Source organism: Lampetra planeri, chromosome 13, assembly GCF_965212315.1.
Source record: "Lampetra planeri chromosome 13, kcLamPlan1.2.h2, whole genome shotgun sequence".
Taxonomy (NCBI): Eukaryota; Metazoa; Chordata; class Hyperoartia; order Petromyzontiformes; family Petromyzontidae; genus Lampetra; species Lampetra planeri.
Window position 1 is genome coordinate 10767505 of NC_136119.1, and position 72089 is coordinate 10839593.

At 47.7% G+C, this 72089-nt stretch overlaps 1 protein-coding gene across 2 annotated transcripts; it reads right to left on the reverse strand.

The window, feature by feature from the left end:
- Positions 1-11036: 11036 nt before the first annotated feature.
- On the reverse strand, positions 11037-39356 carry LOC144722062 (ammonium transporter Rh type B-like). 2 transcript variants are annotated; one of them, XM_078600154.1, is made up of 10 exons: positions 38842-39356; positions 24186-24378; positions 23727-23877; positions 22446-22593; positions 19561-19727; positions 18360-18497; positions 15904-16037; positions 15167-15351; positions 13770-13843; positions 11037-13171 (listed from the first exon to the last, which is right to left on the reverse strand). In XM_078600154.1, the coding sequence occupies exons 1-10, from the start codon at positions 39017-39019 to the stop codon at positions 13094-13096; spliced, it is 1446 nt and encodes a 481-aa protein (XP_078456280.1). In that variant the 5' UTR covers positions 39020-39356; the 3' UTR covers positions 11037-13093. The 2 variants fall into 2 exon arrangements, with proteins under 2 accessions (XP_078456280.1, XP_078456281.1); XM_078600155.1 differs by lacking the exon at positions 38842-39356 and adding an exon at positions 28816-28836.
- Positions 39357-72089: the final 32733 nt, after the last annotated feature.

The window sequence follows — 72089 nt, forward strand, 5'->3', positions numbered from 1 at the left end:
CCACGCCCGACCGCCTTTGTTTCCCCATCGCTGAATTATATATTTTTTTAAACACCCAACGAACCAGGTACTCGTTAAAAAGGGGCAGGGGTCGATCGAAGGAAGAAGCTCAGGGCCGGGCTCGGATGTTTACGCGTCACTGATGTTGACCGTGAGCGGGTTCGTAGCGCAGTGCGCTAACCACTGCACCACCGCTGCCCACGCGCTGACAAAGACATGTACATGGCGCGCACACGCGTGGACTCTCCCGACAGACAGCACATGCAGCCTTGCGAGAGCAAGTGGCGCTCTGTTAGAGAGCACGCTACGAAGGATGCTTGGACACGCCACGCGAGCCGGTTGCTTTGGTCAGGGCCACGGCAGCCGGGCCGCCTTTGTCTCCCCCCCCCCCCCCACACTATTATTTTACTCACCGCACGAGAGATGCTCATTGTAAGGGATCGGTTTAATCATCGCGCAGAAACACACGCACGCACACGCTCACACAGCAACAACCTCCCCCCCACGGTATTCGAGAAGCCCACGTGTTTAAATGGCAGCCCCAACATGCCCGAACCTGCACGCGTGCGCGTGTCCCATATGTGCACGCGCATCGCATGACGCAGAGAGACAAAGACAAAGATCACCCCCCCCCACCCCCCCTCCGTATAGCCTTAGACTGTAGGGGCAAGTGTTGTTAGCGAGACACCTATGAAAGCCGGCACGGCACACGAGGGGGTGGGTGGCCAGCAGTACGCCCGAACGCCTTCGTCTCCCTAGCGGGCGATGTTTATACCGCACACCAGGTACTCATTTGAGGCAGAGTCGACCTAGAGGAGGCCCAGGACCGATTCAGATAATCGCCACCTGGTGTTGGTGGCCGTGAGCGGGAAACGAACTCGGGTCGCCAGGTTCGTAGCGCAGCGTAGCGCTAACCGCGACACCACCGCTCCCCACAGACGGACACACACACACAGACACACAGACACATACATGCACCGGGAAAAGCGGACAGACAGACGCAAAGACACGTACAGACAATATTCACGCACACCCGCACTCACAGACACACAGATTACACAGACGCCACGTATAGGCGGCAGAGTCGTGTCCAGGCTATTGGAGTATAGGTGCTGATAGCGAGCACTAATTCCAGGTACACACCGTGGCTATCCTTGGCTTAGGCTGATGCTGTGTGCGCAGTCTCACACGCAGGAGGACATCCTCTGCGATGCAGACAAGTGTATGTAGATGAACGGTAACAAAGGAGACGTACAGACCATCATACAAACAATCGGTACCTATAGGACCGATGTAGCTACTGGGGTGACCAATCATTCACGCACGACGATCCCTTCTAGCCTGCGGCAAACCGAGGGGTGGCTGGGCCAGAACCGCGCCCGACGGACTGCCTGTCTAGTGCCGATGTTTACACACCGCGCCGGGTACTCATTTAGAGCCGAGTCGACCTAGAGGAGGGCCAGGACCGGTTCAGACAATCGTCACTGCTGTTGACCGCGAGAAAAGGAATCGAACCAGGGTCGCCGGATTTGAAGCGCAGCGCGTGAAACGCCCTCACCACGTGCTCACCACGTGCTCACCACACGCCGACATACAAGACAAAGAGGATGACGACCGCTTGTGTCGCGATGGAAACGTCGTAGTTTTTTGTTGTTATTTTGTTATTTTCTTTGAACCTATCTACGCGAATTTACCGAAAGGCCCACAGAATACAAGACAAACATGTTGCCACGCACTACCGCTCCCCACATGCTCACAGAGACACATGCGCGCACACAGATATTCTCCCGATGGCACATGCAGCCTGCGGGAGCAAGTGGTGCCCTTAGCGAGCACGACACGCAAGACAAACCAGTTGATGTTACCACGGCGTTTGTGCCAGGCTAGGTGCACTTAGAGTCCAACGGAAGTGGAAAAGACTATCGGCTGATAGGTCACGGGACAGACCAAGGTGCCATGGGTTGAAGGATTTAAAGGACTGACAGATGCACCTTCTGTACGACCCACGGCGCCAACTTGCTGTTGTTTCATCGACCCGACGCAACGCTCATTGAGAGCGTCGCTCCTCTGCCCTCCATTCTCGTTGGAGGGCGACTGCTTGCAACTTGCCTTCGGCAAGTCCAATCAGCTCCACATCTTCCTGTACCACATCAGCCCATCGATTCTGTAGTCGATCCCCAGCCACTGCTGCTTGAGCATGGCATGCGGGTTACATGGCCCAGCCAACGCAACCTCGCCTGCCCATCGATGGGAGTGTGTCCAGGATCTGTCAAGGATCTGCCAGCTCCTCAGAATCCAGCCTGGTTAAACCCAGGATAGCTCGTATGCAGGCCAGCCTTGATGTTTCAAAACCGACGCAGATGTTCCATTAGGCCACAGGACACAACAATCACACGTACGCACACTCGGCACTTATCGCTAGCTAGCGCTGATGCTGCGTGCCCAATCATGCCGTGCCGATGCTGCTGCTGCTGCATGTTGCCTACTTGCATTGCGTTGCCAAGCAACAGTGCCGTGGGTGCCTAAGAACCCTGGGCCCTCTCTGGGCAAGGGGGGACTCAGTCGCCGAGGAGAGGGGGGGCACGGGCAGAATTTATATTCCGTGGAAAAAGGAAAACAGATTTTCATTTAATAATGATGATGATGATGATAATGACGAGGGGCCTTCTTTCTTCGAAAGAATAAAGCACCACCACCTGCACACAGGAATTGATGACTAAAAGAGCAATCAAGGACAAAGGCTTCTTCATTATAAAATATAAATTAAGTTCCGCTGTCTTTGTGTGTGCGCGCGCGCGCGCACGTCCGTGGCGATTTCAAGATTGTGAGATATTTTTTTGGATAAGAATTCCTTTTTACGCGCAGTGCTGGCTTACGTTTATGTCCATGGTATGTGTGTGTGGAGCGGTGGTGTGGTGCTGCGGTGGTGAGGTGGTGTGGTGCTGCGTGGCTGCGGTGGTTAGTGCACTGCCCCCACCAACCCGGATACCCGACGTCATTCGCCACTCACGGTCAACACCAGTGGCGGATATTCGAAACGGTACTGGGCTCCCCTCGGTTTACTCAGCCTTAAACGAGTACCCGCTATGGTGCGTTAACAGCAGCATTGGGGAGACGTAATGCGATTGGTCGTGGTGTTGGTCCGGGACCCCCCCCCCCCCCTTCGTGTGCCGTGCCCGGCGTTGAATCGATGCCGTTCGCTAACCGCACTTGCCCTCACCATCGGCGAAGGCTACACGGGGGATCTTTGTTTCGTCACGCGTTTGCGCCCACGCCGCGACTGCGAGCGCGTGCGCTTAATGCGAGCGATGTTCAAGTGGTGCTTTGATCGCGCGGACGCAATACCGCGTATTGTGTTTTATTTTTAAAAAGTCGCATTCATGCGACGTCCAAATTTAGAATATTGTCAAAATGCCACCCAACCTTAAGATGTAACATCTCACACAGGAGATAAATGAGTGGATGCATAATTGGGAATTAATGTAGGTCACTTCCAAGTAACGGAACAAAAGGAATAGGTTACGAAGCTGCAAAAAAAAGCCGATATTGTGTGGAAGAAGCAGATCAAGAGTATGCGTAATGAGACATTTATTCTTGGGCAGGGAATGCAGGGTTAACGGTAGGTTGTAGAAAGAAACCGGGGGTGGTTGGGATTGGAGGAATTGAAAAGGGGGTGGGGATTGAGCAGTGTAGGAGGATGAAGGGATTTTAGACATTAAGGCCAACACAGGAGAAGGAAAACGCACTGCGCATCTTGGTGTGGGTTGGCAGCTGGAGTGGAGAGACTGAGAGTTGAGCTACGGAGATGGTGGCCATAAAATGGTGGTTGGACGCGGTGGTGGTAGTCGTCGTGGTTCTGAGAGGGGAGGAAATAGACAAATTTTAAAACTGAACGCAAAAGCTGCCTTTTGGAATTAATGTTTCAATGGTATTAATAAGACAGCTTTACACACCGACATAAACCAAAACGTTTGGCAGTTTGTTTATTTGTTACATATGGTAATATCGCTAAACTGTTTCACGATAATACAATGTCGCCTTTTCCTCGTTTTGTAAACATGGCAAAATCGTAGCCAATTTGAGCCATTTATATGCGGACCTAAGATACGCACCATATCTTAAAATATAATCAAAACATTACATATATAACATCTGTGTTATTAATCATTTGAATGTTTAATATCATGATACTTTATAAATCAATCAATAAGCAATTGATACTGCAATCGGGAGAACTTGGAGGATAGTAACGTGATTTTTTACGATTAATTTGAGCTTTGCTTAATAAAAAAAACACTTTTTTTTTACCAAAACATTATGCATATAAAAAATATGCCTAAAATTGTCATTGTTCATTAATATTTATTCGCATAATTGCTGGTGCAATAATATAATTACTCACGATATTTTTCATGCAATATTATACTGTATAACATTGAAAAATAAAACATCGAGTTTGTTTTAATTTATTTTAGCTTTAGGCTTTATCCTTAAAAGATAAATTTTTTGCTAAAATAGCAAATTAATTTTGAAGGTCCCCCACCCCACCTCCCATCGATTTCACCATCGAAAAAAGCTTCTAAATTGTCGTTTTATTTACACGATTAACGGCCGCTAGAAACACCACACCAATAAAGGAAAATACCCGTGATTAAACACAAAAATGGTGTGTTTTTCTTCTCGCTCATGCCTCGCGTAACGTTGCAACACAAAGGGTAACACGCTCGGCAATTTCTCGTGGCTTTTGAAAAGACGAATAAGATCAATGCCTCGCCGCAAGAGTAATTGGACGGTACAATTAACGCTCGCGAGAAAAATAGGATGGTTCCCGTCGAGCTAAACGGCTTCGATATTGACACGTGACCTTGAAAGCAAGCAAAGTAAACCCAGTTGATTGTCGAGAACCTCCAGTCATAAAAATGCGACAATTTAATCCTCTCGTCTGCATGCCCCCAACACTATTTTACATATTATCATAATTTTACTTGTGCGATCCAAGGCATCGGCATCTGGGTATGTGCAAAAGGTTGGAATACTTGTCAGTGGGGAAAATATAGATATGGGTGCTTCGCGTACAGCATAACAAAACTACACCACATCCGAATGCTTCCATACATTAACGCGTGTCAAGCGTTTTTTTTTTATTTCCCATAGCTCTTTCCTGTGCAGAATATTCTAAACATTGAGAGACGGCTATTCAAAATTCCAATGAAGCCGAAAGCTCGCTAAAATGGTGTAGAAGATGCATGCGTATAAAACAGCACAACCTACACACACACACACGGCAAGCAACTTTGCAACCACACTCATTCATTTAGCAAGCACGCTAAATTGCATCGCTATCGTGCGCCAGATCTGTCGAATGCAAATATTGGAGATGCTTTCGTTTCTGCTGGGGGCGACATTTGGCTCCTCCCCCCTCCTCTTGTTGTAGACGTTCCTGTGAATTCCATGGACTTGTGCCGCCCCCTACTGACATAAGCCTCATTCCGCACGGCATCAAAATACACCGAAGCAGAGCCAACCCCCCCGCCCCCCGGTGTAATAATATTTAATTTGTTTAGATGGGCGGGCCCGTTCTGGGGTTGTCCTTGGGTACAGGACTGGATAGCCGTGGGGATTAATGAGATCGTAGCGAGACGGGGAGGTGGTCGCAACGGCAGAAGCAGGAGGGTCGACGCGCATCGCACGAGATGGCGAAAAATTGTAAGACCGCGAGCTGGCACCACACCTTTTATCTGTTGCCAGATAAAGGGGTAATGAAAATCATTATCATATTTTGCTACTGGCAAAGGAGGTTCCAATGGTGGCACAAAACCGTCTGGCAGTGGGGGTCCGCTACCCACTGACAAAGAGGACAAGTTAAATTCCCAGCCAGAGTCAACTCCATATAGCTTCACCACCATGACCACCACCACCACCACCACAATTAACACTATTTCACAATCCTCATCACCACTTCAACCATCAGCACTGTAATCATCAGCAGCAACATTAACACCATCTTCATCAGCTAAAACCATTATTATAATTATCAGCATTATCATCAGCGGCACTCTCACCACGATCATCCGTCTAAGGTTGCTCTAACAAGCTCCACATTGTAATCACCATTTGTTGGGATATCCTACAGCGGGGATGCTGGTTGTTCTCAATGTGTCGTTGGAAACTTGCCATAGGAACATGGAATTTACAAGATGTGATCAGGTCTAGCAAGAGACATGAGCACTGGCAAACTCACTCGCGATTGAAACACCAAATGGACCTTTTTGAATTTGGACTTAACATTGACATGAAATAAAAAAAAAGTTGCAGAGGGCCAAGTACATTTTTTTTGCTGACGTTTATTTTATGTGTCGTTGGATAAACGGTGGCATAACAAAAAACTCGGATTAAAGAGTTTACGGCGGCATAATACGAAGTAAAAGCGAGCATTGTACAAAACAATTACACTCGAGGGTGTTTGATAGCATTCACAGAAATCGGTGTTCACAATCCTGGCAAAATTCAAAGCAAGTTAAAGTTTGTTTGAAACAATACCATCTTAAACAAAAATGTGATTTTAAAAATGTCATCGGTAAACACATCATTCCAATAAGAAACACAGTTTTTCGCACGTTAACGTTACATCCAGTCAACGAATATATCTCCATTGTCTGGCAACAAAAAAAAAAGTGTGAGAGCCGAGATAAAATATCGAAAACAATGATAACACTCGCATATATGAAGAAGGTAAGCAAGCACAACACCAGGGGCTAATTCCACAGCGCTACAATGCCCACTTCCCAACGACGAGAACCTAGGGACAGAGGCACAGCGAGGTGAGCCAACGCGCCTGAAAGTAACTCAACTCTCACCCATCCGTCAGAAACGGAGCGATGAGATAAGCTCCCTTTCCAGGCTCTACGACGTGGATGCATTACATCGACAGATGAGTGAGAGATTGCCACGGCTTAGGGAGGAGGCCTTCATCTAGCAGCGGATTGTAGTGGCTGATCTGATGGTGATATTATTGTTTATAGTAGCCCTGTGGCTTCATATTGACTGGAGAGAATGGCGCGCTGTGTTTTACAAATGAACAAAGCTGAATGGAGTCATTGTTTCACCGGGGACTCTGTACGTAGCAGGGCATGCCCGTCGCTCTTAGCAGCCCAAACAGGCGCGGTGGTGTTGGCGCACAAAGCCGTGCTGACGATGCCCAATGTACATGGGGACTCGGTTCAGCACTGGCTGTGAAAGATCCCAGTGAGAATCTGGCTACTGTGCATCGACACCAACGAGATGGGACATCAGGGATGTTTTTTTCCCAGTCTCCCCCGCCGTGAAGTTTTCATGGTGAAAAGAAAAAACGCGGTTTCAAAATGTTATAACACAGTTTTAGTGTGCAGCAATATACCGCGGGTCCCCAAACTACCCGCAGTAAGTATACGATGGCTGTAATATAAAACATAACATATCTTATTTAGGCATACAAAATATCGGTTACTAATACCGTACAACCAACATGCATAGTAACGTTACATGCAGACAGAACAAAAATAAATCACACAGGTAGCGCAAACCCAACCTGATCTAAACAGCAGCCGCTCGCAACACCTCCAGCCCTCGCGACTCATCACGATGTTCGCGCGTCTTTCCGAGGTTTAACAAATTTACTCTCCATAAAAAAACCAACCCACACAGATGAACTCAAACCACGCTGCACGCGCCCTATGCTTGTTAAACGCGGCCCCACGTGACGCGAAAAAAAATGGCGCCCTCTGCATTATTCCGAGACGATCCGTACGATCGGAGATCTCAGCGCGTGCGTCGGCACCGGCTCAAAGCGACGAAGACGGCGTTCGTTGCTTGCCCGGGCGGGTAAAAATCTCTAAACAATGATCGGGCGCGCGCAACGTGGAACGGGACTAATTTAAAATTGTGTGTGTGGGGGGGGGGGTAGATTTTGTTAACGCCGGAAGAAAAAAAAACACACGAAGCTTGGAGTGGTCGCTCCGCGCGGACTGGCGTTTGACGAAACCCCGGCGTAGATCGGCGAAATTATCTCAGGGCTACGGCTTGCAGCGATTAAACTTGCCCGAATGGTGCCGTGCCTTGCGCGTTTCATATCGTCTCTACAGGTGGCTACGCGTATCCGTGATACTCCCAATATGACTTTATTGCCGATTATTATGAAGCTTGAAATCGGGCGGTGTGTGCAGTTGGGCTTCACCATCATCGCACGACGTTGACGGTGGGGGTTTATTCAGCCGGGGGAGGGGGGCAGGGGGGACTGTCGTTTGCTGCGTCTAGTTTAGTGTATTAAGTGCGCCAAGAATGACGATTAATAAAACAAGACACCAATATAGTCTTTAGGTTGGGAATTGGAAACTTGGCGACTGTCCGATGGAATGGGTAAGCCTTTGAGATGCCCATGGGGCTTTATGTAACATTGTCCAACAAAATGGGAAAAAACACAGAAACAACTTCGACGTGAAGTTATTGGCAAAAAAATGGTAATATTAACTATGACCATCATCGAGCATTCACAAACATGGAAAATAAATGGATTTGACAAAAACTATTTTAGGGTGATATTTCTGAACAAGGTCATGCTTAAAAAATAACGTGAAGCAGACGTATCACGGTCAGATATTATCTCTCTGCTACAGACCATCCGATTTGTCGAGAAAGCACGTGGCCACGCACGTGGTCATGCGACTGGCTGCTCGTCCCTCCGAACCATACACCCCTTGCACGGCTCTTGACTGGTGACACGTATCCGTTTCACCACGTACAAACAAGTCACAATTCGGCTGGAATTTTCAGATTGAATGCAAAATATAATCGGCCCCCAAGTCTGTGTGAAGCCCTTCCCGCTTACACCTCAGCATGATCTCTTACCCACGACAACATTTCTCTCGAAATTTGCCAGAACACTGCTCGGCACACTGGGGTGTGTACAAGGGACACCCTATCCCTGATGACGCAATACGTATTTTTATTCCCATTGTACCATACGTCAGGGATCCTACGATACCACAGGTACGACGAGATGTATTAGGCATGCCCAAATAAATCCATTGAAGAGAATTCCTGGCTGAAATTAAGCACCCATCTTTACTGTTTGTACCGACGGATAAACACACACCGAATGCTCTCTGCCAATAAACTGCGTGCCAAGCCTGACAAGATATACACGGAGGGGCCCCTAACAGAGTTACGATATTGTAACAATGTATTCGACGTGAAATGGAATCAAATGACGAACGTTATGAAGCCTTCACCCCCAATGAACACGCGTCGTTGGCACGCAATAAAACACCTCAAAAACACATTTGCAGCAGGCGAGTTGGAAAATTGGTCATTGAACATAAAAAAAAACACAGGAATCAAGAGATTCCGAACTGGCAATTAAAATGCAATATTTTGAAGGTTAAAGATGATCTAAACCAATCGAACGCGGTGTGCTGCAATACAAAATCTGTGGGCGGAGTGAAAGCTCGCGTGGCAGATGGATGCGTGTGATTAGATTCAACAGTTCGCTGGGTTCCACCAAAAGGTTTGTGAATCAGCCCTCAATAACTCATTTTTATGGAGTCTTGATACCAACATTTCCTGAGTTTTCATCACGATAAAAAGGCACTTGAAACATACTATTACTCTATTGTAAAAATCCAAAATCTATTAAGCAATGTCAGAAAGGCAACTTCAATGCAACAATTAAAAAGTGTATCAAAACCTTGTTGTTGTGGTCATACACAAATAGGTCACTTTGTACCACAGGCAAACGGCCCCTTTTCAGAGGAGGCATAGAAAGCGGGTCCCCTCACCAACGTTAACTCGGTGCAGATTTCATTTCACTTAAAAAGCCTGTCCCGAAAAAGGTACGGCCCATTGTTAACATAATTGTTACTTAGACAGCGGCAGCAGCAGCAGCATGAACTACAACACGTTCACGATTACAAAAAGGTAAAGTTGTATTACTGCTAAGCTTCAGCGATAAAGTGGCACAGCTGGAGATGTTGGCAAACACATGCGGGCGTATACAGGTGAGACGCGCGGGCACCACGATAAAATCACCACGCGACTGTGTCTGCAGTTGTATGGAGCCAGCCTAACCTGCCGTCTAATTATAATTATACAAATTTCACGGATGACACATTTTTGGACACCCTGTATATAATGCAGCGTTCGTGAAATCGTAAGATGGTGCCGAAAGTCTTTTACCCAGTGTTTCTACACCATTGACAATAATGCGGTCACCAAAATACATTTTTGGGGCCAGCCACACACTTAATTTACACTGACCTGTGTGAAAACAGAAGCACAAATAAGCAAAACATGTTCTAACTTTTTCTGAAAGAAAATCAAATAATCTGTTGATTCAGTTACTGGCCTTTTAAATGCACTAATTTACCTTCACATTTGTTGAACTCAATAAACGTTGGGACGCCCGACTGTAGCCGCATTCCACTGTTCTTGGCACAATTGCCCAAAGAGCACATCTTCAACCGCTGCTGCTCAGAGGCGTTGTGAAACCGTGTGGGGCCCCTTTTTGTAAAAAAAAAGTAAAATGCAGTCGTGACAATTACCGGCTCCGGATACACGAGACAAAGTCCATCTCAGGTTTGTTTTTCTTCCTGTATCAGGTCGATGACGCACGTGCACGTGGATTCAGTATGGAAACAAGAAACAAAAAATAAAAACCCCGCTCGCAGTGGCTTCATCGTCAGCACAGGTGGACCCACTGACAAGAGAGGCACACACAAGGCGATGGCTCCATCATCGGCGCTGTCTCCACCGCGAAGCTTTGCAGGAAAACTGGTGAGGTGTGGGTGCCAAAACAATGGTGCAGCATCACCACCACACATTGCAACCGTGTTCCAATTATCAATTAGTCCACGTGAGTCCATCATCACCTGAGACTGGAAACTCCCAAAGTGGGCACTTCATTGCCTCCTTGTTTGCCATCTCTTTAACCTGGAATCACAAACCGCCACTGGAATGCAGCATCAGCGCGTGTATAATGAACTAAACGTAGATTACACAAAAGGTTTAGAAGATAATCCGTTTATTGCTGCTTCATCTTTATTTCAGGAGGGTGGTAAAAAAAGAACCTGTTGGGTAGCGTCAACAAGTGAAAGGTGTTTGTGCGGAAAGTGATGTTAACTTAAACTCAAGACAGCTGCGATGGATGTTACGCAATTATCATTATTAATATATCGTAGTTTAATAGCTGATGCTTTTTTAAAACAAAAGGCTGAGTAATAAGGGAACAAAAGCACTAAGTAAAAATTGCGTTCACGCTTTTAAAATGCATTATTTCAGAATAGCAATGTTTAAAATATGATATCCCTGTTAAAAAATACCTGCAGCGGATTCGTTTTATGGGAACGCGCTTCTTTGAAAATATATTTATTCAGAGGTGTTGTCCGCCTTGTTTAAGGCTTGCCCCGAGTACGGAATGGCTTGTGCATGAATGTGGGCAGTGCAAATGCCGTATTCAGGAAGAGAATACAAAAAATAAAATTTAGACCAGAAAACAAAATCTGCAATGCACCCTGTAAATTGTTTCATCATAGCAATAAAATAAAACCAAAAAATATTTTCCTGTCATGTTAAAGTTCTGTAGCATTTTTTTCAAAACGACTTTTGTTGAGTTGGTCACCGAATTATAGTTTTGGACAGAAAGACACGATGCTAATTGTTGGGACAGGTTGATTGCAGCATGTGCCTAAAACCTTGACTTAAAGCTTTCGTGACTGCAGGAATTCATATTCTTGAGTCTTTCGGTAAAGACCCAACATTATCCATCTACGTGACTTTACCGAAAGACCCAAGAACATGTGTCTAAAAACTGACGTTTAACGGTGCAACTATTCAGCAATAATGCTGCACGTGATCATTATTTTGTCGTTCGGTATTACAGGGACTGCAATGAGCGCCTCATTAAAGGTGAATTTGGCTCTGCGAACATGCAACTTGTTCAACATCAAGGCGAAAACGGTTTGACTGTTGCACAGGCGAACATGGCTGTTATTGGCTGGATGAAGTCACGTGGCATTGATAGAGTCGTCAAGGGCAACATGTCAGCGCGTACAAAAATTGGTGGCAAACGACACAAACGTTTATGAATACAAAACTAGTGTCATGAAGCTTGCATAAAGTAGTATTTGAATTCTCTCCCCATTAGGACAAAAATTAGGAAACATTTTCCTCTTAGAAAATATTTTCTTCTCAGAAAATGTTTTCCCTTGCATTAGATATTTAGGCTGGGTTTTCTAGGCAAGAAGGGCTGGGTGGGACTGGCCTCGCATGAACTGTGTTATTGTCAAAAATGTATGTGGTGTTGGCTAGAATAGGTCAATAAGGTAAAATATAGTATGAAAAATGGAAGTACAAAAGTGTAAATTGGTTAAAATAGGCTGATGCGTGACATTTGGAGACGCGATTGTTAATTGCATAAACGTTGCATCATTTAACTTCAGCTCAAGGTTGAAGAGCGTAAAACAATGGATAAATGTTTATTAAACAATTCATGGCACCCTGGTTTATAGACTCTAATCAGCCACTCAAAACTACAAACTTATACTTGTTGTGCACTATGTCTTATTTTCCAAATCCGTTATTAAAAAAGTTTCAAATGTTACTTGTCAAGCAGAAGACATTGCAAGACATGTTCACATGTGTCAGTGGGAAGGAAATTGATGATGATGAAAAAAATAAAAACAAACACAATCTTAATTCACTAAACCTACCTCCTCTTTGAAAACATTTTGCCGGAAAGCAAAACTGCCTCGATTCGTGTAACTTTTCAACACTGCAGGGTACTGGATAATGCTGCAAAATTGTTAAATCTGATCCCGGCTGGCGCAATAAACAATGACGTGTTGACGCCAATTGACGAATACGAGTGTTGGTGAGTCTATGAACATTCGTTTGACGTTGGAGTGTTTTGGGATGCTGGAAGGCACATGAGCAAGGGTCTGTGGGTGAGCGTTGCGTGAGAGTCTTGGCATATATGGTGGCCACGGTGGTGGTGGCGGTGGTGGCGGTGGTGGTGGCGATAGTGGTGGCGGTGGTGGCGGTGGTGGTGGTGGCTGTGCTCATCTTATGCTTGCTCCCCATCTCCGCCAAGCTTCTGGTGAACGGAACCCAGTTCCTCTTCCTCCTCCCCCTCCCCAGGGACCTTGGCAAACATCGCACATACAAGCACATCGGCACGTGTGTTAACGTCCAAGAAAATAGACAAAGACAGAGATCCCCCGCGTAGCCTTTAGCAGACTTTTGGGACAAGTGCTGTTAGCGAGCACCTATGAAGGCCGGCACGGTACACGAGGGGGTGGCTGACCAGCACCACGCCCGACCGCCTTTGTCTCCCCAGTGATGATGTTTACACATCACTGCAACCAGGTACTCATTTGAGGCTGAGCCGACCTAAGGAAGGCCCATGACCGGTTCAGATAATCCTTACTACCCAGTAAGGATTATCTGAACCGGTCATGGGCCACCGTTGCTGTGCGTGGTTAGGAACCGGGCATGGGTCACATGGAGGGGATCGCATGGCGGTGCGAACAACACGCAAGTGGCATCGTGGGGCACGGAAAACACGGTGGCGCACGCGTGCGTGTCTGCGCGCGTGTGCGAGCGCGTGCGTGTGTGCGTTTGTGCATGTGTGAGCGCGTGTGTGCGCGTGTGTGCGTGTGCACGCGTGTGTGCGTTTGTGCACGTGTGAGCGCGTGTGTGCATTTGTGCGTGTGTGCGCGTGTGCGCCGCGCGCCTTGTACCTCCCAGTAGATGTTGTCCTCATAGCAGTTCTTATCGGGGGGCTGCCCCCAGAAGGGCAGCTTGAGGATGAATCCTGCGACAGACAGGAAAGGAGGTGGGGGGGGGGGGGAAGGGGAAACGCGTTGCAGTCACAAACGTGTCATCCACCGCCATTGAAATGCGACGTTGCAACGCGCGGGGGGCTTCTGGGGTTCCGTCTTCCTCCGTCTCTCTCTCTCGGCGAGAAGTGTCACACCGAGTGACGTTCACCGGCGACGCAAACATTTACCGTAGGTGCAAATTAAAAAGGGAAGAATACGATGAACCCCTCCCCCCCCCCCCCCCAATGCCCAATGGTGTTGAATCATTGTGTAAATTTAGCACAAGATTTCGCGCAGACGCTCGCGTCATTCTCGCACTGGCGTTCAGCTCATTTGTTTGGCCACGTCGAGTTATATTGGGCCCGGAGGCGCCTCGGTTAGAGCGCACGCATCACGCCGCTGCAAGAGATGATGGCCGTCGGGTGACGATGGCTACGACGTGGCAGCCGAGGCGATGGAACGTGTCCCGGAGCGCGTCCTCCGTGGTGATGGAGCGATGGAAATCGGCTCGCAAGCAACTGCCGGGCGGGATGTTGCTTCACAGGACTGTGCGAGATGGCGATGGCTTGGGGAGGCAGCGTGATGGTTTTGGCCGATGATGACGATGATGGTTATCATGACGTGTGGGTGAGCAGGTGGATGAGTGGTAAACGGCAGTGTAGCGGTTATTGAGCTGCGCTACGAACCCGGAGACCCGAGTTTGATTCCCACTACCTGGAACTGTCCTGGGACTCTCATAGGTCGACTCAGCCTCAAATGAGTACCTGGTGCGGTGTTTAAACATCGCCACGAGAGAGACAAAGGCGGTCAGGCGTGGTGTTGGCCATCCTCCCCCTCGTGTGCCGTTCCGGCCTTCATAGGTGCTCGTTAACAGCACTTGCCCCAACAGTCTCTTAAGGCTATACGGGGAATCTTTGTCTCTTCGAGTGGTAAGCACAGGGCCAGATTAACGGATATTAAAATAGTTCCGTTCGTGTCAACACCTGAACTGACTTTACAATTCATGTATGACATTGAAAAGGCCAGAACCCAAAAAGCCAAGGTCAATCGCAACGTAGCGTTTGGCATCATCGGACATGGCTGGCGGTAAAACAGTGAATGGAAGGAAGTGAATACGCAAAGAGGGGGGCCCCTCAAAGCTATAACAACCCGGTCCCCCCCCCCCATCCAACTAAATCTGGCCCAGGATATGAATTACGAATTCACAGCAAATCTCACCAACGACGATGGTGCCTCCTCCGATGTCGTCGACGAGAACGATTTATCGCGGGCGAGCGGGTGAGCGAGTGGATGCCGATGCACGTGTGGGATCTCACCGGTAATGAGGCCGCCTCCGATGGCCATGCCGAGCGTGACGAGGATCTGCAGCGCCTGGAAGCCGCCCTGCAGCAGCGGCGTGCGCCCCTGCCCGGGTTCAATGTCTTTGTAGACCTGCGCGATCCGCTTGAACTCCACGCTGTTCACGTCGCTCGGCACCAGGTCGGGGAAGGTCCGGTACAGGCTGCGGCGGGCGACAGGACGGGGTGACGGTAAACGGCGCAGCCCTGCGATTGCACTTTGCTCGCACCGCTGGCACCCGCGTCGACTGGAGGGAGATGTAGAGAATCTCCCACCCCCTCCCCCCACCCCCACACAAGTCGTCCTCCACCCTCGCACCCAGAGGGGGGAATTTGGCCTACTCTTCCACGCCAGGAAGATATCTTGGAAGAGGTGGGAGGGTTTTCATTTGCTTGGTGTGTGTGCGTGTGTGTTGGGCTTCTGTCACGCTGTACGTAGCCGGCCGATTATATATGATTTGGTGCTCATAAATAAATGAACATACAGCGTTGTTGGCATGAATGACGTTATGTATATATGAAACGAAAGTGTCATCATTATTATGATTATCATCCAAACTTTAACCCCCGCCGCACGCAACCTGCGATCCGCCAACCGCTCTCGGCTACGGAGCCGAGAGCGCCGTCACCACCGCACCACGGCGTACATCGTTGACGCCGCCACCATCCACCACCGCCTCCGCCCCCCCCCCCTCCACCGCGTCGTTTTGCCGTACCTGAATCCGTACACCTCCTCGGAGGCGCACGCAGCCACCACGGCACCGGCGATGCCCGCGAGGATGCCCGGGAGGCCGTGCAGATTGTGAACGCCGCAGGTGTCCTGGATTTTCAGCTTGGAGGCCAGGACGGGCTGCGAAGTGGTCAAGGGGTCGTCGGGACATCGCAGGCAAAGGATTGGCGGATCACCGGCTTTGCCTCGGACGACGGGGATGGTTCAGTTTCATTTGTACGTGTTTGGGTGGTTTGTTCACCTTCCTTGTATTTTCCGCTCCTATCGTCCAGAAGTTATATTTTGGCATACTCTTCTACGCACGCTGGCCAAACGTCCTCGAAGAAGTGGGAGCAACGTCCACACTTTACCCCGCCACTGCACGTGACCTGCCGATTGAGTAACTTCACTGTATATATCTATACTGCTTTGGTGGATGGAGGTGGAGGGATTGAGAAACGTGTCCACACCTTTGCAGGTCCAACACGCTAGCCATGACAACATGGTAGTAAAACCCGAGTACAGTATAACAATAGTAATTTATAAAATATATAATTGGGCAGTGGGGAAGTGCTCCCCACTCCCCTGATGATGGCCCTGAGCTCGTGATGGGAATTCCACATTCCTTTGCCAGTCACAAATTGGTGCTCATTTTATTGAATATGGAGGGATGATTGACTGAGTTGAAGCTTGGCCAGGATATGCACGTGTGTGGGTGCATATGTGCGTACAAACGTGTTCACAATGATGATTGTATGGGGTTTGAGCCCCTACTTTAATGTAACATTTCATATTTGTACAGGGGTTTGAGATGCAATCGTATGAATGATGCAATATAAAATGAAATCAAAGGGTTGACACAGTCAGGAATCCAGATCTTAAATCTCTGTTCTGTTAGCGCACACCATCTGGGTCTCTACCAAGAACCTCTGACCCCACGGGACCACAAAGTGCACCTAGCCTGGCACGCGCTCAGCGGTGACATTAGCACCGCTTCGCTTCGTGACAAATGGCAGGTAGTGTTGCTGTGTGTTTCAACGCCGCATTCTCGTTTGAAGCATTTGATAACGGATGTTCGAATTCTTTCACACCGTACCTAGCCAACCGTGCCTTATCAAGCTTTTAACTTTGATAAAGCTAATAAGGCAAATTCGTTAATTTGTTTTTATTACATTTTAACACGAAGCCTTTCAGCTGTGAGCGATTCTCAATAAACAGCGCTGCAACCTCCCAGCCACAAGATGTTTTTTTTTGTTGTCTGATGACCTCCAAAGCTCAAATAATTTCAAGGGGACCACCAGATCAATATATTTCATTGTCAATTTCTGTATAGCGCCCTTCAAAAAAAAAATCTAAGAGGCCACAGTATAACACTGCTTTCCTCCTCCGACAAAAAAAACGAAAAATCTTTATCAGGTCCAAAGCCCGAGCATCTGCCCGCATAAACACACGGCGGCTGAGAGCGACCGCTTGGATAAAAATGCGGCAAAACAAATCTCGTCGCCGACTTGCTCCATTATTGCTGATGGAGGAACTGGGATAGTTTCATGAAGAAGAAAAACAAATTGGACCCATTGAGACGCCAGACGAGCACGTGAACCCGAGGCCCAGAGTGCATAATCAGGCGGAGCGGGGCATTACCGCGAGCAGTCAACAAAAAAATACAAACTGGAAATCGCTCCGTACGCACGCGGTCCGTTCTGGGTTGATGTGTAGCGGCAGCGGGTGGCAGTTAATGACAACTTGCAATGGGAATGTAGAATTTCCGGCGAGAGTTCAACGGCGCAAGCAGAGCGATGCGCGCCGTCACACTCGCGTGAGAGCACGAAGAAGACCTGAACCTCCCACTCATCGTACGGCAGAAGCTGGATACAAGCACACCCCTCGTGTGCTTGTATCAGAGTTGCCCTTTGCTGCCCCCCCCACCCACCCTCTCCACAAGCATAATGTCAGCTGTAAGCATGTGTTGCTTATAATAGAAGTGTGCTTATAACAGATGTGCTCCTATCCAGCCTATAATACAAAGCCAGAGCAGTGCAGGAGAGCTCATCTTTCCTGGCACCACCTGAGCCAGTGGTGGAAATTCCACATTTCCACGTCGGGGACCAGAACGTCCAGAGAACGACAACGTCGTGGTACTTATTTTTATCGACCCCGCAGGGATGATGGATGGGCTGAGTTGAACCCTGACCCGGATTTTGAACTCTCAACCTTCCCGATTGCGAGTCAAGCGCGCGAAGCACAGCGCCGTAGCAGGCTGGCGCCTCGAGTTGCCAACCACTCGTCAATGGAATTGGCCAAAACACATTTCAATTCCTGGACCGTTTTGAAAAATGTCAACACTCGCCGAGGCTTTGCCGCAAAATGTCAACAAAGCCGTGCGTTACTCTACCGCTGGAACTGCTGGTGCTGCTGGTGCTGCGTTGTGTCCGGCGCGAGAGAGGGAGCGGTGCTTCCACGTACCGTCAGGTACTTGAAGCCGAAGGTGGAGATGATGGCGGCGATAAATCCCAGGATGAGGGCGCCGTACGGGCTGAGCATCATGTCGCCGCACGTGCCAACCGCCACGCCGCCAGCCAGCGACGCGTTCTGGATGTGAACCTGGGCGACCGCAGGAGGAGGAGGATGACGGCGCTCGATCGCAGCACGGAGACAGTCCGGGGAATCATTTGAACTAACTGCTAACTAGCTAAATATGCATATTTTTTTTTATTTTACCATGCAAATTCCACTGAGCTATGTAGCTCTCTTTCAGAAGCGACCCTGGCCACAAATGGCAGCTCAACGCTGCGGCTCATCGCATGCAAATTTTATAGCCGGCAAGTACTCCAAACGCGTGATGATTCTAAACGTGGATGGGGAAAAACCGGAGGACCCGGAGAAAAATCCACACGACCACAGGAAGAACATGCAAACTCAGAAAATACAGGCGTCAGGGTCTGAATCGAACCCACGACATATTGTGTATCAGGCAAGGGAGGTCATATCTCCCCACGCGCGTCCCTGAGTAGCGCTCGTGGTTTACCAGACGTCCTGAGACGAACTTGAAATGTGACTTCCGCCTCCTTAAGGTAAACTGCCTTTAGTCAAGACGCGCGCACGCGTGTGTCTGTGACGTCGAATTAGCCGACGCGTGTGACGTCACACCTGCCTAGGAGCATTCTGGGTAAATATCGAGTGGGAGATGAAGCTCGGGGCGATGGGTAAACTGTCGCGTTAGGTGCCCGCACCGCACCGGCGCAACCAGACACAAACATTCACTGCAAACATGACAACAACAACAACACGACCACGACGACGTTGATGATGATACAACTGATCGGCAGTCCTTTGTGCCAACTCACTGGGTGAAGGCCTCCCCCTATCCGTGTCAGTTGTGGGCGGTTGTTTGACCATACCTCATGACGCTGGCCACTGCGGTTGTTAAAGGTGCTGGGGGGGGGTTTAGATATCATTGCTGCTGACGACGGTGACGTCGCTGGCGAAGTTCAAAGGGCAAATGGATGATGATGATGATGATGATGGCGATGATGATGATGATGATGGTGGTGACCACAATAATAAAGATGACGGTCGTGCTGCGACCGCTGTTGGTGGCGATGATGATGCCAACAACAAAAATTGGTGTTGGTCGCGGCGGCGGTGTTGGTAGCGGCGGCAGTACCATGTCGAGCTTGCCGTGGTTGTCCAGGAGGCTGGAGATGACGATGGTGGTGAGCACGCACGAGGCCAGGGAGAAGTAGGTGTGCATGACGGCCCTCATCTGGTCGTCCCCGTGCAGAGCGATGGCCGAGTTGAAGCTCGGCCAGAACATCCACAGGAAGAGGGTCCCTGCACGGCAGCAGCAGCAGCAATAGTAGCGAGCGCAACAACAACAATGAACATTTGCGATGCGCTCGCAACCCACAGCCACAGCAGCTCTGATGCTGAAACCAACCGAGCCCTCTAGTGTCCGGGGCCCTTTCCTCCGGCTGTCATTCGACTCTGAGCTGCGACCGGTAGCTGTAGCGCTGCACCCTGACACTGCCCCCACAGCGCTACACCATGACACTGCCCCCACAGCGCTGCACCCTGACACTGCCCCCACAGCGCTGCACCCTGACACTGCCCTCACAACGCTGCACCCTGACACTGCCCCCACAGCGCTGCACCCTGACACTGCCCCTACAGCGCTGCACCCTGACACTGCCCCCACAGCGCTGCACCCTGACACTGCCCCCACAGCGCTGCACCCTGACACTGCCCCCACAGCGCTGCACCCTGACACTGCCCCCACAGCGCTGCACCCTGACACTGCCCCCACAGCGCTGCACCCTGACACTGCCCCCACAGCGCTGCACCCTGACAATGCCCCCACAGCGCTGCACCCTGACACTGCCCCCACAGCGCTGCACCCTGACACTGCCCCCACAGCGCTGCACCCTGACACTGCCCTCACAACGCTGCACCCTGACACTGCCCCCACAGCGCTGCACCCTGACACTGCCCCCACAACGCTGCACCCTGACACTGCCCCCACAGCGCTGCACCCTGACACTGCCCCCACAGCGCTGCACCCTGACACTGCCCCCACAGCGCTGCACCCTGACACTGCCCCCACAGCGCTGCACCCTGACACTGCCCCCACAGCGCTGCACCCTGACACTGCCCCCACAGCGCTGCACCCTGACACTGCCCTCACAACGCTGCACCCTGACACTGCCCCCACAGCGCTGCACCCTGACACTGCCCCCACAGCGCTGCACCCTGACACTGCCCCCACAGTGCTGCACCCTGACACTGCCCCCACAGCGCTGCACCCTGACACTGCCCCCACAGTGCTGCACCCTGACACTGCCCCCACAGCGCTGCACCCTGACACTGCCCCCACAGCGCTGCACCCTGACACTGCCCTCACAACGCTGCACCCTGACACTGCCCCCACAGCGCTGCACCCTGACACTGCCCCCACAGCGCTGCACCCTGACACTGCCCCCACAGCGCTGCACCCTGACACTGCCCCCACAGCGCTGCACCCTGACACTGCCCCCACAGCGCTGCACCCTGACACTGCACTAACGACGCTGCACATCTCGTGCTCACTATGCCCGTGTTTATTCCCCGCCCCTCTTACTTTGGCCCCAAGTCGCCGCTTTTACCCCCTTCGACGTGCTGGCGATTTAAAACGTAAAGAACAAAAGAAAAAGACAAAGAAAAGCGTGATTATGAAAGTTCATAACTTAGATGTTATCCTCGCAATTACTGCTGTATTACAATAATTAGTATTGTATTCATAATTGCAACTAATAATAATTTAATTTATTAAGCGCCATTAAACAACTAATGATAGAGTAGTATATTTTCGAAGAAGCTATCACATCGTGTGCACTTATATATATTTTGCTTGCAGATTTTTTTGTCCTCGCCTATTCCCATCGAGGTTCCAGTATTCACAATACAACAATGGTGACCACATCATTTATTATGCGAGTTAGCGACAACGCATTTATATTCCATAAAATTGACATCGCACGGAGGAAAAAAACAACAACCCAACCCCCCCCGCCCCCCACGTTCTAATGTCACAACGTTCGCCCTCAACCTGATGTTTCAAAAACAAAACCCTTTCTTGGGCGGTGGCTTAAGCGAGCACGGGTCATTTGCGAGGGCGCGCGCTTTTTGACCATCCGCCGTTTCATTCTCAACGTGGGAGAAACCTTCACTCGGGAAATTTCAAAAGGGGGAACCCGTGAACGCCTCGCCTCAAGACCAGCCAATGCGACCGGCCGCGCACCCAATCAGCAGCTCGCACGCACACACTATCCTCGGTTCCTTGGGAAAACTACAAAGTCGTCATAATTTGCGCGACATCCACAAGTGCAGATGAACACAACGGCCGCGTGCATGGGCTTGCCCCCGCTAATGGCGAGCAGAGCTCCGCACAACACGTCTGGAAATTGAATTCGTGACAGCCTGCTGTAATTAAATGTAATTACATTTTTCGCACGTACTCAAGGGGGGTGGGGGGGGGGGTGACACTTTGCTCCTGGGTGAGTACATCGGGGTTAGAGGCGCGGTTCACTGTTGGGGCTATACCTTCTTGCGAACAACACAATTTCCCACTCTTTAATTACATGCAGGCTGATCATTTTTCATGATACTCGTAAGCATTACCCCCGCCACCCCCTCCCCTGATAATGCAACAAATGTAACAAGCGAGCCTTCAATAAGCAAGCTTAAGCCTGAGGGGGGAGAAGATGAATAAGAAGATGGGAAGAAAAAAAGGACTCCAAAGCATTGGCAGGAACGTGTAAGCGTTGAGATGACGTAGATGCATGTGAAATTAGTTTACTGAAGTGCGCCCATTAGAAATGTTTATATGTACTTATGTTGAAATGAACAAAGTGAATCCAATGATATTGTTATATTATAATGCATATTCGTGTATTATTATAAGGTATCTCAATCCTAAACTGAGCATCGAGTGGGGCCCATTGAAGTTTGTAATTTTGAGCAAGTGGTGACAATTCCACATTCTCAGGGCGGGAGTCTATCCATCCGCGTGCTCACCGATCATGGCGAAGAGGTCAGAGTGGTACACAGCACCCTCCTTGGGGTGGCCTTCCTCAAGGCCCTTCCTGTAGAGCATTCGTGTCACCGTGAGCCCGAAGTATGCGCCGAAGATGTGGATTATCATCGAGCCGCCGGCGTCTTTCACCTGGAAAGCCACGGGAAAGTTCACATCATTCACCTAATTCTGGCAAACCGCCCGACAAAGCTGGTTGTAATCCACCGGCGACGCGTCACAGTCCTCGAATTGTAAATGTTGTGGGTTTACTCTCCAACACGCCGGTGTGCTCAACTAGTAACTAATCGGTAGGTTTTGTTATCTTGACGAACCTTACTAATTGCCTGTGTCGGATGGTGGTGAGTTAACGACACATTTATATTATACACGATCTAACCCAAAGCAACCTTTATTATGACTAAGCAGGCGTGTTTATAATAATAATAATGCCCTAATTGGTGTTTGAACATCTTAACACCTGTTTTATTGCCAGAAAGGGTAAAACCTATTCTTATTTGTTCATACTATTGTTATTTTTTTATGCATAATTGCATGTATCTATTTAAAAACACAATTGCTGAGCACAGACCCAAAGGCCCCAAAAACGTCAAGCGGATACACCGCAGTGAGTCGCTTGGCAGATCACGCGTGGTGGGGGTCACGTGTGGATCCTCCCACCTCCTCTCATGAAGAGTAGGCCAAACAGCCCCTGGAAGGGCTCTCTAGATCTCCCTCTGGCGGAGGCCTTTTTGACAGCAGTGGCGTGAGTGAGCAGTTGCAGGTGCTGCATCTTTACCCTCACCGTCGTAGTACAAAGAGGTAAGGTCCACTGAGCTACGTAGCTCTTTGTCTAGAAGTGACCTGGCCGCAAACGATGGCTCAACGAAGTGGCTCATCATGTGGACATTTATCGGAGCCAAATTCTCTGAACGCCTTGTTGTTTCTATATGTGGAGGGTTAAAAAACCGGAGGACCCGGAGAAAAATCCACGCGACCACAGGGAGAGAGACATGCAAACTTCGAATATATGTATGTACGTTAAAATTATTTCGCACCGTACGTAGCGAGCCGTCCTAATCGGAGGTGCGGGGGAAGGACGACAAACTAAACACACAAAAAAACTTGCAACAGACGTCAGAGTCGGGATAGAACCAACGACCTCCTGGCATACCAGGCGAGGTAGTTAACATCTCGCCACCGTGGCGAGTGGGTGCCACAACGGCAACAGCAACAACGTGGTCATTAAACCACCAGCCCCCACAGCCGCTGGGGTGCCTCCTCACCCGCAGGATGTAGATGCCCACGAACTCGTTGACGGCGAAGATGAGCTCCTCGATCACGGTCATGATGAGCAGCTGCACGGGGCTGGTCTTGCCCAGCACGGCGCCGAAGGAGATGAGCACGGCGGCGCTGCAGAAGTCCGCGTTGATCATGCTGCGGGAGAGCGGGCGGGCGGGCAGGCGGGCGGGGAGAACGACGGAGACACGGGAGGAGACACGGGGGACACAGGACGCACGGGAGGTCACACGGGCAAAGACACGGGAGACAAGGGAGGAGACACGGGAGGAGACAAGGGAGACACGAGCGCCGAGTGTTTATTGCGACCCACGCCATCGCGATTGTCACCTTTTAAAAGAAAAAAACTACTTGCGTGTTAAACGTATGCACGTGAGGGTCGGAAAGCGTAGGGTGGGGGAGCTAGGGAGGAGACGACTCCGTTCCGCAGGGTCTCAGCGGCCTACCTCTCCAGGCCGACCTTGATGGTGCCGGTGACGGAGTCAAAGTGCTGCACCCAGCCCTGCACCAGGATGGCCCACTGGATGCCGAAGCCGGCGATCATGAAGTTGAAGCCCACGCTGCTGTAGCCGTAGCGCTGCAGGAACGTCATGAGGAAGCCGAAGCCGACGAAGACCATCACGTGCACGTCCTGGAAGCCTGGGGGGGACGACGAAGGGCATTAAACGTGAGCGGTATGATTTGGATCAAAGGATTTTTTTGTTTTTTTTATGGGGGGGGGGGGGGGATGTGCACTGCCGCTGGGGGTAGTGACCACGGTTATGCCGGGTGGCGCGTTCGCCACCTGTGACAGAGATTTGCGGATGGATCCCGGGCGCGCTACCGTCGTCAAGGAGCGTAAACCACAATCGCGCGCACTCTGGGTCATCCTCGCAGCAGCAGCAGCGGTGGTGGCTTTTGGCTGGCCATCGACACGATGACGGCGGTCACCGCATCGCACGGCGCTTTCAGATGTGCTTCTGTGGCCGTCTGGAACACAAGTTTACCAAATTTGGAAATTGCTCGCAAATGTTTTCATTGGCTCCAACCAAATTAGCAACGTGGACCCCCCTTCTGTGAAGCTACTACGGACGACACCGTGATATTTTGGGCTGATTACGCAACCTTTAAATACACCGCAGCGCATGGATAGTCGGCTCGAAACTGAGTCAGTAGCCACGAGTTGCCGAGATTTGATATAATTATGGTAGAGTAGGACTCTAACCAGCGATGACGATGGGTGCTGACCAAAATAATTAGTTAAGAGATATATTCATATATTATATTATTATATTATGTTTTATTTTTATTATTTTATCATTTCCATTCTACGTGACTTTACCGAAAGAACCAAGAAGAAGAAGAAGTCTAACCCAGTGAGATTTAAACCTTCCCTGGTGGAGGCAACCTTCTTAATAATTGGAAAACAATATACACGTGTTTTTTTTTTACAGCGTTTTGGAAATCCACTGCTGCATGAAGGCGTTGTTAGTCATGGAGATTTATCCGGAAAAAAAAACTTCACCACGCTGATCTCAGTGCAGGCTGGCGACGGTGGTGGAAGGCGTGGAGGGGGTGGGGGGGGCCCGGGACAAGGTTCAAACATCACTCGACGCCACTGATGATGCACGACGTGGCCTCCGAGTCGAACTCAGACCGCCGGGTTCGTGGCGCAGTTCGTGAACCGCTTGGTGCCCCACGCTATCCATGGCTGGCTGCTGCATGCTGGTGGTGGTGGCAGCCGTTGGTGGGAGTTAAACTGCAGTGGTTCTTAACCTTTGCTGCAGGCCTGCAGCCCTTTAGTTCTCGATTTGTAAAAAAAAAGTTAATAAATACATAGGGTTTGATGAAACAGGAGGTTGTACTTTGGTATCCGTGCTTAATTCGTGTTTGCGATGATTTACCTTCTAAAAAAAAAAAAATCTGGCCACGTCTCGCACCCCCAGAAAGGGCATCTCGCACCCTCAGGCAAAGACCCAGGTCTAGAGGTTCACGAGAAGCTTTGGCTAATCGTGAAACGTATCCCAACACCAGTAGGGGGCACTCGGTGTACGTCTGCCGGCGCAATGACACTCACACACAAAGACAAAGATCCCCCGTATAGCCTTAACAGACCGTTGGGGGCAAGTGCTGTTAGCGAGTAGTAGCGCCTATAAAGGTCGGCACGGCACACGAGGGGGTGGGGTGGACAACACCACGCACCGGCCGCCTTTGTCTCCCCCCGTGGCGATGTTCACACACCGCACCGGGTACTCGTTTGAGGCTGAGTCGACCTAGGGGAGGCCCAGGACCGGCTCAGATTTAATCGTCAGCGATGTTGGCCGCGCGCGGTGCGCTGACTACTACTACACTACCGATCCCCTCCCTACTGCACACACCCCCAACGCTTCACGACTGCGGCCCCTGTTGCTGTAGGCGAGCGCGCACACGCGTAAGCACGTGGCGTGATGGGTAGGGAGGGAGGCGTGGTGGAGTGCGGGTGGCGAATGCGCCAATTGAAGAGGCCGTGTCGAGCGCCTGATCTGATAATGGATAATGGTGAAGGGGCCTCTCACTGAACTGAACCACCGAGCAGATGCGACGATAGATATGAAGCAAGCGTGGCATCCCCCCCTCCCCCCAGTATTTCAAAAGGAGCGTTTTCTTGACGTTTAAGCAAGATAAATACGTGTTTGGCAGCGGTGCTGATAGTGGTGGTGGAGAAGCAAAAGCCTGGAAAATATGGCAATGTACCACCATCACGAATAGCAAACTCTGGCTTTTAAGTGAGAACCAAAACAAATACATTAGAAGCCGATGTTTGGGGTAATGGCCCTTTGGGGATGGAGGAGGAGGAGGAGGGGGCAGACGGCTGCGAGAGTTGCAAGGAGCCATTTGACAAAATGTGGTGGGAACCACGTGGACTCAACAGAGCAGTTGCTTTTGCAGTTTTCAAATCGCACATGGCGCACCTCGCGACGCACATTTACACAGATAAAGCAATTAAGAAGAACTAAACTAATGTCAACACAACCGGCTATTAAGTATGTAATGCGTTTTCATGTTCTGTGTTGAATGTATAAATCGGGTGAATGCCAAAGTGTACAAAAAACAACCCCGAATATCTTTGGTGTTGCCTTGTACCGATACACTGGTAGCTTTGAGCGAGTGGTGAGAATTCCGCATCCCTCTGGAGGGAGGCCAAGTGTAATCACAAGAGAACAACCGCTGTCTGTACTAATTGTTTTTAGACCCCATCGGAATGGTGGCCTCACACGACTGCCGCACAACGCAGCAAAACTGTCCAGGCGATTGAACTCCCAAAATCAGCTCTGAACATCCACGCCTCTAACATTTACAATCGGAGTTTCGTGACGTTTCGCCAGTAAAATCATCTAGCTTCATCAGACGACAGCCAGATTTCTTATTAAGGAACGAAACAGGTGGACTTCACAAATCTGACTGTCGCCTGATGAAGCTAGTTGTAATTACAGTACTCAGATTGTAAATGTTGTGGCATGGCTCTCCAACAAACACACCCGTGCGCTCTACTAGTAACGAATTGGCACGTTCTGTTTACGCGACAAACCTTACGAATCGGCTGTGCCGGGTGGTGGCGGGTTTAACGGCACATTGACATATCTACACGATTCAACCAAAGAAAAACCTCTATTATCCTCGTAACGTTTGCGGGCTGTGAGTGAGCTTGTTCTCACAACGTCTTACCATTGTCATTAACGTGGAGGGAAAGAAAGGGCGTGAAAATAACGCAATAACATTTCAAATCTATGCGTTGCAACAATGCTCGTTTATTCTGGTAGTACGCGTCACACACGCAGTAGCAAAAAAAGTGGTGAATGTGACATTCTTGGCGCTCAAAAGATTTAAAACAAATCAGCGTTAGCAATGGTGCAGCGTCCGACGCTGCGCATAATTTATCGAAAGAACCCACAGAAAGCTCGAAGGCAAACATCAAATTAGCATGACATGCACCTGACGATGCACTCCCAAGGGTTTACGTAAGGTTATGATGTTTGCACGGTAAGAACGGTGGCACAGTGGTACGCACACTGCGCCATAGAATTGGCAACCCGAGTTCAATTCCCGGCCAACAAATAACATCCGTGGTCGCCAACGACGTCTGGGAACGATGCTGGGCCACCCGCATCACCGGACCGCTGAACTGACCCGGCGTGATTTAAAGCTTTCGTGACTGCAGGGATTCATCTTCTTGGTTCTTTCGGTAAAGTCACGTAGAAGGGAAGACGGCTGCTTGCGTTGTAGCCGAAACGTCGTGAGAATTATTTCATTTTATTATGTTTTATTTTTTATTATTTTATTACTTCCCTTCTACGTGACTTTACCGAAAGAACCAAGAAGATGACCCAGCGTGGTGAAGTATGGTTAGACAGCTGTCGCCACCGTCGCGGGCTTTCATCCAGCAGTGGATTGACAAGGAGCTGTAACAGACGTGAATATTCTGCATCGCCAAAGGCGTTACCGACGCGGTTGTAATGACGTCTTCCAGATTCTTGATAGCGAGGTGTTGGCATGGGAGACAGGACTGCATGTGCTTGGATTTGCATGACTGGCGAGGTGACAGGAAAAAATATGATCCGTCTCAAAGACACATTTATAATACAGTAAAGATCGAAAGTATAATACAGGGTGCTTCAAAACATTTTTAACACCTTTATGGGACTATTGTTTTTAATGGAAAAAGAACGGATGATACACTGTGACACGATAACAAATGTCATGTTAATAGCTTCAAAAAGTCTCCACTTGTTCGCCGTCTTTGTTAGCACGTGGCTGGAATCTTCTCCAGGTGGTCTCCAGAGCTCGGAGGCACAGTGCTCGTGCAATTGTTGCAAATCCTCAAAAGTGTAACAAAAAAATTTGAGCACCCTGTAATACTGTAATAATAATAAGAAGCAAATGCTGAATTTGTTCAAGTTATGGAAATGTTTGTTAGCAATATACACAGAAGGCACGACAAAAATGTTTCGGTTCATTGCAATGAAGAGGGGCTAATCCAAGCGATTGTAAATGATGTATCGTTTGAATGCGTGTGTGTCTGTGTGCAAGTTTCTACTCGCTGACTGAAGAGTTACGCACGCGGTCACGCTGAAGCCAGGAGAGTTTGTTGAATGAGATGTGTTGTTGCTCGACCTTTAACCTTCGAGTAAAACAATGCAGGAGATTACAATGGGTGGGAGTTGGCCAACTTGAAACGTTATGAGAAAGACTTTTGCGATTCCGGGCGTAGCAATTTTAATTTTTTTTATTCATGAAAAAAACTAAGAAACACAAAATTAAAACTACTTAATAGCTCTCTTACATTGTATAGTTTAGATTTATTGCTTAGATTTTCGTTCGTTGTTTTTTTCCCTTGTTCCATCTTAGTTTCATCTTCACTTGGTGCCACCCACTTAACCAAACTGTACTGACCAGCGTGGTGAAGTATGGTCAAACAAACCTCGCGACCTTCTTGTTAGTAGGTATATATGCACAATAATAAAAAGCTAATAACACAACAGCCTTGCACACTTTAGCCTATGCAGAAAAGCTACACAATTACAACATTACTAGAATTTTATCGATATAGTCTTTGATAAGTATATGTTAAAACGGCATATCCGTCTGAAGGGCACTATCGGACGGTTAGAGGAGTTCAAATCTCCATCACGAAATCAACTCGGCCAATCATCCTCCACCATGGCCAACAAAATAGCTACCATTTTGTTGGTTAGGTCTTCGGTAGTCGCCTAATTACCCTACCCACAAACTGATTATGCATCGCTTTGGAGCATTATTATTATTATTATTTTTCATAGCGCATGACACAGGTGATGAGACCCAAAAGGTTCGAAACTGATCCAGAGTTGTGCTTACTTTAACCAAACGCCGCTTGCTAACACAGTCTTAGTCAAATGGACTCACACACAAATTGCATCGATACGTGGAGACGCAGATTGGAGTTCTGCTGACATACGCCTTTAACGAACCTGTTGACATAATGGCCTGCAGCATAGGCACGAAAAGAGTTGAACAGCTGTCTCGGGGCCACCAATGGAGACTGGCAAAGCCCAATGCTTGTTTGAACACAGTGACACTGACCTTTGTCATATGCTACCAATTGGTAATGGACCCAATGCACACACACACAGGGCCACGTTCTGTTAGATGGTGGTTTGGTTTGGGGCGGGCGGGGGGGGGGGGGGCCCGGGGCGGGGGGGCCCATCTTTTAGATGTTCAATGAAGTCCTTCTTATTTTACCAACGACACATGCAATAGGGCATGTGTCGTTGGTAAAATAAGGGGTCTGAAACTAAAATAACAAAAAGAGATTTTGTTGTCGTTGTTGTTTGTTGAAAATATCGAATTCGGTAAACCCCCCCCCCTCAATATTTCAAGAGGCGCGATGCAATGCGAACAACGAGATGGCGGTCCTGAATAATACATAGATAGCGTCACGGAGCCGTCCTTAAAGAGTCGCATTGGGGTGCTCCAGAGCCATCGATGACAAACCCTCCCTTGTAAATGACGTTGGTTAGTTCGGCTCTAGTTTTTTTTTTTACGTGACATACAAATCGTCACTTTTGAAACTCAAGTAAAAACGAACAAAACTATTGCAATTTTGACCCGCAACCAGTATTATTACACACACGGACGCTAATGGATTCAATCTTCCAAATTTCCTGCGGGGTGTATCATAGTGCCACGGTATTGAGTTGCAACCGTCATCAAGCATTTTGTATATCTCTGGGTCCCTCAAAATTTGAGGCCCAGAGGCCAGTTGCATGCAACTATTTGGGTGAAATGTCCCTTGGATTATAAGCTTGGGTTCGATTTCCCACTCGGGTGTCTCTCTGTGTGGAGTGTGGATGTTCTCCCCCTGTCGTGCACGGGTTTACTCCGGGTTATCCGATTTCCTCCTGTAGCTAATTTCTTCCCGTTACCTGCAAATGACTCAAATGGCATGACAGTAACATTGCCCCCTACTGCTAAACATTGGCAGGACCTTCCTGCAAAAGAGTATTGAGCATCGGTGAGTATTCCCTGGGTAAACACGCGAGTTAAAAACAAACATCCAAATCAGTGAAAATTATTTATAAATTTCCAGGCTAAGATGTTTCATGAAACCGGCCGCTGAGCCTCGGCCCCCTTAAGGCCCCTTGCGTAAATGCGGTCACACACACACGGCCGCACGTGTGTGTGTGGAGTTTGCGTATGTGTGTGTGCAACTGGAGTAATGAACCACCCCTCCCAATCCCTCGGTGGTAGCTCTACAATCTCAAATCTCATGGGCGCCGTCCCATTCAGATGACGGCTGCTGATTTTGCTGAAAAGACAAGATTTGTTTTGCCGATTGGGGTTGGCACATGCGGGGAGCAAGGCCAACACCGTTTAGTGTGACGACGACGACATTTTTTTTTCCCTGCCTGATGTGGAATTTCACAAAATGCCTCTTAAAGATAACAGGAAAACGAACTAAAGAAAACAGGATACATATTTAATTGTTGTTTTGTTTGTTGTTGTTGTTGTTATAGGGTACCTCCAGAATGTCACGCCTATTTAGAAAGAGACGTTGAAGGATTCATGTTGGCCCCGTGAAAAGTCAAAGTGTCTCTTCCATCTGCGACTGGTGGTGGAGTTTTTGGGCTGCAAGCTTCTCGGAACTTATTCTTAGTTTTTTTCGGTAAAGTCACGTAGGTAAAAAAATTAATAAAAATTAAATAAAAATCACGACGTTTCGGAGGCAACACAAGCCGCCGTCTTCAGGTGGAACCGTCACAGCACAAATCTAGAATCTTCTCGGAATGTAGCCAGTGCGCGGCAGGAGAACAAGTAGGTTTCCTACATACCCGTAAAATGTTTGTTCCCTGCACGTATCTGAACAGAGTACTCCGTGTGTCACCCCACGTATGCCAATAATAGAGGCAAAGACGAAACACCTCATATGTGACCCTTCTAACAAAGTATCTTCCCAACTCAAACAACGCACTCATTACTCTTGTTGCTGCACCAAAGCCAGTGATACAAAAACAAATTCCACCTTCCCACGCAGGGCCCAACATCTCTCGAACAACCACTGATGATTCCCACAAAGTGGTCTTCATTTCAACGACCCCCCAAAGAATAATGGGATGAGATGACCCCCCAACTATCGACGGGCATTGGAACTTGCAACGTTTTGACTGCGGTTAAGTTATATAACACCACCGCCAGCACTACCACCAAAAGGCTACGTCTATTGCTAACACGTGCAGGTATGTACGAAGGCAAGCATGAATACGCATACAAATAAAACTGTGCACGATTTAAAGTGTGCTGCACACTAGGGACGTATACAACACACTATACAGTATTACGATAGTGCAAATGCAATTAAAGTGTTTACTGATGGCAGAGGGAGGAAGGCAGACAGCACAGGGTGCCTGCCGCCGCTGTGCGTATGAAGGATGAGATAAGGGACGGGTGGAGGCTCCCTTATCTCCCTTCCTCACATGCAAAGCATGTAGTCCCATTAAACAGCAAGGGTCCTCAAAGGAAGTGCCCACAGACAGACCCCACTGGTGGTGAGGCCAGGAATCAGTAAACAGGACAGGGGGCAATGAGGGGGCAGATTCTTCGGCAGGGGAGGACGAGGGGTGAGGTCACAGGCTGGTGGTGGGAGCGAGACACCAGGTTTTTCTATCAGGATTCGCCACCGGTGGCGAGATGTTAACTCTCTCGCCTGGCATGCAAGGGGATCGTGGGTTCGATCCCAACCCTGACAATGCGTCCTGTATATTTGTAGTTTGGCAAGTTTCTTTCCCCTATAGCCAGCGTCTAAACTCGTCACTCTGCAGCCACCAAGTCAAAGTTCACCAAACGTGGCCAAAGGAAAAAAATTATGAATTTGTAGTTTAGTTTGTTGTCATTTCCCGGCACCTCCGATGAGCACCGTTGGCTACGTACGGTGTGAAAGAAGTTCAACGTACATGCGTACAAATGAAAGCATGCCTTACAAAATATCCATCGCAGATAATACACACGGAAGGCTTTATTTTTTAATTAGTGTACTATTCATAATCAACGCTTTTGGGTTTAGATCGCGTTATTTATAAATGTGTCGTAACCCTCCACCACCCGACACGGCCAATCAGTAAAAAAGTGCCCGATGATGCTGGATGCAATTACCAGCGAAACGTCGTACTCAAATTGTAAATGTTGTGGTTTCACGCTTCAACACACCGGTGGGCTAAAGCAGTGAACTATTTGTCTTTTGTCAACGTGACACTTTTTTACTGATTGGCCGTGTCGGGTGGTGGAGGGTTACGACACATTTATAAATAACGCGATCTAAACCCAAAAACGTTGATTATGAATAATATTGGTCGCGAAAGCCTACGTGTTAAACTAGTGTATTATTACCTGTAATGACACACGGATCAGAGAGACGTGGCCACTGTCAAAGGCAATGGAACGAACGCTTAAGAAAAGTGCACAAATGAGATGCACGCTGGAGAGACAGGGATGAGAACACGAGCGCTCAGAGAACACACGCAAGGTCGAGGCATCCACGCTGTCTTGATAAGCAAGTGCCTGGCTTGGGCTAGACACGTCAGGCGGAGGTTTGAAGGCGGGCAGACGGTCGAGGACTGGCTCACGATTGGGAGTGGGTGGCAGTTAAAACGAGCGGACGTTTGTGCCGTGGAGATGGAGTGATGGAATTAATCTCGTGTGCGCGTCTGCTGGACCCGGGATGGCTGCGTCGCAAGGGCCTGCGAGAGACGGTGCCAATCCGCTTGTCCTGAGTGCTCTCCTGCCACAGCGCCGCTCAGCTTGTGATGCAACAACTCTGGTGAATACATCGTGACGGCTCTTTGTCAATCCACTGCTGGATGAAGGCCTCTTCAACTGCTTTCGCTCATGAGGGGATGCTGGGCCATACTTGCATGTGCTGCTCAGTGGTAGCACAGTGACGTGTGGTGCAAATGTTCGTCGTGGCTGGCACGCGAAACTCGCTGGGTTCATGCAGAACAAGTGTGCTAACCGCTGTTTGGCCACCACTCTCCTCAAACACAAGAGTGATACACGCTATAAAACAGTGCTGATAATGCTTTATTTGCACAGTAAAGCCTCGCTGAGTCTTAAGACTCTTTTTTTCAGAAAGGTCCTGGTTGTGATATTTGGCCAATTTCTTTAATGCGTTTGTGCGTGGCCTGTATCCGTGCACCAATACGGACGTGGATCCAACCTTTTAGACATTTACACACAGAGTACAGTTTACAGTTGATTCTTTATTTGTTTCATTATATCATTTATGTTAATGTAGTTAATATGCAACTACCTAAGGTCGTCTATTGGTTTACCTTGCAAGTAATCTATTATTTTTTGGGGGGTGGAGCGATGGTGCAGTGGTTAGCGCACTGCACTGTTAACCTGGCGAACGGAGTTTGATTCCCAGCCAGTGCCAACATCAGAAGCGAGTGATATATGAACCGATCATGCCACCTCTCCACCCCGACACTAATTCTATAGTTAGTGGCTGCAGGACGTTGCCACCGAAGCTAGCTGGGTAACTGGCTACACGAAATTTGTTCGTGACATAAATCAACATTGCATTGAAACGGCGGAATAAGAGACGGGAGTAACAGACGCAGAAGACTGACACGGTTCATTTAAAATTGCTCTAACTTTTAAATTTGTGCTCCTATTAACGATATATATATAAAAATCACGATACATATGATCTTGTTATTGTATTAGTATGTAATATATATTACCGTTCGTGCTCGGAGTACAGGGTTGCGAGAAGATTATGAGCATAACAGCTGTCTCCTATTTCCCTTTGCAGAGAAATGAAGGGGCGTCACGGTGGCTAGGAGATGTTAACTACCTCGCCTGGTGTACAGGAGGCCGTGGGTTGGAGTTTGCGTGTCTCTCTCCCCGTGGTCGCGTGGATATGTCTACGGGTCCTTCAGTTTTCGCCACCCACATTTAGAATCAACATCAGGCATTTAGAGTATTTTGCCTGTTATACATTTCCATACGACGATAAGCCCCTTCGTTGAGCTTTCATTTGTGGTAGCCAGGACACTTCTGAAAGAGAGCTATACAGCTCAGTGGGCCTTAACCTGGTAAAAATATGTATTTTTTTAAACGGGTTTTCTCTCTCTCTCCTCGTGTCTTTCGAAATAATGAGCCTGCGTGTGTAAAGTGTGACCTATCCGACACCGACAACTGACGGTACGAGCGACACACCACCGACTAATAACTTTTACCTGTCCAGCCATCCATCACTCACGGACACACGGCTACCAACAGTGCCTGATAGCTCAGCCGTGAGGGCTTTATTTTTCAAACTTCGTGGTCGAGGGTCAGAGACTCTGAAGGTAAATGGAAAATACCTTGCACGTGTTCAATAAAGTGCATCTATCTGCACAATACAGATGGGGTATTTGTTTAAATTCCACTTTTAATCAACGATACAAATTCATACCATATCTTGCTTATACTTGATGGAGTCGATGGAATTATTCTAGTAATTTTACAGTCATTTGTCAATCCGCTGCTGGATGAATGGGTCCCCGTGCCGTGATGGTCATGGGTGCGAGGGCATGAACTGAGCATACTTCACCAATACCTGTCAGCGCGGGCGATTAATTATTGGCAATCGTAGCAGTTTCCTTGTAGGGAATAAGGCCTCCTGATGAGCACTCGTGAGTGCGAAATGCAGCCGTATAGCCCATGCGGAAGACTTCCAAAAGCCATTCTGTAAGACCCGTCAGCCAAACGATTGAGGAGAAGTACTACATCGGGCTGCAAGCAAGAACTAACACATTCGTACAGAAACAAAGAGTGACTTTGCCACAGTGCCGTTTATAAATATATGTATTATTTGCATCACGGAGTTCTGAGTGGTCCTTGGGAGAGGAATGGGGAGTGGGTGTGTGTGTGTGGGGGTGTGTGAGAGGGTGTGTCAGGGGAAGGAGTGGGTGTGTGAGTGTGTGTGTGAGAGGATGTGTGTGGGGGTGTGTGAGAGGGTGTATCAGGGGAAGGAGTGGGTGTGTGGGGGGGTGTGTGAGAGGGTGTGTCAGGGGAAGGAGTGGGTGTGTGAGAGGGTGTGTGTGGGGGTGTGTGAGAGGGTGTGTGAGATGGTGTATCAGGAGAAGGAGTGGGTGTGTGTGGGGGTGTGTGAGAGGGTGTGTCAGGGGAAGGAGTGGAGTGTGTGGGGATGTGTGTCCTCGTGTGCAGGACTGACTAAGCAAGTTTCAAGGCATAGCATCGCATAGCCCAGCACAGGGGACGTGAACACATTCTTCAGAAGAAACACATGCTGTGTACAACACTGTTAAACAGTGACTACACAAATGAACTATTGTTTAAAGAGTATTTGGCTGGTAGAAATGTCCACATGATGACACGTCACTTCGTTCAGCTATCATTTGTGCCCAAGGTCGCTACTGAAAGAGAACGATATCGCTCAGTGGGCTTTACTTGGTAAAACAAAACTAAGTTTAGTCTTAGTATAGTTTAAACCATACCACACCTCAAAATTATACGATTTAAGATACCGTATTCATTTTCCGGATTATAAGACGCGCCCCTCCCCCCCCGTGTTTTATAACAAAAGTTGGAGGTGCGTCTTATAATCCGGTAGGTGTGTGAGTGTGATTGTGTGTGACCCACATTGTATTATTAATACCGCGTACACGTTTGGGTTACGTCTTATAATCCGACAAATATGGTAATAATACGTGTTGCAGAACTTTGTCAACGGAAGACTGCTAATGACGGCGCCATGGGGATTGTTTGACCATACTTCACCATTCTGGTCAATGCGTGTTGGTGACGGGGGGGGGGGGGGTGGGGACCTAGAACCGGTTCAGATATCATTGGCCACTGAAATTAGCCGTGGCCGGGATCTCGAACTCAGTTTGTTCGTTTTGTTCACAGCTCACTGCGATAACTGCTGCACCACCACTCCCAATCTACGTAAATACTTTCCGTACAGACGAATGATAACACAGCAGGTATTTTCAACGTACACATTTTGTAAGCACTGGGTCGGCGTGGAAGAATGGGCTAAAATATCGTCGACGGCGGGAGTTTCCCTAGCGCTCGCTCGAGTGGAGCGAGCAATTGGTCTGCCTTGCGCCTTTTACCTTTTGGCTACCCTCAATAACAAACGTAGCGAGTTTTGTTTTTCGCGTTAATGCACGCGGAGGAGGAGGAGGGTGGGGAGGTCACAGCGAAGTGACTGCGGGCACCCCGTGACCGGTAGACACTTGACCTGCTGGTCATTGTGAAGATGGCAAAGATGCACGATAACGCTGATGCACGATCGCTGTGCACGTTTTTGCTTTGTTCGTCGAGGCATTTCACATTCGCGAGGCACACACCGATGGCCAGATAGACGCGATCAAAAAAACTTCATTCCACCTCCACGCTTACTGGACTTTCTGCAGATGTTGTGATAGACCCCTGTTTGGACAGGTAGCACACGCACACGCGGGCTAAGTATGAAACCTTTGTACCTGCGGCTTAACGATTTCACCCTCGCCCCCGCCCCCGATCCAACTCCAGTCTTAGATTCGGTGGTCACGATTCCAGATTTGCAGTTTTATTGAAGAAACAAATATTACTTTGTCTCCCAAAATCGGTTGATAGATACATAATTGATAACGTCATTGCCCGCCCCTATCATTGTGTTAACCCCTCTACCAAAGGTAATGTATCACCGGGACACGGCAGCGCACACGCACAGGCACGGGCACGCACGCACGCGGGCAGCAGACATGCTCCGTGAGCAATCAACATCTGTGCTCCATAGACGTACTGCGAAGCATACAACAGTTGTTGAAGCGAGACGCGGTGAGCTCAAAGCCAAGTTTCGGATTACGCGCGGCCCACGTGCTGTGTATGTTCCACGTATAGAATCATTGTTACGGGTTATTATTAATGCTGGGCTGGTTTACCCAACATAGCGTCAATGAGCACCAAACTCTTCTCTAAAGGAGGGTCCAGGCAAGTTTTCGCAATAGGGGGCGAGATAACGACGATGCTGTTTGCTATACCCGTGCCGAGCCTGTGTTCGCATACACGTATGGATGTACACCTGGCAAGAGTACGGTAACGTATTAGATGGCTGCATTTGTTCAGCAATTCAAATTAAGCGCGATTCAACGCGTGGTCAAAAAGTGGATGAAGTTCCACATTACCATAGAGAGGGCCAGCGGCGTTTAATATATATCCGCCACATACAAATGCTGTCCTAATTCGACCTTCGAACTGGATCTGAACTCGTAACCTTCCAATTCAAAGTCAGGCACTCTCATCGACCACATGTAGAGAAACCGTCCCAACGCAAGAGCTTCCAAAAACAGCCTCTTGACAATCAACAAGGTCTGTTCCTGGATGGAACGAAATGGCATCAAGACCGAATTCAAACCCCGCAACGCGCTCCGAGACATGACGCGCGTTCTCGCTTAAGTCACCGCGGGCGGGGTTTGGTTGCGTGCAAGCGACGCGCACAAACAGGTTGCTAAAGGCTGCAGAGCTGCACTGCGAGCAGCAGAGAGATACGTGCAGCAAAATCTTTGTTGTACTGTACTCCTAGCACCCCCCTCCTCGCCGAGACTACACGCCTCGCATTCACCAACCCTCGTTGACCAGCGTGGCGAAGTATGGTCGAATAATAGAATCGCCCCGCGTCGTATCGGATTAGCCTGCGGCTTGCTGCACGTGTGCGCACACTGATGGTTCAACTTGCACGCGCGCTCAAGCGACAGGCAGGCGAGCGTCACACAATTCGTGCGTAATGAAAACGTGGCGCTAACTCACATTGTAAATGCTTTCCAACACACCGGTGTCGCTGTACTAGTAACGAATTGTCACGTTCGTGTTGACGTGACGACCCTAACGCATTGGCTGTGTCGGGTGGTGGCGGGTTTAACGACGCTGTTGTTTATTTTTACGCGCTCTAACCGAACCCCCCCCCCAAAAAAAAAAACCACACACACCGACCGCATTATGCACGCGTACAGATTCGCGCCGTAGTACTCGAATGTCCGTGCCCGCGCTTTGCAGGAGCGACGACACCACCGGCACGACACGCGGAATCGCTGCCGCTCCCGGCAAAAGCATACTCACTGGGGTATCGGAAGTAAAATTCATTCTCCGCGTGGTCCGTGGTGTTCGTCTCGTACTTGGCGTCGCTCTCCTTGTCGTAGCGCACGAACACGCCGTACAGGATGATCATCGACACTTGCAGGATGAACCCCACGAGCGGCAACTTGGTGCGCATGCTGGTGCCGTAAACAGCTGCCATCTCTTCGCAGCGAAACTACGACTACAACAGCAGCAGCAGCAACCGAACTACGGACGACGGAGGTCTTTTTAATTGTGGCCGGTGAAAAAGAATTGAGACTGGCGTGTGGATGACGCGAGCCTTCTCTCTGTGTGTGTGTAGCCTGCGCTTCTGCTGCCGCTGATGCGTCCCGTGACTGATGTGTCAACAGCTCTCGCAAGACGCTGGTGTATTGCACGGCGGATGGATTGCTGCCTGGGTTGGTGGTGGTGGTGGGGAGGGGTTGGTGGCTGGATGATGAACCAAAAAAAAGCTGCACTTGAGCGAGGCGCGCAACTGCACAAGTGGCCCCCGTGGCACTTTCCCCTCCCACTTTGTATCGACCAGAGGGACGCGGGCCGCTCCCCCTCCAGCCCTCCACCCCCCCTGGAGGAAGTTTTATTGGTCGGAAGCGAATTGTGTGCGCGGCCACGCGCGATTCAAATTCACGTCGCCTGCCGTTGCGTTGTGTGTGGCGCGCGCCGCCCGCGTTGTGCGCGACTCGGTGAACACGGCTAGCCAGGCAGGCAGACAGGCAGCTCACCCCAACGCAACGCAACCCTCCCACCCACCCTCCCGCCTGCCCGCACGTTGTAACCCCTACTACACTCTTACAGCGGAATTAAGTGCCGTTCGTGAAGCAGCCCTTTAAAGGTCGGAACTACGCACAGGTTGGTGTGAGGTCAGCACCACCCACAGCGGGCCGTCCTTGTCTCCCCCTGTGATGATGGTGATGATGTTTACGCACCGAACTGGGTACTGATTTGAGCTAATGTACGTTAACAATACGCTTCGTAATAACGCTGTGTCGTGGCTCGCGCACTTGCGTACCAGGGTTCGTTTCTTAGCACATCCGATTAGCACGGTTGGCTCCGTACGGTGCCAATACAACTTCAATCTACACACATTCTTAGGTGTGCACAAACGAGAGTGGTAGGTAGTGTTTGATAAGTATGCGTACTTCACAGAACATATATTTTTGAAAATAGATTCTTAGAAAAAAAAAACATGTACTTATGAATCCAGGAAAGCCATATTGAGTCGCAGGTCCTGCATTGACTTTTATATTTTAAGATATCTTCAGCCAAATAATGATGTTTATACACTTTGGGAGCAAACCGCAGCACCTGAAGAAAAACCACGTGGCGTGAGTGGGCAACACGAAACAGCAAATACAAACGAGACAGCATACAAGACATGGCGAGACACAACACGCTTCATCACGTAGCCACACGACTCCTGCCCACTCCGATCATTCGCTGCCAGCATTGCACGATATTCACCAGGCTACTGTGGCCCAAACTACGGAGCAAAGAGTAAACCACTGGAGTCTGCGCCCCTTCAACGGAGAAATATCAAAACGACACGAACTCTCTGCTGAAGCCCTCTCTCTCATCGTGGCTAGCAGCAGACCTCGGTATTGGAATTATATCACGAACATATTGTCATGCGCAAGATTGGAATCAGGCTGGTCCTTGACATGACCATAGAAACACGGCTGATAAACAGCAACAACTGAGACGAACACTCGGCTGACCAACGAGACAAATGCGTGTCATAGATTCCGAATCAGTATCATTCTGGAGGGTCGAGAATTGACGTTGGTATCCACATTTTTTTCGTTATTTTTCCCCTCCATGTAGCTTGGAGTTGAAATATCGGTTGGACTCAGCCAACCCTTTCGAGAGAGATACAGACAGCGCCGGTTTGTTGTAAGGCCAGCAAAAATGCCGGTTGGAAGTTGCATGGCAATGTCAGTTCCTACCAGGAGAATGTGGATTTTCATCACGGAGCTGTGCAGTGCCACCCCCATGCTCACTCGAACAAGGAGACTTTGTGTATTTTTTTTTTATATTGGTATATAGATATCTGGGCTTATGCAAAGGTAACCACAGTGTGCTATGAATCCAGGTACCCGAGTGTGATTCTGAGCCACGGCTAAGAAGAATCAGCGGTGAGTAATATCTGAACCGGTCTCATCCTCACCGACCCGCACTGGCCAGCGCGGTGAAGTATGGTCACACATCTAACACGACCTGTACAGCGCGGGGAGGCCTTCATCCTTGACGTAGCAGCATTGACAAAGGTCTGAAAATAGTCAGTACCAATATTGCTCACCTTTAGTGTAGCAGACAAAGACGAAGATCCCCTCTCTAGCCATGCCAGACTGTTGGGGCAAGTACTGTTAGCGAGCACCTAAGGGGCCGTCCATAAATGACGTCACGCGATTTTGGCCGATTTTTGACTCCCCCCCCCCCTTCGTCACACGGCGTCACAAAAAGTCAGACCCTCCCCTCAAATATGACGTCACAAAGCTCTGCCCACCCCCCCCCCACAAAAAAAGAATAAAACATTCTTAAAATACTAGATTTGAAGTTTTCGTGACTGCAAGGGTCCATACTCTTTGGTTCTTTGGGTAAAGTCACGTAGGTAAAAAATTAAAATAAATTAAATCAAGACGTTTCGGAGGCAACACAAGCTTCCGTCTTCAGGTGGAATCGTCACAGCAAAATTGCTGTATCAAGTGAAGAGAGCTCTAAGAGACACGAGATTATATATACAGGTCAAGGGGGGAGGGGGGGGGAGGAGCCAGGATGGGCCATGGTGGGGGGGGGGCTAAGTCAACCCGCCTTGTGTTATGCTGCAGGGGATTAGGGGGACGGAGAGAGCACCGTGTGCAGGCGATGATGGCAAGTGGTTGAAAAACAAAGTGAGACACGTGAACAGGAGGCAGCATTTAAGCTGACAAACTGGTTGCCTCGCATCTTCTTGGTTCTTTCGGTAAAGCCACGTGACTTTACCGAAAGAACCAAGAAGATGAATCCCTGCAGTCACGAAAGCTTTAAATTGGTTGCCTCGCAGTATACTGCAGTAAACTATCAGGCTGCTAAAGTTGAACTTAGGTTTAACTTGGTTTAAAAAAGGGGCTAATCAAGCTGGGAATAGCAAACAACTGGAAGAAATGGAAATGGCTGTACAATTATAAGGCAGCTAAAGTTTGACTTGTTGGTTCATCAACCAAGTCAAACTTTAGCTGCCTTTATACCTACGTGACTTTACCCAAAAAACCAAAAAGTATGATTCAAATCGCTTGAAACTATTGTGATTGTATTGTGATTGTAGTGCGTATTTAATGTGGCGCTGCACTCTGATGTTGGAGGAGAAAACATTTATATTTAATTATGTAGAACGTGTTGTCTATATTTATTGAAAGTTGCACTGTGACGTCACGTTATCAAACCCCACCCCCCCTCGCCACACATCGTCACAAATGTCTCCCCCCCCCCCTCTAGGTGCGTGACGTCATTTATGGACGGTCCCTAAGAAGGCCAGCACGGCATACGAGGGGGTGGGTGACCACCAATCACGCCCGCCCGCCTTTCCCTCGTGGCAAAGTTGTTTTTACACATTGCACCAGGTACTCAATTGAGGCTGAATCGACCTAGGGGAGGCCCAGGACCGGTGCAGATAATCGCTACACCACGGCTCCACATGAAGCAGACAATCACTTTTACACTAACACCGGTTCGAAGTTCTTCCGTGCTGCGTTCACAAGTTACATAGAAGATCCGAATAGCATTTGTGTTGGCAAGAATTACAACTGTTCTCATTATGCTCGAACACGTCTCGAGTTCAGCTCACCTCGTACGTAGTTACACACGCCTCTTGCTACGGTGGGTTTAACGAGGTGAAGTTGACGCGGGAATCGGTGCTAAGGGCTCGCTGTGTTATTCGCGTATCAATTTTAAAAGGCTCCTTTATCTGAGCGTGCACTTGCTAAGCAGCTGCGGGCCATAAAACCTGTTCCGTATTAGACCGTCACGCTCTTGCAGTGGCTTGGAGGAATGCAATTTCTCATCCATTAACCTTTTTTTTTGCCCATGGTCAAAGACCTCGGCCGACCTCAGAGGCGAAGCTGACTTGTGCCTGGGCAGTGCGTGGATGGGGGCCACCAGACCACTGTATGTGCAGTAAACAGGTGCTATAGGACGCTTTGGGGCTACCCCGTGGGCAGCGGTGGATGATGCAGAAATGTGAATTGTTGTGCTGCACTCTTCTGCTACATCTATGATCCCCACATTCACCAAACACCACTGACCAGCGTGGTGAAGTATGGTCAAATATAAGCCCTCACCACCCGCATCGCGCGGTGAGGCCATTATCTCGCAGTGGATTCGCTAAAATTACGAACTAGGCAATGTTTTATTTTATCAGGTAAGCCACACTGAGTTGTTTAGCTATTTTTGCAGAAGCGACCTGGCCACAAATGGCAGCTCAACGAAGTGGCTTATCACGTGGAAATGTAGAGCAGCCGAATACTCTTGAACGCGTGTTTCTAAATGTGGAGAGGAGACCGAAGAACCCGGATACGAATCCACACGACCAAACCGCCCGATGATGCTGGATGTAATTTCTAGCGAAACATCACATTGTACATGTTGTGGATTCACTCTTCAAACACACTGGTGGGCTGAAGTAGTGAACTATTTGGCGTTTGTGTTAACGTGACAAATCCCCTACTGATTGGCCGTGTCGGGTGGTGGAGGGTTTCGACACATTTATACTTACGCGATCTAACCTAAAAACCTTTATTATGAATAATATTGGTCGCGAGAGCCTACGTGTTAAACTGAGGGAGAGAGAACATACAAACTACAAATATACAGGCGTCAGGGTCGGGATCGAACCCACGACCCCCTGCATGCCTGGCGAGGTAGTTAACATCTCACCACCAGGGCTGCACATATGCAATGTTTATCGGTGGACCTCATTGCAAAAGAGTTTTTGCTTCTGCAGTGTCGGTGTAGTGGTGAGTGGTAGGTGAATAGTGTGGTCAATCGTACTCCCACCTGCCCCATTCATTTGACTAGAGGCACGTTCTAGATATGAAGCTTTCGTGACTGCAAGGATTCATACTCTTAGGTTTTTTCGGTAAAGTCACGTAGGTAAAAAATACAATAAAAATTAATAAAAAGCAATAATAGAAATAAAATAATAAATCACGACGTTTCGGAGGCAACACAAGTCTCTGTCATCAGGTGGGACCGTCACAGCTAGATTTACTGTATCAAGTATCAAGAGTAGAGGTACGTTGGTGGCCAACTTAGGACCACAGTCATTTCAGAGCGTCTCCAAGCAATCGCAACGTTGTTCTGAGAGGTGCCCAAAAGAACTGTTATGTCATCAATGCGGATGGAGGATCACTTCCATTTCAACCCTGCAAGAGCAAGTTCCGTCAGCTGCTAGAATGTAGCCAGAGTGGTAACGAGACCCAATGGTAGTAATTACGTTTGTGTAATCCGCGTGTCAAGACGAAGGCGGTCTGAAGGAGTGGCAGCTGCCAAAATCTGCTAGACAGCTCGAGGGTGGAGAAAAAATGAATTATATTTTTAAAAATTATTGGATAACCTGTATATGCACTTGCATTAGAGTTATATGTTACAATGCCGTGCTCATTGGTGGGTTATAATTTGAGCCCAGATAGAATATGTTTATTTTAAATTGAGGTGACAGTGTCTGTGCACAATCGTTTATTTAAATCCACTGTGTTGCTGCCCCTAGAGATCTTCTACGACATTCACAATTCAGTGCACGTAACTTTTCCATAGGCTGGCAACATTTTAATAATTTCGTTCACATATCACAATGGCAGGCAAAACTAAAAACTGTAAACTATTTATTTTTATTTTACCAGGTATGGCCCTCTAAGTTCGACCTGATTACGGTTGCTTGTGTTGCAATCGAAACGTCGTATTTTATTACTTAATTTATTTTCTTTCGACGTGACTTTACCGAAAGAACCAAAGAGTAATTCCTGCAGTCACGAAAGCTTCAAATCAAGTTTGAAGTGGCTTATCATGTGGAAATGTAAAGCAGACAAATCCTGAAAACGCATGTTTCCATGTATGTGTCGTATATCTAATACCAAGAGGCAATGTGCTCTTCAATACAGTAATCCCTACTCGTAAAAATAGGGAAGAACATTGACAAAAGAAAAGGATGTGTAATATACAGTAGCACATGTGACTGAGCGGGTGTCATGGATTCATTGATGAACATGGATCCCCATTTCTCAAAATAGATGTGATGAATTGTGTGTACAAGACTTTGTTTTCGGAATGCGTATGTTGCGTAACGGTTCCACTTGACCCCCCCAACAGCCACGAGAGGTGCTACGCTTTAACCAACATCAAACCAAAAGCCTGCATCGTGACAGGGAGTAGGCCTGGGAATGATTTAAGCACAACTTTGTTTTGTCTCTCGTAAATAAGAATATTTATTTTATGTTGCATTCCATCGGCTTACACCTCTACTGAGCGGTCTGAAATGAACTCTCTCCTTCATCATTGGGCCCCTCATGGGCCCCATTGGCCTTCATGGTGGAACCCCAATGGCCACTCGACTCGGGTGGGCCCGCCACCGAGTCTAGATTCCCTCCACGACTTCGAAATCATTCCCCACGTGCCCCGCCCGATTTGGTGTGCAACTTTTGGCGCCGCGAGTAACTTAGCTGGGTTGCCAACGACGGTGGACGGGACTGCGTCCGAGCCGGCGCACTCAACGTGACCTTTGAACCACGGGGCCACTTGACTTTCAACAACTTCAAGTTGCCGAATTGGAGCTCGCCAGCGGCAACCTCAAGGGCGTCGGTGGTCGTTTTGAAGACGGCGTTGCCATAAATCCCGCGCTCACCCGGAGCATGCCCTCTCGTTTTTGGTTTATTACACATGAACTAATAGTGGCATCGGCGGTTAGGGCAAAAAAAAACTAGTTTAGTTACTTATCAGCCGCAGGCAGTTTTGTGGTCTCTTTCATGACAGGTTGTATGTTTGGAATTGGCTACAAATTGGATCCTTTTTTCAACTGAGTGAAGACACTTTTATTAAATCCTTTATATTAAATTTCACTTGCTTGCTTGCTTGCGCGCTTACGACCATGCAAATTTTTCGGTCGTTTTTTTAACCCACTTCCGGTGATCCAATCGAGCTGACATTTTGCACACAGACTCGTTGTGCGTGACAATTTCTTTTCGTGAAATTTTTTTCCAAAATTTTACACTTTTTAGGTAATTTTTTTTTTATATTTAATTACCAATTGCTTAATGGTGGCAGGCAATCATCTGACCCATAGATGGCAGCCATCTCAAGCCAGAGGACGAGAGGACTCTAGCCGCCACGCATATAAAGGATTTATAGTGAAAAACTTAGTTTTTACGGGTTAATTTTATATGTAGTGCAGTAATACCCCGATTTATGTCGGGAATGCGTTCCTAAAAGGTGCGACGACGAATATCGAAGCGATTCACAGGGTGGGTGGTGGTGGTGGTGGTGGTGGAGGCGAAGGCTGAGAGGCGATGGATAACGAGAACGGACGAACGACGCTGTCAGCGACGTGAGTGTGTGGTCGAGGCGACGCAAATCGAGTAGCGGTGGAAATAATAAAGTGACGACGCATTTTAGAAACGACGTAAAAGGGGGGAGACGTAAATCGGGGCACGACTGTTATCTATTAATCAAGCTGATTGTCGTCACCATCACAGTCATCAATAATCAACCGGAGCCTCAATAATTCCACTGTTATATGAAGGGGATTACCTTTTTTAATCAGTGCATATTACCAACGATGACGTTTGGATCAGGGACGTGGCCACTTATGAGGAAAATTGAACAAACTCTGAAAAGTAACTCTTATAAAATGCATTTAACTTGGGGTTCATAAGTCTCTTAGACACGAGGCGATAGCTGAGAGTGAAAGAGAAATGACAAACACTAAATATCCCAGTGGCGATGTGACAGAGTGCTCGAACTCGCAACCATTGGGTTGAGCTTTCAAATCCCAGTTTGAGGTCCATAATTGCCTTGTTTGTTAATTCACTGTGTAATATGTGTATACAAGGCAAAGATCCCCGTATAGCCTTAGCAGACTATTGGGGCAAGTGTTGCTAGCGAGCACCTATGAAGGCCGAAACGGTACACGAGGGGGTGGGTGGCAAGCACCACGCCCGACCGCCTTTGTTTCCCCACTGGCGATGTTTACACATCACACCAGGTACTCATTTGAGGCTAAGTCGACCTAGGGGATGCCAAGGACCAGTGAAAATAATCGTCACTAGTGTTGGTCGTGAGCGGGACTTAAACTGGGCTCACCGGGTTCGTAGCGCAGTGCGCTAACCGCTACACCACCGCTCACCCAACTGTGTATACGATCCTGTACTCAAATTCACGAGACCGAAGCTACTGCATTTGGACGACCTTTAATCTCGATTATGTGGACAAGGGCTGCACGGGTCAAGTGAGGCTGTGGGTGGGAAGGGGGGAGTGGTGAATGAGTAGTGGGGGACGAGGGGGTGAGGTGGAAGCTGTTGATAATAGAGACGGAAGAGTGACAATGTGGCTGCCGTTGTCGGGAGTAGGAAGGGATCACGAGAGGGTGCCGAGTGATGCAGTGGGAGAAAGTCTCAGGAAGCGACGTTTGTTCAATGGCCTTTCGTCAAGCCACTTGTGGTTGAAGGGGCCCTACCCATGCCGCATTGGTCACGAGGGCGGCTGCTTCGACCACGCTTCACCACCGTGGCCAATGCGATTTTACTCGTCATTAAAAGTGGCACCCCGATGTTGAATATTCGCTGCTATTATGTTGCTCTCGCTACTGGCTTTCTGAGATTCAGAAATTTTGCGCCGAACCCTACGAGTACTCACTCGTTAATGCTGCCCGAGTCTGGCTATACAAGCCTCGGGCAATAACATTTAACGGGACGGATTCTAGAGGTGCCTACTTCTGTCCGGCTGCGTCATTGCAACAATTGGTGTAAGTATATATGTGGTATGTGTGGGCAGTGACTGCTCATGCTATCTTATCATGATAACGTTGGCTGCACGGTATCTTCCATGTGTAGGCTGGCATGCTTTCACCCACAAACATTTGATACCAATGCCCATGCAATTGAGAACCACCAATTTCACGAGCCGTTATCCCAAAGAAAACACTCCCCTTCACGAGGCCGGGGTGACCACACTAAATACCGTAATTCTCTGCATTTTCAAGACAGCGCTGACTCCCTCCTGTACTTTAAACCAACAATGTGGGGATGCGTCTTATAATCCGGTAGGCTGTGTCTTCACGTGTGCCACATTGCAGCCCTTCACAAGGGGCGTTTGACAATCCGGAGAATATACGGCATATACCAGATGTTTTTTCAGAGCGACCTTGCAACCTTGCGATTTTATTTTTAAACCTTGTGCTCAAAGAGAGAAACGAGTGCAGGCCGCACTTTATAGCGTTCAACGTCCTTCATCCTCAATAACGGCATCATCACCAGGAATCCAGGATGCACATGGAAAGTCTGCAGGAAGAAGGGGATGATATTTATGACTCCTTAATGGTTCATGTTTCATATTTTTGGCATGCTTCGGCATTGGCATTCATAATTTTATAATAGCAATCACTGCTGGGAACTCAGCATACCGTGCTTCCTAAATTTAACCCTTATATAGCACAATCTTATCTTAACGGAATGTATATAGCGCTGTAACCAAGGTGCTTAACGAAGAATAAAGAACGCTGCCTGTGAATGTGATGGTGGAGGGGAGGTGAGTGCGATAGATGAGAGGAAGCAATGGAAGCAAAATCTGTGGTGTGTGAATTTGGCGAAAGCGAAAACGATGACGGTAAAACGACGACGAATTGATTGAATGAATGGGGGAGTGAGTGATAACCAGATAATGAGGATATGAAGAGGAAAGAGTAATGGTGGTGGTTAGGAGGGGCAGATTAAGGGGTCGTGGGGCGAGCTAGGGGAAATAGGTGAGTGTTTGAGGAGCGAAAATTAGTGAGTGAAGGTGGAGGGGAAAGTTTGTTTCCAGTGACGGGGGTCGAGAAGAGAAAAATAACGTCGTAGATTGGGCACAAGGAGAAGGAAGAACAGAGAGAGACAGCAAAGATTGAGAACCAACCCACATTGACCAGCGTGGTGAAGTATGGTCAACATGGCATGAGAAGGCCCTCATCCAGTAGTGGATTGAGAAAAGGTCTGCAAATGTGTATTTTATACAATTAAAAAATCCAAAGTGTCTATATATATTTGTTGGCAGGCAGTGCCCATATAAACTCTGGGATTGTTAAAATGAGTATCAGTCAACAGTGGAGAAGCCAACATCGGTTGGCTGATGAAGGGGCTTGGAATTAGAAATGTGTCTGATGTGAGGACTGGTAATATGAAATTTGTCTGATGGTGGCACTGAAAATATGAAATTTGTCTGATGGGGGCACTGGGAATATAAAATTTCTACCACTCACTCAAGACCAGGTGCTGCCTCTAAGCCCAATTGGACAAGGATTCACTTTGACTTTTGAACATCCCCTTAAAGTGTAATTTTGTTGGCTTGCCATATATATTTTCAAAGATTTTTAAAGAATATCTACAAAAGGGATAACTGCTGTATATATGCATTGCAGCAAGAAAAAAGTATGGAAAAATGGGAAAAAATTGCATAATATAATTTGAGATATGTTCCCCTACATCCCACTGGGATTCGGTGCTTGTAAATGTTTCCATCTCTCTCTAGGGACCCTGGAAACCCCACATAGAGTTAGGCAATTATAAATTTCAACGGCCCAAACGGTTGGTTAGGCTGTGGATGTTGGAACCGATAAGCAGAAATCTCCCAACTTATCTGAACTTGTGAAACGGCTTCAGACTCCAAAGGGCCTTTCACAATAACACGCTCGTCGGGCTTTTGCAGTAGAAAATTGGGAAAGTGCTGTAATCATGACCGTGCCTTTGCCTCCCAATGTTTATTGAGCGCTGAAGCCACCGTACGACCAGGCTTTCACAAAGAGGCTACGCGGTGTGTTAATTGAACTCGACGAATGTACTTCCCTCGCCGACCTCATGTGTTTTTTTACGTCTTTTGTTTACAAATCTGTCCCAGTAACATCGGCCTTTTTGAGATTCCTTCTCCGCAGCCCAAGTCGTATGAAGCCGTGGCGCACAGCTTTAACGGTAGTCGCCTTTCAGCGATGCGAGCTCCTTAAAAGCGTTAATGTTTATTTTTGCTGCCTGACATCAAAGTGATCGCCAAGCAGATGCTCGGCACCTAACGCACATGCGCGATAATATAACATAGTTTCTCGTAAAAAAAACCAACCCAAAACAATCTATTGAAACCATCACCACGGCTGAGAAATATTGTTATGTCCTGAGGAATTATTTGTTAGCCTTACATCGATTTATCTGGTGACTATCCACAACCCTTTGGAGATAGTCACTCGCCCTGGAGGGATGAAGGACTAACTCATCCCCTGACCGGGATTTGACCTGGGATCCTTACTGATTGCAAGCCGTGTATGACAACTTCTGCGCTATCTGTTCAGATAAAAAAAAAGATGAAAAGCAATCTTTTCATCGTCGCTCACAAATTTATGAGACGTCAATTTACGTTAAACTGTTGCACGCTCGACTTTGAAAACAGCTCAGACGCTTGGAGGCTTTAGCTCAGAGCTTTTCTCCCTCGCGGTCGCGGTCATCCAGCGAGAGCGTCCCCGCAAATCATTTCCCCTCGCCCCCCACGAAACGTTCCGTCGAATGGCACGACCGCGTGTAACTCGGACGGTAATTGCTCTGCTGCTGCTGCTGCTGCTTCCTGTTGCATTCATAAACTTCCCATGCCGAGTGGAAATTTGTGACTTGGCATCGGGCGAACACGCAACGTTTGAAACAAAAAGGGGAGCGGTGCTTTTTTTGTTGTTGTTGTTGTTAGTTTTGTTTTTAGTTGTCGCGAAGGGTCTTTGACGGTGATTGCCCGCGTTTAATCGAGGAAACTCACCTCCGCCTACCGAGCGTAAACTAAAAGAAATTAACCCGTAAAAACAAAGTTTTTCACTATAAATCCTTTATATGCGTGGCATCGGTTTTATTTTATTATTCATTTCTGTTTTTCTTGAGTAAGAGTTTCATTTTTATCACATTGGTATTTTAAATAAAATATGACATTTTTTTTTCCTAAAAAGTAGAACATTTTGGAATTTTTTTTTTCACGAAAATAAATTGTCACGCACAACGAGTCTGTGTGCAAAATGTCAGCTCGATTGGATCACGGGAAGTGGGTTATAAAACGACCGAAAGATTTGCACGGTCGTAAGCGCGCAAGCAAGCAAGCAAGTGAACTTAATATAAAGGATTTAAAAACAACAGTCACGAGTACAACCGCCCGTTTCGGCTGCCACTTTCAGCAACATAATCTTGATTTACAGCGGAGGAATCCGATGAGCAATGAAGCTCTCTTTCACAGATGTTCAGCAGGAAAGTTACAACAAACACAACAAACACGACCGCAATGTAAAATAGAGGAATAGTAAGCAAATCACAAAAACATTATTTTACCAGGTAAAGCCCGCTGAGCTGTATAGCTTTTATTTCAGAAGTGACCTGGTCGCAAATGATTGCTCAACGAAGTGGAAATTCATAGCGGCCAAATAATCTGAATAATCTAGAATTACAAGCAAAAAAAACGTGTATAGTTGGAAATGTACTGTGCTCTGAAAAATATGAACAAATAACGTTTACCATGATTTTTTTTTATGCCACTGGGCAGATACACAAAAGCCAAATGAGATATGGACTTTGAGATGAAGAGGTTCCTTCAGATGCCTGACCGAGGTCTCGCATCCACACTCGAGCTATTGCTCTTGCAGTTTTGATTCAATATGAATCCGAGTCGCATCGCAATCGTGTATCTGAAAGGAATTCGCGAAACATTTATTTTGGTTCTTGCTAATCTAAAGGCATGTGTCCCAGGGTTAGACGGCGTGCCCGTCAGGCAGTCTGCATCTGCACTGCACCACTTTGGAATTCCCTCCCGTGGCCTCTTTTCCATAACCTCACGGCCTTAATCAATTTCAGCCTCGTAGTGAAGAAGCGATGGACTTCATTGCGAGGCCTGTAGGCCACTGACGACCCCTTGGTGGCCTTTAGTGCAGCCCCCGACAATACACAACAGACGGGAAAACACCACCCATATCATCATCATCGTGCTGTTCAACTAAATGGTTTCAAATGTGTGGCGGTCCTCACACCGATGATGTCTTATCGGCAAAAGTGCCCCCCCCCCTCTGAAAATGAGTGAAGAACACTGCCTAACAGCTTCAATCGCGCTGTTGGTTGCTCGCATTTTGGGCTGTTGTACCTCCTCTGTGCTCACCAATCGTAATCACAAAAACGAATCGCGAGCAACGCCTTGAGAACCACGACGATACAGAGACATTCCGTCCGTCTGCTGCGGTTTTTACACGTTTGCTGTCGCGTTGCAAACGCGTCTTCTTGAAAAACCACAATCCGTAAATCAATAATACATCCCTGCTTTGTATATTCCACGTGAAAAATGATCAACATGGATTGCACTAACATTCTACAATCATCACGACCATCATGATTCATACATCTATTGTCAATCCACTGCTGGAGGACAATGGATTCAGCATTCACATTGTGCACTCCCCCCCCCCCCCATCAGTAGCCCCCCCCCCTCCCCCCGCCAGTAGCCCCCCCCCTCCCCCCATCACTAGCCCCCCCCTCCCCCATCAGTAGCCCCCCCCCTCCCCCCGTCAGTAGCCCCCCCCACCCCCCGTCAGTAGCCCCCCCCTCCCCCCTTAACTAGCCCCCCCCTCCCCCGTCACTAGCCCCCCCTCCCCCCGTCACTAGCCCCCCCCCAATTCCCGTCAGTAGCCCCCCCCCTCCCCCGTCACTAGCCCCCCCCTCCCCCCGTCACTATCCCCGCCCTCCCCCCGTCAGTAGCCCCCCCTCCCCCCGCCAGTAGCCCCCCTCCCCCCATCAGTAGCCCCCCCTCCCCCCGTGAGTAGCCCCCCCCCTCCCCCCGTCACTAGCCCCCCCCCTCCCCCCGTCAGTAGCCACCCCCCCTCCCCCGTCACTAGCCCCCTCCCTCCCCCCCATCAGCAGAGTGGTCCATCGAGCGGTGGCCGGATTCTGTGCACTCCGACTCTACGAGTCGCATTCCGAAACGAATGCACGAGATAAAATGAGCAAACGCGCCGCTGAACACCGGCTCGTTACACGCCGTGTCGGTCACGGGAGCTGTTTGACCGCAGCAAGCCACGCCGCAGTTTGCTTCTGTGACATCGGTGGGGGCCTGGCACCAGCACGGATATCGCTCGCCACCGATGTTAGTCGTGGGCAGAGCTCAAACTTAGGTTGCTGGGCTTCACGTCCGTGCCTCTGTCACTCGGGAGGCGTGGTTCTGAAGAGGTGTAATAAGAAGACATCTTCTCCGCTTTCATCCAGTTATTGCATTCTACGGATCATGAGACAAACCCTCAACTGTTTACTCACACGCATGCAGGTTGCCGTTCTCTATGTGCTATGTGCGTGGTGTCCCCCTGTGTGTCCCCTCGATATATGTGTTTTACCCCTTTCCACCTGACGATGAGCGCTTGTGTTGCGCTCGAAACGTCGTGATTTATTTTAATTTAATTTTATTTATTTATTTACATTTTACATTATTTCTACATACGTAACTTTACCAAAAAAAACAATGAGTATTATTTCTGCAGTCACGAAAGCTTCAATTCTAGATTCCTCAACTTTTTCTTTTAATTCAAAAATAATTGCGTCAAAATGTGGTGAATATGGTAATTATCCGTTGAGCACTTTTACCTTGTAGAGTGGTTTACTTGAGATTGTTGTAGCCTGAAACAGCTTCAAACCACAACACCGCGCCTGCATCTCTGTGTTATTTCACTCTCGACTGAACACAGAAGCGAAATATGCATCTCAGCGCGCTCCCAGCAGGTTAAACAAAGGTTATCGGCAAATCAAGCACAACAAATACTTTGGCCAAGTATGCATTTACAATGTACATTTAAAAAATGCCTCGCGTGAAAAAAAACAACCCGCCTTCGATTCGAAATGTTTGAAGTGATTACAAATCTATTGTTCTGTGATGTCTGTATCCTGCTTTGGCAAAATCTTCCCTCTCAGGAATTAAGAAGTCCACAGAGGAAGTTGGGAGCCTGCGTAAAGCTGCAGGTACAACAGTGCCGAACGCAAGACGCTTTGCACAAGAAGCCAAACCTTTGTTACACAATCTCTGAACAAAACCTTCCATCTGATCTGTTAAGAAGTCCAGAGAGGAAATTGGACGCTTTGGCGAGACTGCTGGTACAATGCTGACCTCAATGAGATTTAGCACAAGGAGCCAATAGCTACGTTTTATTAATTCGTTTAAAAGTGCCCGCAACCCACCCACCCACCCACCCTCCCTGCCCCCCAAAGACAAAGATCCCCCGTAAAGGGTTCACAGACTGTTGGGGCAAGTGCTGTTAGCGAGTAGCACCTATAAAGGCTGGAACGGTACACGAGGGAGTGGGTGGCCAGCACCACGCCCGACCGCCTTTGTCTCCCCAGTGGCGATGGTTTACACACCGCACCAGATACTCATTTGAGGCTGAGTCAACTTAGGGGAGGCCCAGATGATCGTCACTGGTGTTGGCCATCAGCAGGAATCGGACTCGCGTCGCCGGGTTCATAGCGGAGTGCGCTAACTGCTGCACCACCACTCACTACCCATCCACTCACCCACACGCATTTACAAAATTAAAAAAATTAGTCCAACGCTGTAAGATTCAAATATTAGGTTCCTAAATCAACCAGGTGTACGATCTAGAATTACAAGCAAAAAAAACGTGTATAGTTGGAAATGTACTGTGCTCTGAAAAAAGTTGAATAAATAACGTTTACCATGATTTTTTTTATGCCACTGGGCAGATACACAAAAGCCGAATGAGATATGGACTTTGAGATGAAGAGGTTCCTTCAGATGCCTGACCGAGGTCTCGCATCCACACTCGAGCTATTGCTCTTGCAATTTTGATTCAATATGAATCCGAGTCGCATCGCAATCGTGTATCTGAAAGGAATTCGCGAAACGTTTATTTTGGTTCTTGCTACTCTTAAAACAAAGCGGAAAGCTCACAAATGTTGTATCTAATAGATACAACATTTGTGAGCTTTCGCAAGGACGGCTGCTTGCGTTGTGGCCGAAACGTCGTGAGAATTTTATTTTATTATGTTTTATTTTTATTATTTTATTATTTCCCTTCTACGTGACTTTACCGAAAGAACCAAGAAGATTAATCCCTGATGTTAATACATTTAGAAAGTGACATTAAATAACTTATTGATACTGTTCAATCTGTAATAATTTCTATTTTTTGTGACATCTACTGCTGGATCAAGGTCTCTTCATATCATGTCAGCCATTGGGGTTGTTTGACCATACTCCACCATGCTGGTGAGTGTGAGTTGTTGACACGTGAGGGGCCCTGGACTGGCTCAGGCATCCCTCACAACGTACGTCAGCCGTGGGCATGAATCATTCCTTGTCGTTGGGGTCATAGATCAATGCGCTAACCACTGCGCCACCACTCCACTAAATTAACATGTTTATGAGGCTAACAGGTGAACATCCGTATGCACTTTAAATTAAATGTAGATATTTTTTTACGTTTAATGAAGCATTTATAAACTTGATGTTTTTTTTTTACTTCCAACAAGTCTCTACTGGTTCAAATGAGCATCACTCATCTGATCTCATGGCAAAGATCCAGTGATGTGAATGCCAGTCTCCCCATAGGATAGCCGTTGTTGACTTTCCACAAAGTGGTGCTACGTTTATTGACCCAGGAGGGACGATGTCCTGAATCGATCCTGAGTGGGTGTTTAACTCGAAACTTTCAGTTCATGAGTGTAGCATCTGCCGCAGTGACACGCAACCAAATGGACGCTCAACACATCTTAAGTAAGAGTTGCTTCAAGGCCATGCTTACAAAAGTTGACTCTCCTCACAGCATAAAAGCATGCGTTATATAACATATCAGACATGTATTCTTATTAGTATCGTTATTATTGTATAACAACTTGGCAACTTATGTGCAATCGCACGCATTTTCTCAAATGCAAGCAAGAACAAAGCAACATGTGTTGTCAACAAATTATTGATTTTCTGCGATAATTTTGCAGCCAGCCGAGTCGACAGAGCACTGAACGGGCGTCAACGAGATCCAGGGTTTGAACTTTGGTGTCAAACTGCGCGCGATTAAACCGGGGTTACCGAGTGTCGTGAGTCGATGTTCTCAGCACGGTTACAAATGACTCCACACAATTAGAATTTTCACGAGCATTGGGTAAGCTCCAGCTAAAACAATGTATGGCATGCGATGAACAGGGCATTGTGGGAAGGTTGCATTGCCCCCCTGAGAAAAGTCACTTGCACAGATCTCAGAGGCAGCTCTGTAATGTCTCATTCCACGGACCATTTTCTCAACACAAGGTGATGCACTGCTCCAATGGATTCTTATTCTCATGACAGTATGCTGATCGCAGAATTAGAATATAATTAGGGAATAAAAAACAAAGCAATTATAAGAATGAAAAGTGAGATGTTCCCCTGTGTTTTAAAGGACGGTTAAAAGCTTGCGAAAACATTTTTTTATTTTAAAGTCAGACTTGATAAGATAATCCCTGGCTTTGCATGATAACTGTGAGCGGGTCTCCTGTCTGCGGGTAGAAGAACAGCTGCCAAGTACACAGATACGAGCCCTAGCAGCATGGGCAGAATGCAGAGATGGTATCTGTACACAGAAGCGCATTATGTAATGCAGTTCAACTTATGGGCAGCAGAGATAAGGGGAGTTCAAATTGTTGTGAATTTTGCGGCAGGTTTCAAAAGCACGCGTCGGCACTGAACAAACCATCCACAAACATTGATTATCTACGTATGTTGAACTTCTTTCGCACCATATTTAGCTAACCATGATAATCGGAGGTGCGAGGGAAGGACAACAAACTAAAAACTAAGATTATACAACGCCTCCTTCCCATGTCTCTCTCTGCATTCTTAAATAATGAACCAATTTGTTTATTTATATAAATAAAGCGCAATTCACTAAATACTGAGATACACTCCCAGAAGGCCCTGTGGCCAATGCGTTGTGAAAAATAGTAATCTTTTTTTCTATGGTGAGACAAAAATACAAAAGAGGCATTACTTCATGAGCCCTTAACATTATCCGAAATGACACTTGATGTTGGACAAATGTGGATTGTGGGTTTTGCATTTAACGCGTTGAAAATCGTACATTTTAATTCGGAACATCTGGCATCGCCTCGGTGTGGCAGTCATGAACGAGCACCTCTCGCAATCGACTTGGCGCATCACCCTCCTGAGGGTGTGTAAAATAAGCACCACTTTGCGGGAAGGCAACAGTGGTTAACGCTCTAGAGAGACTGGCTGTGGTGGTTGGTGGTGGTGGTTGGTGGTGGTGGTTGGTGGTGGTTGTTGGTGGTGGTGGTTGGTGGTGGTGGTTGGTGGGCTGCCACGGTGGTGAGATGTGATCCCCATCACCTGGTATGCGGGAGGTGGTGGATTTGATCCTGACCCTGACGCCTGCTGTATATTTAGAGTGTGCATGTTCTCCCCTTGGTCACGTGGATTTTTCTCCTGGTCCTCCGGGTTTTACCTAAACTTTTAGAAACACACGTTTGGAGTATTTGGCTGTGATACATTTCCACGTGACGAGCCACTTCGTCGGACTATCATTTGTGGCCACTTCCCTTCTGAAAAAAAGCTTTATAGCTCAGTGGGCCTTACCCAGTAAAATAAAACAAAGTTGACTTGAGGAAGGCACCTTGCTGCGAGCCCCAACATGTCTCGCTACCGTTCTGACACATGGTGTGTACAGTATTCCCTCGTTATTCACGAACTTTGTTATCCGCGATTCTGGCTTTCCGCGAATTGCATCTGGAGCTCCCCATGACTGCATCGAGAGAGAGCGTGAACAACAAGTGGTGAGATGAAGGGATGGGAGAGAATGTGATGCGAGAAAGTGATAAGGTAGAGTGATGAGATAATTATCATCATCAGTATTAAATAATATAAACTATTATTTAATATAAACTATAATTTAATACTTTCATGTTTATTTGTATTTACTTTGTTAATTATACCCATTTTTTTAATGAAAATTATCATGTATTTAATAGCTAATTTACATACTCATTTAAGGTTTTCCTTCGCCAATATCATCGTCTGTGAAATCTGCTTTTCGCGAGCATCTCTGGAACGTATCCCTCGCGAATAACGAGGGAGACCTGTACATGGCACCAGCGTCTTGGCACGTTGCATATTCCATGGCTGCCGGTGCGAGGGGAGGGAGTAGTTTTGGAAGTGGTCAAGAAAGGAAGGATGGGGTTGGGGAGCAGGTGATTGGGCGGATGCGGGAGACCAGTGGGAGCGGTGAGACTTGGACTCTGTGATTTTGTTTCCCTTGGTGGTTTCCTCTAGCCCAGGAGCCATCACTGTGGTGGTTGGATTCCGGGCTGTGACGTGCAACGTGATGATATTTTGCCGGCGGGACGTCGATTGAACGTTTCGTTCTTTGCGGCATCATTTGGCGGAGAGGAGGAGAATTTTGGTTTGTTTAATATTGACGTCGTCTCTCTTTTGGACAATACATCGAACAAAATGCCAAGCGGCCAGCTACAAACAGCACTGATAAAAGTTTCAATAGATGTCTTGGATTGAGCAAGGTTATACGAACTGGGGAACAGAGACGTTGGGAAGAAATGACGAGAAATGCAATGGACTGTAGGGAGCCATAATTGGCGCCTGGTATACATACTGTAGGTCATGGGTTGGAGTTTGCATGTTCTACCTGTGGTTGTGTGGGTTTTTTCTCCGGGTTCTATGGATTTTCCCATCACATTTAGAATCAACGTGCCTTTAGAGTAGTTGGCTCCTATATATTTCCACGTGATAAGCCACTTCGTTGAGCTATCATTTGTGGCCAGCTCGCTTCTGAAAAAGATCTATAAAGCTCAGTGGGCCTTACCTGCTAAAAAAATTAGAATATTTAAAATAAACAGTAAATATAGGTTTTACTGTGGCATTAATCACATTGGTCTGTCCCTTTTCAGTAATAATTTCACCAATACGTTACGGGACTTCACCTTCCCACTGGTAACTTGCGTTCAAGCAACTTACATGTTTGAAAGGATTTAAAAATTTTGTTGCTTAAATTGTTTTTTTATTGCAGCCTTGAATTCACCAGGGCCAAAGATCACACTTCAATACGAGATAATGATGTCCACCATTACTCGTGCTCCGACCATAAAAGACCGTGTGTTCGCGAAAGTGTCACGTGCGACTGTAAAGAAATTGCTTTGAAGTGAGGCACATCATTCAACAGTCAAGTGAAATATTTTCCGGGCTCAAACAAATAATAATAAGGCCCTGGGCCAACGGTGGAAATCCCATGCCTCTCCGTTGCACGTGCCATTTTATCTACAGCACAACAACTTCTTGGTTCTTTCGGTAAAGTCACGTAGAAGAAAGAACCAAGAAGATGAATCCCTGCAGTCACGAAAGCTTTAAATCGAAGCACAACAACTGTTGCTTCCCCACAAATACAGCACTTCCTTTATCTCTCCAACGTGTTTTGGGTTGCACCGCGAGCTCAGTTCCTGAAGAAGCCCTCGGCACGCGGAGGGGGCGAAACGTCGGACGTCGTGCCGAACAACACGCGGCGCGAGCCGACAATGTCCGGCACAACCCGCGAAAACCCAATGCAAGGAGCGATTCATCTTCTTGGTTCTTTCGGTAAAGTCACGTAGAAGGGAAGTAATAGCATAATAAAAATAAAACATAATAAAATATTACAATAAAATATTATGTTTTATTTTTATTAATAATAAAATAATAAAAATAAAACATAATAAAATAATTCTCACGTTTCGGCCACAACGCAAGCAGCCGTCCTCAGGTGAAGAACAGGTCTGTCGGGAAGACAGCGTCTGAATGTTCAAGAAGACAGCGTCTGAATGTTCAGACGCTGTCTTCCCGACAGACCTGTTCTTCACCTGAGGACGGCTGCTTGCGTTGTGGCCGAAACGTCGTGAGAATTATTTATTATGTTAAATTTTTTTATTTTATTATTTCCCTTCTACGTGACTTTACCGAAAGAACCAAGAAGAGCAATACTTTTTTTTTAAAAATTCACTTTGACGGAACGATAGGGTTGACTTTAAACTATCCTCCTCCAAGATATGCACCCTTGAACCTTCCAACAGCCAATCGAGCACTCTCTAGCCACAGCATGGGCCACACAAATTCCTGCGCAAATGGATTAGCGGGAAACCACATTGAAACTTTAATGCTGTACAATAAGCAGTGCAGACCAACATGTGATATACATTAAATCTGGACTCGACCCAAATAATTTATGACGCTCACTGATGTGCTCCAAAGCCCTCCTATCATTAATTTAGTGGCTCCGTGGCACCAATGGAATCCTTTTGGGGAGGACGCATGAGGCCACATGCAGGGTTGAACATTATCCCAACTAATAACACAGCACGCCCATAATCATCGTTTGCCATGATCAATCCGATGCTGGATGAAGGCCTCCCAAGGTCACCGGCACCTCCGATGAGAACGGTTGGATACGTACGGTGTGAAAGAAGTTTAAGAGACATACATGCATACGACACGTCTCACGATGCTGTGATGTGAAAATAAATCTAGCACCTGCACGTGAGCTGATTTCATCGCTCCATCTCCGCGGTGCACCGACTCTTGGCCGTTCCCATCTCCTTTGGCTGCCATTCCGTCATTAGTCTCGGCCATCAGCCCTCTGAACGACGGTGCCCACCAAGGCCGCTTGCCTTTCTTCACAGTCAATGTGAGAGCTTGGAGAGCTGAACCGAATCTCCGCGAGATGCAGGAGGTCGTGGGTTTGATCCCGACACTGACGCCTGCTGTATACCTGAAGTTTCTCTCCGTGATCGTTTAGATTTTTCTCCGGGTTCTCCGGTTTTTCCCTCCACATTTAAAATCGTGCATTTAGAGTATATCGCTGCTATGTACTTACACGTGAACAACCACGTCGTGGAGCTATCATTTGTGGCTGGGTCGATTCTGACAAAGAGCTATATAGCTCAGTGGGCCTTAAACCTACACTTAACTTTTCATTTTACCCGGTAAAAATTAAAAGTTTAGTTTACGTTTAACTTTAAATTTTTACCTGGTAAAAATTAAAAGTTTAGCTTAAGTTTAATACAAAAATAACCCACAAACACAATGAAGATACCTGGTTTTGATTTTCCATGAAGCCCATGGTCCACCCTAAACCGTATCCGCACAAACCACACCATACAACGTATAAAGACGCAATGCCCGATCCAAAAATATGAAGGCGATATCACAGTGATACACTCCGCTACACCTGATGCAGTTGTCTGGATGGACCACCTGAATGTGAAATTCGTATTTGTTGCTCTGCATCTACATCAGCAGCCGTACGAAGGAAGGAGATGTCTGGAAGATATTCTCTAACCTACGTGTTCTTCCTTGCGCCCATCGTTTTAAATCCAAGCAAGCGTCTGCCCATGCCTTGCCAGCGATGCTCTTTGTCAAAAACTAAACTCAACAACAATCGTGCGTACAGCATTAGCATACCGATGTGCCTGGACAATAAAGTTGTGAATCCGTGTTCATTACCTGCTGTGGATCAGAAACACAACAAACACGGTTTACTTTCATGGCAACCATATAAAATAAGAAATTATAAAAAGTATTGTACAAAGCCTCACTGTGCTTATGGTACACGGTGTAGAAAGGGGGCACTTAGCAATCAACAACATCCGGTCAAACGGCACCAATTGTTTGGCAATTCCCGGCTCTGCTGATGAGCCGCAAAAGGGTAAACTCAAATGCAGCTGATTAACATACATGTGGAAAACTAGTCAGATGAAGGACTAAAAGCGATATGGAACAGAGAATCATGTATTTAATAGCAGTCCTTTATGGAGCCCGTGAAAGCCTTTTAGCGCTTCAGGAATCCATATTCTTTGGTTCTTTCGGTAAAGTCACGTGGGTAGAAAATAATAGCTCACGACGTTTCGATCGCAACACAAGCAATCGTCATCAGGTGAGACAACCACAGCAGGAGAACTGCTGAGTGATCTATACATTTTCTATCTACGTGACTTTACCGAAAGAACCAAAGAGTAACATTTTAGAGAGTGTGAAACATAAACGCTAATCAGGTAATGAATAATACACACCCGTTCATAAACGCGGTGTGTGAATCAATTCATAAGGGCCATCTGTGAATACTTGTTACATTAGATTTGAAGTTTTCGTGACTGCAAGGATCCATACTCTTTGGTTTTTTCGGTAAAGTCACGTGGGTAGAAAATAATAGATCACGACGTTTCGATCGCAACACAAGCGACCGTCATCAGGGGAGACAACCACAGCAGGGAAGCTGTTGAAACAGGCACATCCAGATCGCTTCAGGAATGTTTTTTTATTGGGAGGGTCCTATTCGAGATGTGTCAGAAATTCACTTGTGTATTTTTCATGTGGGAGGAAACCAGAGAACCCAGACAAGATTCATCCACAAGAAGGGATAAGGAACATCTCCATCTGTATGCACACATAGGGTCAGCAATCTACTTGGTCTACTACCGTCTGCAGGCAGCACACGGAGTCATTTACGTTGTGCTGATGTTCAGTTCCTACCCAAAACATCTAGGCGCTGACTCGCTGTCGCCAAAATGGTACGATGTCTGTATGCGTGGCATTGGCCAATGCAGTGCATTTTAAAAATGTTGTTTTATGTCGTGTCATCAAATGGCGCGCATGGAAAGAGGAACGTGTGTTTACATATATGGACTGTTATGCTCTAGACCAACACGTTCCTCGTAATCACAAATAAGGGGCAGGTTGCCCCAGCGTGAATAGAGATAAGCATTTTAAATATTATTTGCTGTTGTGGCCATTCAAGAACCAGTTGTATCAGCTGATGTTCAACGACCATATTGGCCTTATCTCGATGTTAACACGCCTGGGCAAAGGTAAAAGGCAAAGGTGCAGCCCTGCAATGTCTCACTCACGCCAATGCTGCCAGAAAGTTCCTCCACTAGACGGAGCTCTTAGAGAGTCACAACCACAAACAATACAGAGACGAGATAGGAGCGTCAAGTTTAGGAAAGGTAAAAAAAATCACTTAAAAAGAAACATTTAACTACATTATTTTCTATCTTAACAGGTAAGGCCCACATAGCTATTATCTCCGATTAGCACAGTTGGTTAACGTACGGTGCAAAAGAGAAGTTCCACATACAGTGCACACATACCTCTAGATGGACACGCGTATGTGGCTCGAAGAAACGTGCACCACTACTTTACTGCCAGGCAGAGAGCTCGAACTGAACTGGCTACTTTCATAAACATTTCATCACGGCAGCTTCCCAGTTCAATGCTGCAGTATAATTGGGAACGTCATTTCGCAATTAGGATTAGACAAAATGACATACAAAATGCGTTATAAACAGGTTTGACCACACTCTCATGCGTGCACCACCAGAGGTGGGACAAAGTCATTGTTATGCAAGTCCAAGTCGAGTCGCAAGTCATCAAATTCATGACTCGAGTCTGACTCGAGTCCAAGTCACATGACTCGAGTCCACACCTCTGTGCACCACAGATGGTCAATCGACTGCTTGCGTGTGGTGGGGTAAAGTGTGGGCACTCCCCCACTCCACTGTGCTCGCTCTATCGCTCTATCTCTTCAGATTCCCAGGGCTTTTGAGTTCTTAGGGGCGAGTATTGCTGGTTTGAAGCATGCTGCTGCCTGCAGACTGACATCCCCTCCAGGCAAAACCTTCGCAAGCAGTGCTCTAAAAGCAGCGTGGTGTGTATTCTCTCAGCGCGGTTTGTAATTTATGTGTGTATATATTCTACACACGCACATCATTTTTTAAAAAGGAGTTTAACATCGCCTTAAACAAGTATGACTTAGGGCGACAGCAACCTCGGCAACTTTTTGTCTGAAACATAAAAAAACACGTTTTACGATACCTATTCGTAATGCTCAATGGGTATCACACGCACTCAGGACGTTCTCCTGTGCAGCCTCATAACCGACACGCCGGTGGGAACGACGATGGCCCTTACGCCTCTCTTCCACCGTGCAACTGAACCGCACAGGCGCCGTGCCAGATTGCGTTTCCCACTGACGGAGGCGAGCCGTGCCGCCGACGTCACGCGCATTGCGACCGCGGCGACGCTTTCTCATAGCGACTGACGCTGACACGGACGACGATTAATGCGTCCCGCTTCTGACCCCCTGCTCGGCCCTGAGCCAGATTCAGATGTCTTCTGAGGCCAGTCCTTTCGCGGTTTGGATACATGTTGGAAACAATTCATACATTTTAAGTTCTCATCATTGCATTAGAATATATAGAGCAGTTCATATTTTGATGGTATCGTGTGGTAATGCTCCATCACATGTTTGAAATCTATTACACAGTGAATATTGAACTGAGGCTTGACTTAAATTATTTTTTATCGCAAATCAAATCGCAAACTGTCAGAAAAATCGCAATTAGATATTTTCCCCAAATCGTTCAGCCCTATGCCAATCCTACACGCTGCAGCTGCTCATCCTGCGCTCGTACTGGGCCAGTGCAGCCCGATTCCCCATTGGTCGTTGAAACGCGACAATAGACTCAAGGGGGCTGTTAGCGAACACCTATTGAGGCCAGGGCAGACGTCGAGAGGGTTTAACAGCCAGTGCCATTCCCGACCGCCTTTGTCTCCCCCCACAGACGAGATTCACACACCTCACTAAACACTCAAGGCTCAGTCAACGTAGGGGTGAGCCCAGGGCAGGTTCAGATTGCACTTTCCACTGATGTTGATGCATGGCCTGTAATCAAATCCAAGTTGCTGCGATCTTAGCATAGTGTGCAAATGATACACCACTGCTCCCTTATACAGGCACACAAAGACAAAGATCCGCAATAAATCTTGCACAGAATGTTGGCGCAAGTGCTTTTAGCGAGTGCCTATTAAGGATGGCTCAAAGCTCGTGTAGGTATGTGGTCAGCATCGTGCCCAGTCACTTTTTGTTTTCTCATATATATTTTATACTGCACCATGGTCTAATTTAAGGCTGAGCTGACCTTGGGGAGATCCACAACTGTTTCAGGTATCACTCATCTCACCACTCATGTTAACCGCGACCGGGTGTTCAACTCAGGCCGCCGAGTTTGGAGCATGGTTGGGTGGACATTGCTCCACCGCTCACAGCATGCAGACAACAACAACGACAACAACAACCGCCATTCACCATTAAGTGACAGTAATGTTACCACTTCGCTTGTGTCAGGCTAGAAGCAATTTGAAGCGAAGCGAAGTGTCAAAGGCTCACCGGGCAGGAGGTCACGGGACAGGCGCAGGTGTTATAGGCTTAACCGACTGACACAAGTGACACACACGAACGAAGATACACGGGCGTGCCTACATTATTTTTTTCACAATGACTGTAAATTACACATTCTACAGGTGGAATTAACACCGCATCCTGAAACATGACGCACAACAGGAGACTTTTGTTTCAAATTCATGGTTTTTTTTTCGTGTGAAATACAACCTCCTTTGTTGATGTGCATCATCTAAACCTTAATGGGATTTTCACTCCCGTCTTCATCGCAGTGTTGGCCTAATTGCAGAGCCCAAAACATCATCTTCTGCCACTGAGACCGGAGGCCTTCATATGCCATGAAGGCTGACGCCCTGCTGGCAGGGGCCATTGCCAACTTGTTTTGGATCTCGAGGCCAAGTTTTCCATCAGCTTGTTGCAAGGGATATGTGCAGACGCGTATTTATAAGGCTAAGCACGCACACACTAACGCGCGTTTGAGACATTTTCTTCCTCTTATCATTATAATCCGCTCAGCCTTTTCCACAACATCGGTGACTTGATGCCATCGCACCACACGCGATGCACTCTGGGAAATGTCACCGACCACCATGCAAAGGCAGATTTCAAGCAGTTATTATTTTGCCGCGGTCGTGCACGATACGTTTTATTTTCTCTTAAGAAAATGGGGATGATCAAAGCTGGGGAACAATGGCAACGCAATAGCCTGCATGGACTCGTATTTTGTTTGACCACCCAGGGAAAATCTGGTTGTGCCGGTGGGAGAGTGCTCGACTCACGTCCTGAAAGGTGCGAGCGCGAGTCGCAGTGCGGTATGCACCACGTCGAACTTAGATCGCACCGTACGTGTGGCCAAACCGCGCTGATGGGAGGTGCGAAAAGTGAATGTACGCGAGAGGCAGAACACATCACTCGATGCAAGGGGAGGTTTTGTGAACATCGACAGAAAATGGCAGTACCACCGTGCGCATGTATTGCACTCGATGTGGGCGGTTAATGGCTCGCGGCGCGTATGCGACCGCCGGATAAGTGACGCGATGTTCTGTGATTGAGTGTCGAATCGAAAACGTTACACCTTCAGTGACTTGCCTATCATACCAGTGTGCCCAGCAGCAGTTTTCTGTATTAAATTCCTGTGTCTCTATCGGGTACCCTTTGCAGAGTATCAAGGACAGGCACAAGCCGACGACAGATGCCTTCTCTGATGTTGTTTCCAGGTCGTACCACATCAGAGGGCTATACAGCACTACTGTGAACACCCATGTCGCGACAGACACTTTTTGACACTTTGTAATGCTATGCAATTACCTTTCGTGGCAATTAAATCACACATTTAAGCCACAAAACTACCGTTCTATTTTCACACAGCCAAATGTAAGCACTAATTTTCCTAAACCAGTGATCATATTATGGAGTTGTTGCGTTGTTTAGACTTTACACATTTTTATAATATTTTTCTTATTAGATTAATATTGCACATTTGGCCTCTCGCATTGCTGAAGACATAAATACTGTTTTTACTCCTTCGTGATATGGTGATCTGCCCTGCTCTTTAATCCCATCGTAAATATTTATTTTGTATTAACGACTTGCTGTGCAGTCTTAAAAAAAATAGTTATTTGGATAACACTATCCAAACATTCAAGAGGACTTGTTTTCACGATCATTTTCTTCAGGAAGTTCAGAGGTGAGGCTCGTGCTGTTAAAGATAGCGTAATTGAAACCAACTTTATTTATATTTCATAGAAGACTCGAATTCCTCACTGCACGCAAGGCGTATCATGCAGCATTGAGCTGTTGTGACCCGATGGAGTGATGGCAGGCAAGGACTTAATCACGTCAACGTAATTTCCCGTGCAAATAAGCATTCAGGCGGTGGAAATGTCCACATTCCTATGGCAGGTGCAGCTCTGTCTTGTGGACAACCACTATTGATTGCCACGTCGTGTTCGCGAGCAGGTACTCGATTTCTCGACCCGAGAGGGATGATGGGATGAGTTAACCCTCCAACAACTGGGATTTGACCTGGCGACCTTCCGATGTGACCTGCTCACTTTACCACTGAGCCACCGGACCGGATCAAGATCATGTCACCTTGTCAATAAATTGGTGACCAAACTCAGGCCTGGAATCATGCCTGAGTTTAGCAAATGTATACAAATTGTGTATACTTATTTCAGAGTCAGTGTCAAAACACTTACGTAAGAATGCAAACACTCCCGTAGAATGTGTAGGCTGGCACGGAATGCATAAGATCAACTCACAGACTATTCCTTGAGAAATAAAGTCATTTCCTTTCTCCGTCTAATTCTTTTTTTTTTAATCATCCGAGTGGTCTTTGTGAGCAACAGAGTGGCACGGTGTCACTCACACGAACGTGACAGTCACGTTCTGGGGACATTTAACTTGAATTATTCTCTAAGCAATAACGACAACATTTATATCGAACAACAAAAGCCGCCATTCATCACTCAGCGGCAATGACGTCACCGCGGCGCTTGTGCCAGGCTAAGTGCACTTTGAGGCCACGCGAAGTGTGGAAGGCTCGCTGACAGGAGGTCACGGGACACACCGGGGGTGCCATGAGTTGATATTTAAAAAGGTCGTATAAATATAATACACAAATATGATTACATCACCGAATGTCGAGGCTGCAATGCAGGAGGCGGGGGGGGAGGTGGTCCTGCGTTGAGATAACTGTGGCCAATGCCATTAATTCCATTTAAGAATACCCCGGTACGCGGGAGAAAGTCACCAAAAGAGAGTCCAGGCATGTAAGCTGGCGGTTGCTTTAAGGCCGCACGTGTCCGATTCAAGAAACAACGCCTCTACCGCTGACTCCTGGCCGCTTCGCAGCCCAAGCCGACGGCACCGAGAGCTCCCCGACGGTCTCCCACCCAAGGACTGACCCGGGCACAGCGTCTGCCAACGAGCGCATCCAGGATGGTGTGCGATATTATGCCGCTCACCGTGAGAGATCTGGAGTTGTTCATATAGCTCTCACAAAAGCACATTTCTGGTGACTCAATTTGAACATGATTGGTGATTTTAAAAAATAGATGATAAAAAAAATGCTGATTTGTGTGTGTTGGGGGGGGGGGTAATGAAACTACAGTGTATGTTGCCGCTGGTCCCCTTGTACAGCTCGGCCTTTAAAACCATGGGAAACCCATTCCTGTGGATAATCCAGTCCTGATTAAATTCACAAACGACACTAATCTCACTTAAGCTGCTTGCACATTTTGCACACACCATATATCTTTCTTATTCTTCTTCTCGGTCAAGTCAAATTGGAGTCGCCTACATTTCCAAACAGGGCCCTTGGCTGTACTTACGTTCGCCTTCCAAACGCCAAACTTGATAATGAATAGGTTGCTGAAATGATTGGTCTGCCGAGAGAAAACCCTTGCAACAGTGCGGAAACATGGAAATTGTTGATGATGAAGGGGGGAAAGAAACAGTGAGCAAAGGAGCATGGGGCGGTGCACGCTTGGCTTTACACTGGGAACCAGAAGCGATGATACTTGAACAAGTTCAAGACGTTGATAAAAGTAGCCTTGAGCAGAGCACATCGCAAGGATGGATGATGACGGGTGGCTGGGATGAATGTACGGAGTGGCGGTCAAATTGAGCTAACGAGCCTGGCAGGATGTCCACCCCAGAGGGTGGGGCAATAAAATCAGTTGACGTGCATGATGCATGGTGCAAGGTGGATGATTGCGTCGCGCGATCACACGAGAGACAGCGACGCCTTGGGGAGGCCTTCATCCAGCCAGTGACTTGATCATTGCCGAATGATGCATTTACATTTTTGGCTCTGGGAAAGGAATAGAGATTCTTCAGCTGCATGGCAGGAGTCAGTTTGGTTTGATGCGTAGGCTTTCGAAAACGATATAATCCATAATACAGGTTTTTTTGGGGGGGTTAGATTGCGTGAGTATATAAATGTGTCGTTAAACCCGCTAACACCAACACAACCAATTTAGTAAGGTTTGTCACGTAAACAGAACGTGCCAATTCGCTACTAGTACAGCACACCGGTGTGTTGGAGAGCCAAGCCACAACATTTACAATCTGAGTATCGCGGCATTTCTTTTTGCGCACGAAATGTTTGACGCTCGCGTGCAAGTTGAATTATTAGTGGCGCACACGTGCAGCAACCCGCAGCCAGATTTTTTTAAAATAATAATGCAATTCATAACGCGCGCAAATTTGCGGACATAACGGCCGCAACTCAGAGGCGCGGAGCCAAGCTCAGAGTCACTCGAAAGCGTGGCTGTAGAGGTGAGTTTTTAAGTGTCTCTTGAAGGAGACGATAGAGGTGATGCTGCGAATGTGCAGAGGGAATAAGCGCTCCAGACTGTTGGGGCAGCCACCGAGAAGCGACGCATCGACGTGACCGTCCTGGATCTTGGTATCGAGAGGAGGTCGTGAGTCGCACTGCAAAGACATCTGCCGTGTGCTGTGTTACAAGTCGTCAATAGTGAAGAGAGGTACGGGGGGCAGGCAGATGTGAAGGCGCGGTGGCAGAGGCAGGCGATCTTGTATATGACCCTGCTGGCAATGGGTAGCCAGTGGAGGGCACGGAGAGTGGCGAGTGAGTCGAGCCGTGGATGAGTGCGGCCAATGACGACGCGTGCCAGGTCGTTTTGTAGTCTTTGAAGCTTTTTGAGGTTGCCAGAGGAGGACCGGACTAGGACGGAGACTCAACTGTGCCACATGCCAATGTGTTGGCAGTTTCAGTGGAGATGAGAGGGCGTAGGTGTCTGAGAGCCTTCAGGTGAAAGTTACACGAACTCATTATGTGATTGGTTTGGCGGTCGAAGGAGAAAGTTGAATCTAGGATGACACCGAGGTAGCTGAAGTGATCGGTGAACCTGATGCTGTGACCAAAGATGTGTATGTGTGTTGGAAGCGCTGCCTGGTACCTAACATGATGGCCACTGAGTTTGACGGATTAAGTGCAAGTTTGTGTGCGGAAAACCATAGTTGCAGGGCAGTGGTGCATTCCGAGAAATCCTCCATTTTAAGGAATGAAACAGGAGGATTTCTCCACAAATCTGGCTGTCGCCTGATGAAGCTAGTTGTAATTACTGGCGAAACGTCGTACTCGGATTGTAAATGTTGTGGCTTTGCTCTCCAACACACCGGTGTGCTGTACTAGTAGCGAATTGGCACGTTCTGTTTACGTGACAAACCTTACTAAATTGGCTGTCGGGTGATGTCGGGTTTACCGACACATTTATATATTCAGGGGAACTAACAAAAAAAACTGTCTTATGGAGAAGTCAGTTTGTGCATAAGTCAACCGCTGTCACGAAGTGGTACTTCATTGGTCAACAATGGAAGGACAATGAGTTGCGCCAACACCAACTGGATTTTGAACTCGCAACCTCCCAATTTGCTGAGCAATCTACCGCAGCAACAGCTGAAAAGAGGTATTATAATTGGCAATGTAGACGAAAGAAGTCATATCCAATGGTGGTCACCAGCCTCCCGTGTCTCTGAGATTGTTTTAAAATACTGGTGCCAAAGGACATATTTCTCCCCACTAATCCTATCGTGTGGGTGCAACGTGCATGCCAGATCAGAGGTGAGAGGATCACGCAAAGTAATCCGCGTGTTGATGTTGGCTCGCGTATATGCTTGCATAATGGTGATCATACTAACCGATGTGGTGATATGTGGGCCTTTGATGGGTGGCGCCGTTATGAGAGCGATTGCATCTCAATTGACTCACGAGTTCAATTGCCAGTCAGGTATTAACACAGCCCATCATTGGACAGTGCAGCGTGGTCAAAGGCGGTGCCGAGGACTGCTTCTTCGGATTGCCACTAACGTCAGCTGCGCCTTTGAGTCGAACCCAGCTGCCGGGCTCATAGCGAAGTCGACTCATTGCTGCGTCACCGCTCAGCCCTAAATGAAACAGATAAAATATGCTTTAAAAAGAAAGACAGCCGTGCACCTGATGAGTTCAAAACAGTGCAATGAAATATATGGTGGGGGGGGGGGGCAAAGACATTAAAATGCCTCCATCCTGATTTATAATTTGATATGTGGAGGCTTCGTGCCACGGCGCGTTGGACGGTTATAGCCCATGTGGATTGCACCACTCGCCCCGGTAAATGCCTCCGTGCGAACTCCTGTGAACTATGACCCCCACCCGCCAGTGTTTTAGCCGTAGGGTGGCACATTCCAAAACCACTCGGCCGGGGCCCGCTGCGCCTAAAATTCCTGCAGCTGCTCGAGTTTTTCCAGGCACCCATTTGATCGATGCTTTGCATTATTTATCACACGTAACTATTATATATGTACAGACGTATTACAAAGCGCGTGTCTTTTTTAAAAACTGCTGATATGTTAAACAAATGTGTATTTTTAAAATAAATATTTAGAATTGAGACGATGAATCGATCGAATGAATCCATCGAATCAAATTCATAATCCACTGCTTTTCTATTGTCAATTGCTCAGGCAAATCCTGGGTGCGATGATGGCTATGAGATGTTAACTACCTCGCCTGGTATACAAGAGGTCGTGGGTTCGATTCCGATCCTGACGCCTTCTGTTTATTTGGAGTTTGCATGTCTCTCGCATGGATTTTTCTCCGTGTCCTCTGGTTTTCCCGCTCCCCATTTAGAATGAACATACGTTCAGAGTACTTGACTGCTCTACATTCCCACGTGATAAGTCACTTCGTTGAGCTATCATTCATGGTCAGATCGCTTCTGAAAAACAGTGCTATATAGTT

Excerpts from the sequence above, each read along its gene's own strand:
- LOC144722062 (XM_078600154.1), bottom strand. The coding sequence starts at position 39,019 with ATGGCAGCTGTTTACGGCACCAGCATGCGCACCAAGTTGCCGCTCGTG. Across the intron at positions 22,594-23,726 it reads TGGGCATCTACATCCTGCGG|GTGAAAGACGCCGGCGGCTC; the intron begins GTGAGGAGGCAC and ends GTGGCTTTCCAG. Across the intron at positions 13,844-15,166 it reads CGGAGGCGGCCTCATTACCG|GATTCATCCTCAAGCTGCCC; the intron begins GTGAGATCCCAC and ends TGTCTGTCGCAG.